The sequence below is a fragment of the Phodopus roborovskii genome, unplaced genomic scaffold (genome assembly GCF_943737965.1).
Source record: "Phodopus roborovskii unplaced genomic scaffold, PHOROB, whole genome shotgun sequence".
Classification (NCBI taxonomy): Eukaryota; Metazoa; Chordata; class Mammalia; order Rodentia; family Cricetidae; genus Phodopus; species Phodopus roborovskii.
The window spans coordinates 6,219,098-6,289,662 of record NW_026126448.1 but is presented as its reverse complement, the minus strand read 5'-3'; the positions used below and the strand labels follow the sequence as shown (position 1 = coordinate 6,289,662).

The following is a 70,565-nucleotide window of genomic DNA, read 5'->3' as shown; positions in this document are numbered from 1 at the left end:
ATAGTTCTGTCCTGATTGTTGCCCTGTACTTGTGAAGATGGTGTCCCAGAGCCCACCCTTTCACACACAGCAGCCTCCCCTCTCAGGGCTATATCTTCATGGCCCCAATGAGGAGTCACAAAGGACCCTGGGCTCAGAGGCCTCATGACATTCAGATGTTGCTGTCTTTGAATTCTTTCTTTATTAACTTTTGACTTCTTTTGTCTGTTGCTTGTGTGTGAATGAGGGTGTGCTGCTGTGCTATACATGTGAGCTTCTGGCTGATCTGTCTTGCCAGAGGAGTGCTGAGATTACAGACAAGAGCCACCACATCCAGGAATTGAACTCAGGCCATTGAGCTTGCATGACTTAGCCCCCACCCCTTGTTTTAGACAAGGTCTCACTATAGCCTGGAGAGCATCATGCACACCATCTAGCCTTGAATTTATGTAGTCCCTCCTGCCTCTGCCTGCCTTGTGCTGGGACTAAGGGTGTGAGACAGCACCCCTGTGTCTTCATTTTATAATGGCCCCACAGGTTATGTAGTTGCTTCCTCCTCCTGACTCCCTCAGCTCACTCGCCAGGCTTTTAGGAGGGAGTTACCCAATTTCTCCATTCCCCCTTCTACACTCCCACACCTTGCCATACAGGTGTGATGAGACCACTAAGGGCCTACTATACTCGAGTCACTTGGGGCTCAGGGTCCTCATCTGTAAAATAATGCCAACACCAAGGGTTTTGCCAAGGTTATTTCATTTCTGGTAGGATCGTCTATGGACCATTTAAGAAGCTTCAGGGGGAGATGCCTCAGCAGTTAAGAGGACCTGAGTTTGATTCCCAGCACCAGCATGATGGCTCACAACTGTCTGTAACTCCATTTCTAGGGGGTGTGAACCCACTTCTGGTTTCTGCAGGCACCAGGCACACATGTGGTGCTCATGCAGGCAAAACACCTACCCATCAAATAAAATAAAAAATAATTAAAAAGATGATGCTGGGTCTCTGTGAATTGGTTCCATCGCCTGAAAAATGGGGAGTTCTCTCCTGACCCCCTGGCTTGTGAGAACCCAGAGAGCTGATCGTGGAAATGAAGGATTAAGCTGCCCGCTGTCTCTAATGACTCTAAGCCTCATTCTGGGTTTCCTCCCCCTTCCAGGGAAGTTGTGTAGCTCTCTACCCTGCCTCCAGCTGCGGGGAGACTGCCACCTCAGCCTGGGATCCTTTCCAAGACAAGTCTGGAACAACAAAGGCCACAGGAGCCGTATTTCCTCCTGAGGCTGACCGCCCAGTGGCTCCTTTATCTTGGCAAGAAAGCTGAAGAGCTGTTCATGGAAAGAGCTCGTGTGGGGCGTGTGTGTGGGTGCGTGTGAGCCTGAGCGTGTGTGCACAAAGCTGCTCATTGTTGCTGTCCCTACCTGAATAGGCTGATAGACCTGTAAGTTTGGGTCCTTCGCAGGTCATCCTGATCACCTCAGGGATTCCTCACTGCATGTTATGGGCAGCCAGGAGCAAGAAGAGGCATTCTTTCTCACCTAAGATTTTCCAGAAGAGAATTGGAAACTGGAGCCACAGAGCTTCAGAAGGAATCCAGGTTAGCTGAGGTGGATGAATGACAATAGGAAGAGGTGAAAGGGGCATTTCATTCTTTTAGAAGGGGCAGGCACACAACCCTGGGCCTTTCCCCAGTGTACAGGGACCTCTGGAGGCAGGGCCTATCAGGACTGAATGGCTAGGTTCACTTAGCTTTGCCTTCAGCCCACCCTTGATGAGTAGAGAAAGACCATGCAGCTGAGAGTCTAGCCTGGTTCCAGGATTGCAGGCTATCGAGGAAAGCCTTCTGTGGGCTTCCCATGTATTGTGAGTCTGGACTGGGTTGGCTGGAAACTGCAGATGTGCTGGCAGGACTCGGGGAGTGGCCGGAACTGTCCATACAGTGACTTGGCTTGCCTCTTACCTTCCTTTCCCTCACATCAGCTATCTGAAGATGGACAGGTGGGGCTGGGGTTGCCTGTTAGAGGGTCAGATAGTCTGGGGAATGCTGTCAGATGCTCAGAAACAGCATCTTCAGGCCTCTCTTCAGCCCTAATCCAGGGCAAGAGTCACTAATACCCTGATCACAAATCTAGAGGGATGGGGATCACCTTCCACCTTCCTGGACAGTCTGCTTCAGGAAATTTCCTTACACTGAGCTGAAACCTACCTAGCTAGTAGTCTTCTTATTGGGTTTGACCTGGTACAGTCTAAGAACCACGTAGAACATGCCTAGGCACACTGTTTTGGGACATGCCACAGACTGGACCAGGCAGGGTCTCACATTCTCACTGCAGCCTTTCCAAAGTGTCTTTGACTCTGCTGATTTCTCCTCCTGGGGCAAATATAGTCGCTCTTCAGATCACCCACCCCAGGAAATAATGCCAAAGGGTGGGAGATGGTGTCCCCTCCTTCTCCCGCCCTTTTTGACTACTTGCGTGCAGTTCTTGTCCATTACCCAGCTGAAACTCCATGAGCAGGGCTTGGCCTGGCACAGGTCCTGGCTCAGAGCTGCTGTCCAGCCAATACCAAACTTGTTGAACTAAATTAGAATAATTATGTGACAGACAACCCTGCCAGGCCTCTGGTAAACCTGATTCCTGTCCTGGCTTTGCAATATGGCCTTGGGCATGTCTTGACTTTTTCTAGGACTCTGGTTTTTGGTTAGAGGTTGGATGGATAGAGCAATCACCTGCCTCAGACAGACTTAGTTTCCAAGTATCTTGCTGGGTCTTTTTTCCTTCTGCATGATAATCATCTCCAACTTCCTTCAATGTTCTATCTAGGATCTCGCCTGGCTAGGTACCCCCAGGTGTGTGTAGAAATGGGACTTAGTGGTACATACATGGCAAAGACCCAGTAGTGGCTTGATAAAGCAGGTCAAAGGAGTCTCAAATGATGGCACTGAGGACAAGAGAGTCTGTCTGTCCCTTTTCTGACCTGCCTCAGTAATAGCATTCTTAAGTAATAGGGTAGGCCTAAGGCAGAGGTCATATCATAGTCCCCATCTCTTTCTGAGGACATGGCCTTATCCTAGCTTAGGCTTTATCTTTCTCCTTTCAGTCCTAAACATCAATGTCTAGTATTTAGGGACCACACATCAGTCTGTGAGATGAACAGGAGTGGGCTCAGTGAACTAATAGTTATGGAGCATCATTCACTTGTTCACTGGCCAGATACATTCCATGCACTGGTAAGTCAGCAGTGATCAGGATCGAGTCCCTGATACTAATATGCTTTTGTGTTAAAGAGGATTCAAGCAGCAAATAGATGAGCAAAGAAATACATACATTTTGGGTGCTGATTGAAGGTTATAAGGGCTTGGGAGATAGAGGCATGAGGATTGAGTTTGAAATCAGCTTGGGCTGCACAGTGAGACCTTGTCTCAAAATGAAAACATAAGAGTATAAATATATTAAAACAGGACGTGAGGTCAGCCCTTAGCCCAAGAGACAGGCAGAATGATTAGACCAATAGTTAGAGATGAACAGATAGATTAACAGCCAGGTAAACAGTGGGGGAAAGAGGCTGGTCCCGGCCTCCCTGCAGCAAGATGGAGGCTTCAGGGGCAGGAAGAATGGAGAGGGGAGGCAGGATCTATTAAGCTGATGACTCCAGGCCCTAATCCTGTGCCAGGCCCACAAGGGCAGTGTGTGTGTAGGGGGAGGGGAGAACCCCTGCTGGGGTGTAATTTCACGCTGAAGGGCCTGATGGGGCATCCCATGGACTGATCCTTTCTGGATCAGAAAACCTACTTCCCTTTGTCACACACAGGGCGATTAGTGCCTTAACCCTTAGCAGGCTGGCTCATGGCCAGTTCTGCCCCACCTTGCTTCCTGGGGACTTAGCCCAGAGCCCTTCTTTGCTGCTAGCTTAGGCAACTCCTACATCTGGTCTTGTATTTGTGTGTAAGAAGGATGAAGCTTCTAGGGTAAGCAGGGGCTGAGTAAGTCCAGGGGGTAGATTCTAAAACAGTTTCTGTCCATGTCCCTGTTCTTTGGTACCAACTTCCTCGGCCTGCTGTTACCTTAGATCAGCAAGCTGGCCACCCCATCTGCAGGCCCTCCTTTTATTACACTTCAGTTTATTTAGTGTGTATGTGTGTGAGTGTGTGGGTGTACGTGCACACCACAGTGCACATGTGGGGGCCAAAGGACAGTTTATCTTTTGGTCGTGTGGACTTCAGGATCACACTCAGGTTATGAGGGTTAGTGGCAAATCCTTTTATCCACTAAGCCATCTCATTGGACCTGCGCGTGCCTCTTATGGCTCAGTCCAGTTCACACTCCTTTGGGAAGTCTGGAGTCCAGTTTCTTCCTCTGCCTCACTCAAAGGCTGGAACCCCAAGTCCACAGCCTTCCCACACTCTTCCCAGGCAATAGAGTCGAGTCCCATTGACCATGGAAGTCAAACCCTCTGAACACTCACAGGCTGGCCATGTGTCAGTAACATCCCAGAGATACCCCTGGCCATTTATTTTTTCCAACAGTGACATTCCAGGACTAAGTAGACCATCACAGTCAGCCCCTGCATTTATGCCCTCTCTTGCTGATGACCTTCTCTTTGTGTCTCTGTTCAAAGATCCACCAGGAGGTGGTCTCACCGTGTGTCCTTGCACCCTTCCCAGACTAACTTCAACACATCCAGGGGCTCTTCCCTTAGCTTGGGGGAGAATGGCAGGGGCCAGACTTGGCGTCCCTTAAGCTCCCTTGGTCTCTAAAACCCCAGCCCCATTAAAAGAAAGCCCCTAAATGTTATTTACACTTCGGAGTCTTAAAAACCATTAACAAAAGCCACTTAATTCAATTATCTTCCCGGCTGGCTCGGTTCTCAGCACTGAGCACTGGCCTCCCCTTGCCACCCCTCCCCACCCCCCCACTGTCATTGTGTCGGGCTAATGAGGTAAACTGAAGCGAGCCCTGTCCCCCCTGACAGGTTTATGAGAATTTAATAAAGCGTGGCCGGGACCAAATGAGTTGCCTCAGCCTTGGAGAGCTCATTGTCTTCAGCGTCAGCGTTTTTTGACTCAAGCTGGCCCCCCTCCTCCGCCCCAGCTCTTGCCTGCCTCAGCCCTCACCCTCACCCTTAGCACCTCTCGAGGTGAACCCAAAGCCCTGCGTGCCTGGCAGAGCCTGGTGTGGCCCTGCAGGGGCAGAGCACCCATGCCAGTCCCCGGGAAGGCCCTTTGTGGGCCTCCCATCCCTAACACGCATCAGACCCCAGAAACAGAGACCTTGGGGGACTTGCTCATGTGTTATAGCTCTTGACAACCCAAGGCTAATTGTTGCAAGCCTCGCTTTTTTCTTGCCTGTTTGGAGTGACCACCCAAAGGGAGCTTCCAGAATGAAGGGATTTCCTTTCCTGCAAGGTGGGGTTCTGGGATCTCCATTTTGGCCTGGATTTGTTCTTTACATGGAATGGGATATGTCCAAGGTTCTCAGGCAGTCGTAGGTGCAGATGGAAGAGGTTTCTATGCTGGCTTCCCAGCTAGACTCACCCTGGAGCACTTGGGCACCTTGAGAATCCTGGCTGTCCTTCTTCCTTTGTGTCCCAGATATTCTAGAAGCAGACTTTCTCTGTTCACCCTGCCAGAGACCCAAGGACCTGAAGATTCTGGGCAAACCAGAGACTCAGAATTCTTTTTGTCCTTGCAGAAGTGCTCTAGGCATTACTTCCTTTGGGGGAGGAGGCTTGACCTAATAAAAGTCTTAGCATATCTTCGTGTCAGTGGAGTGTCAGGACAGCAAGGCATAGTGATTAAGACTGAGTGTGACCATGAGAAAAGTCCAGTCTTTGTCAAGTGTCAGAGGTCTATGACCAGAGTCAGGGTGGGGATTTTGTCAGTAAGGGTTCAGTACATGGGCCAGGGTCAGGGCTGTCTGCTCCCAGGGCCAGAGCTCAGTCTATAACCAAAACAAAAGCTGATGTGTGCCAATGATCAAAACTCAGTTTGTGTCTGTGTCCCAGCTCAATATATAATAAAGGCCAGGGAAACCAGGGTACATAATAAAGCTCTATGGAACAGGATCAGAGAGAGAAACTGGTAATAAATAAGGACCAGGATCAGGACACTGACAAAACATGGATCAGGCCTTGGAGTGTGGCCAGGCTCAAGTTCACTCTATAATCAAGGACTAACTCCCAGTATGGACCAAGGTGAGGGTTCAAGGCCAACATTAAGATTCAGTCTGTGTTAGATTCGGGACTTATTTGTGACCTTGATGAATTCTAGTTCTGGGTCAAGGCTTCCTCAGCATCATCTAGTTGTAGAAATGGATGATTTACTGAGTACATCTAGTTGACTAACCCCCACCCACAGCTCCATAGATTTCCCAGTTCCTCAGGGTCTTTGGGCTTCAGAAGAGAAAAAGTCAAAATTGTTCAGGAAGCTGGAATTCCCTATCATGTACTCAGGGTGCCCTCTGGTGGCACTCTCTAATAGTGTTGATTTCCTCAGGCTTAGCCCTCTGCTGTCGGGAACCCTGCTCCTCGGAATAGCTGCGGAAGCCCATCTGGCCATCTTACATGCTCCTGCATCTCTGCACACAACCCCAACAGAGCAGGAGACGTGGGGATCTGCAAGTGGACAGTGGACGCCCTTTTCTACCTTCCTGTTCAGTTGGCATCTGAACAGGATGGCATCAGGTGTGTGATAGGAGTCACAGCTTTCATTCACTGCTTGACATTGTTTGCCTACCTGTGTCAGGTGTAGGAACGAACATGATGACAATCTCCTGGTTCTCATTCCTCTCCTTAATTCCTAACTCCTGGCCACAGTCCTCATGGAAACTCACCGGCATCCGTTGAAGTTTCACAGAGGTTCAGAACATCCGAAGGATCCCTCTCCATCAAATTTACAGGTTAGACTAAACTAGGCTTGAGGTCTGCCTCTACCTCTCACATACCACCACTCAAAGGTCAGAGGCTCCTAGGTCTCAAACCAGGGCCCTTTTCTCCAGAATCCAGGCCTGTGGACCTGCCGCTTCAGGACTGCTCTCCTGGGCGGACAGCTCCTAAGTTTCTCTCAGAATATGGTCCTCCAACTTATACCTCATGGCTCCAGCAAAATCTAGTACTTCCTTCTAGAGCCTTTTTGTTCCCTTCCCCAGGATGAAATCCAGCAGGTGACTGTCTCATTTACCTCAGAGACAGGTGCAGCTGCTCGAGGTGAGCGCTCAGCCCCACTCAACTTTGTAGTCACCTCTTAACCTTGTTTACTGTCTGCCCCCTCAACACTGTTTCCCACACAGCAGGCAGGGCAACCTTCACAGTCATAAATCAGCTCATGCTATGCCCCTGCTAGAACCCTCAGTGGCTCCCATCCCACTGAGAATAAAATCCGAGCTTTTCACCCAACCTTACACGAGGCTTGCCATGGCTTCACACCACTCCAGTTTCCCTCCCTCTAATCTCTATAGCCCTTTTCTCTGTTTTGACACACAGAGGCCAAGTTCTTACTTCCGGGCTTTTTCAAAGGCCATTTTCTGAACTTGAATTGTTCTTGCTTTAGACCTTAGCATGACTGACTCTTGTCATTCTAGTTGGAATTTAGCTTCTCTTGGAGAAGACCTCCCTAACGACCCAGGTGTCTAAGATACACATTTCTATTGTGATTTCCAACACAGGACTCTTTCCTGGTTGGTATCTTTTGGTCTTGTGTGTGTGAATGTGACATATGCATGGACATGGGTGCCCATGCACGTGTGCACAAGTGCAGTGGCCAGAAGAGAACATCAGATGTCCTACTCTGTCATTCTCTACCCATTCTCTTGAGACAGGGCATCTCGAGCTGAGTCTGAAGCTTGGTTGATGGCCAGCCAGCCTCAATAATATCCCACCTCCCCTAGCAAAGCACTGTGTTACAGGCTCATAAACATGGCCAGAGCAGCTTTTTCCATGGGTGCAGGAATCTGGCCTTAGGTCCTTGTGCTTCTGCAGCAATCACTGTTCCCTATGGAGCAATCTCTCCAGTCCTCCCAGCACTGGGCACATGGCAAAGTTCAGGAATTATCTGTTGGATTCATTGGTAAAAACTGGCTCTCAGTGGCATCCTCATTTCTCCTAGTGGGACTAGAGGAAGAAACCCCAGTTTCTGACTCCTTATGGGTTCTCTAGCCCAGATGAGCAGCAGCTTCCTCTGAGGGGCAGGGCTTCCTGGACCACCCCAAAGTTCCCCCATGAACAGTCCTGGGGAGCACTCTCCTTCCAGAAGGATCAGCTCTGTGTCCTCACTGCAGCCCTGGACCTCTGGGGGATGAGGGTCACATTAGAGGGCTTGGTCCTTTGAAGTGCCCCTGGCAGGCATTACCAGGCCCTCATGGACTCCTCATGGTCAGGGAGCTTGCTTTCAGAACCTCATCCTCACCTTGGCAGAAACAGTCTCCCAGTGGCCTGCCTGGGAGAGGCCTGCAGGGGTGTGAGGGCAGAGCTCATCTTTGGCTCTACTGTGTATAGACAATGGGACTGCCCCAGGGTCTCACTGGCCATACTGCCCTGAGTGTCCCTTAGCTCTCACTGGGGAAAGCGTATGAAGGGAGAAGACCCTGGAGTCTGGAGACCCGAGGGTGCTTTGCTGGCACTGGTTGGGAAATGGGCCTCAGGGCACTTGTATGACTGAGGAGACGGAGGGAGAAGATGGAGCTGAGATTATTTTCAGCTGGGGGTGGCAGGAAGGGACTCTAGGGACTCAATATGTCCACTCCATCTTTCCACACACCACTGATTTTCTTTTTCTTTCGTCCTTCCTTCTTTCTTTCTTTCCTTCCTTCCTTCCTTCCTTCCTTCCTTCCTTTCTTTTTGAAACAGGGGTTCTCTGTGTAGTCTTGGCTGTTCAGGATCTCTCTCTCTCTCTGTAGACCAGGCTGGTTTTGAACTCACAGAGATCCATCTGCCTCTGCCTCCCCAGTGCTTGGATTAAAGGTGTGCATCACCACTGCCTGGCACACCACTGATTTTTTGATCTGTTGATTCACTGGCCAGAATCCTTATCTGAAGTCCATCCCTCCTCCTCTCCAACAGCTAGCTACAGAACAGGAAGTCTTCTGGTGGGGGTGGGGTGGGAAGAGAAGAGCCATGAGGGTGTAATTTGGGGCATCTGTCAGCAGGGAGGTTTTTGACCTGGGCCTTGAATTGCAGGGTGTGTATGGGGGTGTCTCTTTATAAGGTGTTAGGAGAAGGGAGGTCCAGATCACACCTAAGGCAGCATCAGTGGATACCTCTTTCTTTGGCTACTTTCAAGGAAGTGGAAGCAGGAATGTTTGGGACTGCAGAGCACTGACCCACAAGAGTATGAGCCCGGGGGTGAGCAGACATATACTCACATAGGTACATGCACACATGCATGCCAACAGATACCCAACAGAGGAGATGAGATGCCGTAGGAAGAGGCCTTGTGTTTCAGGTGTTTCAGGTGCCGAGTGCTTTGAAGTTAGGGACTTCTGACCCGTGTGAACTAATGGGGATGACTTACTCAACACCCGCTGACAATTTTGCTTTCCTTTATTTGCCTGGAGTAGGGAGGTAGCAGGAGAGGAGGGTAGGGCAAGGCGGCAGATGAAGGGAGAAAGAGCCTCAGAGCTGTTGGGAAGTACCTGGTCCACGTCAGAAGAGCAGCAGAGGCCATCATGGAAAGAGAAAGAAGGCTTATGAAGCCCAGAGCAGATGGGCAAGGAGTTACCACTGACAAGGGATGATGGGCCGGCACTGGGTCCCTTAAATGAGAGGAGGGGCTGCCTCAGAGTCATAGAATCTTCCTCCAGTCTTCTGTTCCCTGGCCTTCCTGCAAGACCTTCCTCACATCTACACCTGAAGTCCTCATCCACATGGTCAGATCACTGGTGTCCCTGAAGGTCTGGGCTTGTATGGCCCTTGGAGCTCTTCTGCCTTCCCAGTCTGTGCTGGTGGCCACACCCTCAACTGCTACCCTTCATACTCTCCTACACACATGGGGTGTCAATAGTCATTTAAACACTGCTATTCATTCCTTACACGGTCCAAGCAAATGCACTCCTAGTTACTGCTACCCTCACCCAGCCGCATATCTGACACAGCTCCTTTCAAGGACATTCCCAGGCACACAGTCTCAGATGCACACTCCTCTCCCCTGGGATCCCCTTTTAGTTCTACAAGGAGGGCTGGTGCCAGGATGCTGAAGTGTTTAGCCATAGGCTGCCACCACCCCAAGACCCAGGTGCTCCTCAGAGGCCCCCAGTCAGCCCCCCTCCACCTGGACGCACAGGTGACTCAGAAATTGCTTTATTGAGGAGTGAGGCACAGCTGGAATGCTCAGTGTGGCACAGTCGTGGTGATGGGTGTTGATGGCAGTGGAAATACCCGGGGACCTTCAGGATTGGAAAGCATCCTCACCACTGAGGACCCCAGCCTCAGCTCTCCTGACCTTTATTTCCAAGAAAGGGTGGGTGTGCTCCATCTGGATTATCCCAGGGATCATCCTGGAGTCAGAGCCTTTGTTTCCCAATTAAACCCAAAGGGCAGAAGGGCTAGATGCCTGTCACAACGCACAGGGTCTGGTACAGGTAGCTCGATCTTCATCCCTCTTTCTACCTCGAGGGCCTGACTAGGTCCACTTAGTTGTATGAAGCTTCCTCCATAATACTCAAACACCATGGGAAGGACAGGTTTCCGGATGCAGGGTCCAGTTTCATCAATTCGGAGAGGAGGAGGGAGGATGAAGTAGGGCATAGAGACCCCCCATCTAAGAGGTCAAAGATCTGCTCCCTTCTTCGGGGTGTGAGAGCCAATGCCATCACTACACTCTCCTTTTTGGAAGTTCTAGAGATGGGACAGATGAGGCCACTTGTGTTCAGTCCTTGGCGTTACCCCTCCACCCTTCTCCTGGCCCACTAGGAGGCAGCTAGGTCCCTAGGGAGGTTGTGCTGAGTCCCTTCGGTGCGCGGTAAGTAGCCGGCCGTGGATGCTGGCGCAGGAGGGTTCAGGGCAAAGAGACCGGGCCCAGGGCTAGAGTGGCCAGAGGACGCAGCTGAAGCGGCAGGACTGAGCTGCACGGCGGTAGTGTCCTGCGCGGTGCGCTCGCTGCTCTCCATCTCCAGTGCCACGGCCCTTGCGTGCCCGCCGCCCTGGCCCTCCGTGGCTAAGGAGCGCGCTCGGGACACGGGTCCCCGGCGGCTGCACACGCAGCAAGCAGCGAAGAAGCCGAGCGCCAGCACGAGCAGCGCCGGCCCCACCACCAGTGGCGCATTGTACCTGGGCAGGGAGGCAGCGAAAGCTCCTACCAGGGTGACGTTCAGGCCAGCCAGCAGCATGCACAAGCCACAGGCGCAGCACAGTGCGGGCGACAGCAGGCCCCGTAGTCGGCCTTGGGCACGACCTGGGGCCGCTGGGGCCAAGGATGCGGTGCTTTTCTTCTTTGCTTGCGGCATCAGCCTGCGCAGGCTCTGCACAACTCAAGCTCTGTCTGGCCGCTTGCCCACAGAAGCACACATGTCAGGGCAAGCTCGTGGTGGTCCTGTGGACATATATAGCAAGAGGGCGAGTCAGAGGGGAGTGGGGTTATCAACTTCTAACCTGGGCTCAGTTCTATGGCTATCTGCACAGTCTGCTACTTGCCCAGGTCATCTTGGACAGCTCTGGGAAACAACCCACCCAATGTGAAGAATCTGCAGATTATTCCCCCCCCCCCAAGTCAGTCATTGCAAATCTTACCCTGTCTTTCTTCCAGGAAGCCTTTAGGCTCTAATTAAGAGGCTGCAAAGTGCTTGGCAGGTTGCTGGTTAAAAGAGCCTTTTTTCTTTCTGACTATTTCATAGTCCTAACCATAGTGCAGATTTTGGGTTTTAAAGAGTCCTCCTACTCCCCCATCCCCTCCTCAAGTGGTAGAGACCCGAGGATAATCTGGTTTAGTTTCTCCTTGCTCAGGTGAAGAAAATAAAGCATGGAGATGCCTACACTTTACTCGAGACCCAGACCGGGACATACTCGATTGTCTGCCCTACATTAAGGTCTCACAGGCATAACAATGACATTAACTTTCTTTCATGAACATTGGTTGGTATGACTGGCCCACGAGTGTGATGAAGCTCTTGATGTTCAGCTGTCCACTGAGGGGACAGTTTTTCCATGATCTGGACCCCTGAGCCCTTTCTAGACTGCATTCTAGTAAATTCCAGGGTTCTGCATTTCACCACCCAGGATTCTGCAGCTGGACTTAGCTTCAAAAGCCTCATCTATGGGACAATGGCTCAGAAAGTAAAAGTGCTTGCTGCCCAAGCCTGGCAGCTTGAGTCTGTTTCCCGGAACACAAGTAAAACTGCTCTGAAACAAGTAAAAGGCCAGACATGGTGGGCCAGCATCTGTAATCCCACACACTGATTGCAAGAGGGGAGGTGGAGCAGGAGAATGTGTTGGAAGCTCACTGCTTAGTTAGCTTGGAGTAACAGCACAGAAGCAGAAATAGCAGGAACTACATCTGAGCAAGAGGGAAGAGAGAGCCAACTGAAAAGGTGTCCTCCGACTTCCACACACGTGCTGTAGCATGCATGCACCCATAGCTACACACGTGCTGGGTGAGTCTGGTTCTGGAAACTATGGCTGGATTGGTAAAATTCTGGAAATCTCTGCAGAAGCAAGAGCAATATAGTCACTGTCTCAGAACGTGTGACTTCTCAAACAAAACAAAACAAGAGTGGGACATTGTCATTAACCCCAGCACTTAAAAGGCAGGGCAGGTGTATCTTTTGTGAGTTTCAGGGTAGCCAGTGAGACTGTCTCAACTCAACAAAAACAAAACCAAAACCCCAAACCAAATCCCAGCATGTATGGGAATTCTGACTTATAATATGAGGTCACAGGCACCATGGCTTGGGAAAGCCTGGTTTGTGAGCTGTGTTGAAATTGTGGAACAATGCCAGAAAAAGGTCTTAGGTAGGAGAAGACTGGTCAGTTCCACAGATGGGAATGCAGGGTGAGGAATAGGGAGGGTAAGCTGGAAAAGCAGCTTAACTGTGTTCATCTGTGTGGGGCTAATAGAAGCAACCTTATAGGGTATCATGAAGTTCTATTAGGACCAATAGACACCTCATAGGATACAATGATAGTTGAATGCTTTAAGCTAAGTAAAATGCCTGAAACATCCGCAATGAACATGGAACATGATGAAGATGGTAGAAATCTCAGCTCTGAGAAGCAGATTATGTCAGATTTGGAAACAACAGTTTCTTTGTTCAAACTCCTGACAAACAAAGATTGTTGAGGGCATCCATCTAAACTGCCTCTAGGAAGCTTCCAATATGTGGCCCAACCAGCTTCCAGTCAGTCATTAAAAGCATGCAGCTGTTGAATTTGTAAGTGTATTTGCAACCATATCATCCCTGAACTCCTACGGCCACCTGACACTTAATAACCACATTTTACAGCGGAGGAAACTGAGGCTCAGACCGGGAAGTGGATGGGAACAGAGGCCGAGAACAGAGAACGTGGTGCACACTGTACACAGTCTTGTTACGTTTCTGAGTTTTAACTTCAGGAGGTCCATGGGATTTCAATTGGTCCTCTCTCACATCCCTGCTTGCTGTTCCCCTACCTACAGTTACCATTATCTGATGTTCCATGGCAAAGGCAAGGTCTTTTTTCTTGCAGTGAAGGTTCACTTGGAGGCTGATGGATTCTGGCCCTAGCTTTGAAAGCTGACATTGGACAAGGGAGCCAGGGATGGTCCAAAGGCCGAAGGATCTTATTTATTTATTTAGCCTATATAAGATCTGAGGACCCCAGATACCCCCGGTTCTATTTTGTTGTGAGAACTCTGGTTAGCAATGCTGTGGGGGTATTCAAGCTGGATATTTCAGCTTTTACTGATTTGTTTCCTTCTGTTTTTCTTTTGGTACTGGTGGATGTCAAATTTAGGCTTAGGCTTCAATTCCTAGGTGAGCCCCTATGACTGAGCTGTTTATCAGTCCTCCAGTCCTCCAGTCACTTTCTGAGACCCAGGCTCTCTAAGTTATCTAGGCTGACCTTGAATTTTGGCTCCTCCTTAGTAGCTTGGATCACAGACCTGTCCTACTAGGTTCAGCTGAGCTTCTCCTCTTCTGAGCACACTTTAAAGCAGCATCTCCTGGGCAAGGAACCATGACAAGTCATCCCTAAACTGAACTACTGAATTCGGAAGCTAGACCCTCTCAACTTTATTCTGTTGCTACTGCTGCAAATCCTCCAGACCCTTTGTGTTTCATTCCAATTAAAGCCCTCAAGTCCAGCACTTGAGCACAGGAAAGACCACTCTCTGAATATTCAGTTGTTCAGACTCAAAGAACTTTGCTTTAGTGAGTCCTTGGCTCTCATGCATGGAAGTCAAGTGCTTGACCACTGAGCCACATCCTTAGACTTATTTTGGAAACAGGGTCTTGCTAAGCTGCCCAGGATGGCCTTGAACTTGAACTTGTGATCCTTCTGCCCTCCACTTCTGAGGAGGTGAAATTACTGGTATGTACCACTGCACTCCACAACCAAAGCCTCTATAGATAGGAGAAACTGAGGCTTGGAATGAAAGAGGTCATGGAGGGAGACTATGTTAAGCCAGAACACAGCTCCCCACCCCCCAGCACAGACAGGGCTCTGACCACTGATGTTTGCTGCCCCCGAGTCTGGTAAAGCTCTTCCCCCTCCCTGCTGTCCTGCCTCTTGTCAAGAAGGTCTTGTGATCTCTATTTGTGTGTCTAGTATAGAAGCAGTTTGGGAGGGAGCCTCAGAGGTGACCATAAATTGGGATTTCAGCTGATAGGCAACCTGGAATAGCTGGAGCCTCTTCCCAGCACCATAAAGGGAGGGATGGAATAGGAATGGTTATCTCTGAACTGAGGTCTCTTGATAACCTGATGCCCCTTAACTACTTGAGGGTTGTGAAGGTAGAAATAGGGGTCTGTTTAGAAGTCCCTATCAAAACATCACAAGGTACCATAAAAGGATCACTGATCAGTAATACGACTGTTCTTGTTCATTTCTCCAAACTCTTTGCTTTGGGCTGAATTAGGCTATTTCCAAAGAAGTCACCGTTGTACCTGGGTTCTCTCTCTCTCTCTCTCTCTCTCTCTCTCTCTCTCTCTCTCTCTCTCTCTCTCTCTCTCTCACACACACACACACACACACACACACACACACACACACACACACACTGCTTCCCACCCCTCTCTCCTGTGTCTGTAGATCAGAGGAAACCTCAAATTCTTCAGATGCTATACAGACACAGAGACACACCTTTTTTCAAAGACTGTCACTGTTGATTAAAATTACCCAGGTAACCATCAGCAAGCTTGGGATGATTATCAGTAGGTAGAGCTTATGGCTCCTTGGGGGGAAGTTTTTGCCTGATGCCCCTGTGTCAGCCTGTCTCAGACCATGGTTCTAAGATTTCTGTGTTGAATAAAAGCAACTGTCTGGCTGGCAGCAGCTGCCTGGCCTCCCAGCCCTGACTCCTGCTCCAAGAGCCTCTGAATAAGAGCCCAGAGCCTTTGGTAAATAAATATATTAGCCACTGTTCCTGGCCTTGTCCTCCGTGTGTTCCTGACTTTTTGCTCAGTCAAAGTGCTTTGTTGTTCCTTGACTAGGACTCTTCCTTTCCTTCTTAGTCCCTAAAGTTTGGACAAGGCCTGTCCTCTGGGACCCCAGTCTAATGCTCATTCTATTCTTAACTCTACTCCATCCTCAGAGAGCCTCCTACATCACTGTTACTCATTGCCTGCCAGGGCTTATTCATTACACTGCAAGTTCTCAGTTCTTGCCAAATGGATTCTGCCTCCCCAGGGCCCAGAGAGACACTATCATCCCTCTCCAGTTAATGGCCAGGATCTTTCCCACCCCCTGACATTTGCAAACACATACACACACACACACACACACACACACACACACACACACACACACACCAATGTAGAAGCAATATTTGAGGAGGAAGTTTGGAAAGCCTGGCTTTCTAGTCCATGTGTGACTTCTGGGCTCCTTCATCTGGTCTCCCAGTGTGTGACACCCACCACCCCCTCACTCACCACATGCACCCTCAGGAGCCAAACATACCCAGAACACTGCCGCATTGCACGAGGGACTGCAGGCATAGGCTGATACATTCCTGTCTGGTGGAGATGAGCGTCTGCTCAGCATGTGTATCTCTGTGCCATGGTGGTGTTAGAGGGTGCCTCAGAGCAGTAGCCTCAGGAGAGCTGAGGGGTAGGAAGCTCTGCTTCACATGCTCCTACAGTGACCTGTTTACAGTGGGTCTCCATGCCTCTAGGTAGCAAGAAGTCCCAGAGCTCCACGGTCACACTCCTAGCTGTGAGGTAGGAGTCCCATTTGGAAAGTCTCCACAGGCTTTTCAGGCTCTCATTCTAGCACAGTAGATGGCCCAAATGACAAAGGATTCTGCATCAGTCACAGCCCTGTGTCCATTAGACCAGCCTTGGTACCCATCCAGACAACAGTGGATCTGCTACCCTGGGTGTTTGTTTCCTTTCAGGTCTTCCTGATGCTCTCAGATACATTCCTAGTCCCTAGCCAGGGGACATGTATGGGCAGACAGTCCAGGCCTCTGCCTCTACAACAGTAATTGAGCTACCTGGAGCAACAGCTGGGATGTCAGCGGGGGCCTACACTGCCGGGGTGGGGCTGCCCTTCCTTCACATCCTTCTGAGGCCTTGTGACTAGCCCCACTTCCCCCTCCCTTGTCTTCCCGAGGTTCTTGTTCCATTAGTTCCTTGACTTCTCATCCGCATTGACCGGCTCCTTCACCTCACTTCAGCTACCCTACCCCTACCATGCTGCGCCCTCCAGGACTTTATCGTCCTTGGCATCACCCTGACTCAGCCCCCACTGGAGGAGCCTGACTCCTGCTTGCTACTTCCAACACTGTACAAACTCTTTGAAAGCACCCACAGTGTGCCCAACAATGTCCCAAGCTGTTATGTTCCAGTGTGGCTTGTCCCTCACAAACTCATGAAGAAATCAGGTTTCTTAGTGGTGAGGATGGGATATAAGGACCGTCCCTTTAAAAAGTGATTAGGAGTTGAGCATGGTGGGGCATGACTTTAATCCCAGTATCAGGAGGCAGGCTAGACTGGTATATACAGTGAGACTCTATCTCAAAAAAAGTGATTAAGGACTATCCACCAGGACCCTTCTTTTGAACTTCCCAGTCTCCAGAACAGTGTAAGTTACTGTAAGATGCTCCATCTTAGATATTCTGTTACAGCAATGGAAAATGGACAGTGATATAAGCCCTTTATACATATTAATTCATTTAATCCCATGACAACCCTAAGTAAAAATGTTACCATCCTTTTTGACAAATAAGAAAGTACAGATTCGGGTTAAATTAATTATTCAAGGACACAGAGGACCTGGCAGAGCCAGGTCTATGATCTAGGCTCTGTCCGCTAAGTCTGTGCCTTAAGCCAGTGCGGTCCCAGACTTCCCCTTGCTGTAACTGTTCTTTGACGGCCATCCCCAGAGCCCTACCTCTTTGCCATGCTCCTCGTGTCTCTGATTCTTTCTGTGACCATCCGTGATCCACACTGACTTGACTTCATTTCCTCATGTGATTTTAACTCATCTCGTTGTCTTGCTAGTGCCAAACAGCAAAGCTCAGCCCTGTCTCAGTCCAGCTTCCCACCTTCTGGAGTCTTCACCCAAACTCTTAAGCCTGGGAGAGGAGAAGAAACCCCACTGGGCCTCACCAGCCCACTGTGGCCCTGCAACTGCATCTTCACGACTCCCCTTCCTGGCCTGAGCTCACCACCCCCCTCAGTGGACATATGTCCTCCTGGGAACTTTAAACCAATCCAGTCATGGTCTTGAGCTAGCAGTCTGTCCACTTTTTGAATACAAGGGCATCCACTCCAGTCTGATTTCTGCCCCATCATGTTCCTGACTCTCTGTCACAATGCCATCAGTGACCCCTTGTCACTGAGCTTAACGAACATGGTTCAGCTCTTGGTCTCTGCTTTTGAAGCCTTCTTAACCCTATGTCCTGGGAACACTGCCCCTGTGTATAGGCTCCTTCAATAGCCTTTCCTCCAAAGGCTACAGCCTCAGGAGGAACACCCAGGCTTGGCCCTGGGCCCTCCTTCACCCTCAGGCTCCCTCCACACACTTGCAAACTGGGAGCCCTTTAGAACATCCTGCCAGGATCTTTCCAGTCCATCCTTCCTTCTCTTGTGGTATTACTTGATCTTGCTCATTCCCTGTTCCCCCTCCAGGTAACCCTCTTGATTCTGCTGTGGTGGGGGCTGGGCTCACCAGGTTTGGAGAGCAGGTCTCCATGTCGGCTTTGTCCTCAGCTAGCTCCCCCAGCTCTACCTTCCTGTGCAGATGGGGTGCTACTCAGTTCAGGCTCCCCTAGTCACGGGGGGGGGGGCTCCTGTGACCAGGACTGGAGTACCTGCCTCTTCTCAGTGAACATCAGTGAAACAAATGGGAAGTCTGTCTTGTGGGCTTCACTTGTCTCCGACATTTGGAGTTGCTATCTGTCAGCTTCTCTCCGGTTTCTTCTGACTTTGGGCATTGGAGAAAATGTAGGGGGTCGAGGGAGGTCCTAGGGTAGACTGTCTGTTAGCAGCAGCAGGGACCAGGGTAGGGCAGGAGAGCCATGGCAGCCAGCCAGTCCGGGGTGTGTCTCCTGTTCTCTAATCCCCTTTTCTCTTTTTCACTTTTGTTTTCTCAAGACCAACGATCCCTTGTGTGGTACCCTCCTTTCACTCAGAGTTCAGAGCGGGATAAGCACCTTCCCCTTCCCCTCAGCAGTCCCTCCAGAGTCCTCGTCCACTCACTAGCACCCCCCAAATTTCTGCACTGCACTTGCCTGAGAGGGCTCGTGGACACTCCCCTGCTGTGATCACGCTGCTCCCTGAGCGAAGAAAGTTCCAGGATTCAAGGGGTTGGTCAGGCTCAGAGCACAGATTGATGCCCCGCCTTGCAGAGCTGGATCAGCTGATGATGCACACAGGGGCTCTGGGAGGGTGGGCACACCAGGCTGAGATTCGTTGTCCCTTCTCTGCTGGGTTGCAGCACCGGGCGGTGGGCTGGAGGCAGCAACGCAGGCTGGGACAGCAGAGCCTGGCTGTGGATCACAGCAGCCTCTTGCTGGCCGGAGCCCCTTCCCAGCGTGGGCGGCCAACCTCGCCCGGCTCCCACTGGTTGCCTCCAGCCTACAAGCTCAGCGCATCCTTCTCGCCTTCGCTCCTTTGGGTTCCTGGTTTGCGAGCACCCCAGCAACTAATTCCCTGCCGCCCACACTGTCTAGGCAGCAGTTTTTCTCACCCTGTGTGGAAACAGTGTCATTCCTTTCAGGATGCCCCTGCCCGCAGACTTTAGCATTTGTGCAGCCCTGGAGGGCCTGGTGCTGGGGAGGGGTTAGAGAGTTTCCTCAGGGGTGGGGTTTCTTTTCAGCACTCCTTCCCTAATTAGAGTCCTACACTCTAGAAAGGGGTGTGGCTGCATGTCTCTATAGGCATGGGATGAAGGTCCAGGAGGATGTCGCAGGCAGAGGCAGCTTGAGGCTGAACTTCATTGCAGAGAGGCCTGGATAGACCTGGATAGACCTGGAAGAGTATGGCTGGAGGACACCTCTGCCCACTGTCCCTTCATTTATCTATGAATTCATTCACAAATCCACCTGATCAGGCATCTTTCCTTCTGAGCATGGACCAGTGAGGACCTATCAAAGCCATCCTCCATTTGCAGATGAGTCAGGCCCAAGGCTTCCAGCTTCTTGCTCTGGCCCCTGGAGATCTGAACCAAGACGGGAGTCTCAATTCCACTCCCCTACATGCAGCCGTTTTCCTCCAGATAGGTCCAGTAAGGATGTGCCTAGATCAGGCATCACCCAGCACCCGGTCTAACACTGAGCTGGCTTAGTCATGGCTCAGGGCTCAGGGCTCATGGCTCAGGGCTCAGGTGTTGGGGCTTCTGGAAAAAACACCAGTTTCCTTTTGGAGTAGACTTCTGGAAAAGCTGGTCTCTGTCCACTCCCAAACATATGCTGACCCATTGGAAGGTTCTGTTGCTGCTGAGAAGTATCGCCTAAGAATTACCTAGCACACTATTGCTACTGCTTGGCCCCGCCTCTTCTCTTCTCCAAGGAGGGCTAGGAGAGACGGTGTCCTTCGGGGGGGGGGCACTGGGGAGAGAGGGTGCTAATGGAGAGGTTGTATCTGAACATCCACCTATGATGGCGAATGGAGGTTTCAGAGAGGGGAATTGAAGGGCCAGCCCCCAGAGCTCCCACTCACCTCAGGGCTCTGCCAGCTTCTCTAACAGATGCAGCGCTTGCTTTTTCATTCCATCATTTTTTGAGTTTATGCCACAATGGTCACAAGGACTTCTCTGTGCCTGGCTCTTCAGGCACTAGACTTACCATCCTATTTCAGGGAGATTCTGCCTGGGAGGGTAAAATGGGGGCGGAGCCACCTTCTCCTCAGCTCAGGACTTACACCTCCTGTTCCCATTTTCCACCTTTGGGCATCTCTTTGGAGCACAGAGGTAAGTAAGTCTGAAGGTAGACTTTGTGTGAGGGACAAAGGGGTTTCTCATCCATCAAGGAAGCTTGAGTGGTGGTGATGCCGAGGAAAAGAGGAGAGAAGTGGCAAGGATCAGGCAAAAGGGTGGAGAGAAAGCTCACCTCTCCTCAGTTGAGGAACCAGTCTACAGCTGACCAGCGTTTGTGAAATTCACCCCTTGTGGATGCTGGCCCACTGCTGGCAGGGAGCTGAGCTCTATGGCTATGCAAAGGTGAGGAGACCTGGTTGCAAAGCTTGATTTGGCAACCTTTTCTGGGGCACCCAATGAGTCCTTTATCCTGAGATGTGTCCGCTTTCTCATCTGTCTAAGACGGGCTCTCCCACATGGCCTGCTTTCCAACATCCACTGTGTGTCTTCTGTGTTCCTAACCCCTTGCTCTCATGCTGGACATGGAGACACAGACCAACGCTATTCAAGTGATCAGCTGTCCTTGGAACGATTGGGGCAGTGTCAGAGAAGGCTTCTACGAGGAGTCATTTGCATGGTTCCTGCAAGAGTAAGAATGTTCCCAGCTTTCTTCTCCTCAAAGAAGAACAAGGAGCAGGGGTCTGTGGAGACTGAACAATACTGCTGTCCTTGGAGGTGCAGATGTGGAGGGTGGCACTGTCTTCTGCCTGTGTTTGTGCACCTGGGCCTCCCTATCTCAAACCTCATGGTGGATGTGCCATAGTGTAGCTCTCCAGGAAAGCCTAGTGGGTATGTATTTTTCTTCACTGAGTTTTAAGCCGCTACCATTTGCTGACCACCTATTGTGTGCCATACCTTGTGCTAGGGACTAGGGGGGAAAAGCATTATTCATAATATTTAGGTAGGCTTGAGAATTGAATTGTTTTTTCGAGGTCTAGGGATATAGCTGAGTGGTCGAGTCTTTTCCCGGCATGTACAAGAACCTGGGTTCAGTACTCAGAGTAGAAAACAAATAGAATTGCTAACTTTAGCTAGGCATGATTGAGCACATAAGACCAGCCTAGGCTATCGGACCCTGTCTTAAAACAAACAAAGAGACAATTGTTTTTGAGAAAAAGAATTCAAGGTTCCAACAGCGAGGGGGGCACAGGCTGCTAGAGTAGGACAAGGGGGACGTAACTATGGGACTCTGAGCTGGCCTTTTAGAGGGAGCCTTCTCCTTGCAAAGAGAAGTGGGGAGAACTGGAGCTTCTGCGGGCTTGTCTGGAGCCAGGTGCTGAAGAGTCCTGGGTGGAGAAGTACAACAGCAGTGGTCAGCACTGAGCTTAGCGGGAAAGCAACCTCGATCATGGTCGCTTGTTCTCTCACATAGACATGACGGTCTCGACTAGGAGGCCCATCTGTGGCTCCTGTGGTCAGATTCTATGACCAGGATAAAACAACCATCTGTGGCTGCAGTCGGGACCCTGGACCAAATCCCAACAAGAGATCAATAAGGGGACAAAGTTGAGATGTTTTCCAGGGGATGAGCCCAGGGGAGAGACTGAAGCCAATGGGGTCCTGTGGGTCTTGCATCAATGCCAGGAGTCAGGGGATCTGCTATGAAGAACCTCATTGGCAGAGAAGGTATGTCCAGTTTCCCCAGGGATCATCTCTGGATCTTCTAGCTTGACGGGCGGCCCTGAGATGGGAGTACCAGGAGAGGGAGGGAGGGCCAGGAAGCTGTGCCTTAGTTTTCCTCAGTTCCTCGGCCTCCAGGCTTCAGCTTCTCCAGGGTTCTGGTCACAGTAGACAGGCTGCTACGAGCTCCTGGATGAGACAGCAGGATGGAGATGCCTGAGTACAGACGCCTATTGAGTTGTCAGGTCTGAGAGCCCCAAAAGAGTGGGGTCAGAATGCTCCGGGACCTAGGGCAGAGCTGGAGCAGATGGGGAGGTGGGGAGCCCTAGGGACCGAGTACAGGGTAAGGAGGGCAGGACTCAGGAGCTGATGCTTGGCTTCAGTGCTGGCCTCACTGCCTCCTAGCTGTGGCCTTGGATGTGCCGTGAAACCTCTCTGCCTCAGTTGCCCCATAAAAAAGCAAACAAACAATGACGTTTACTGTAGCACCTCCCTGCATGTGGTTGTGAGAACCAAGCTGTGTGTAAAATGGCTGGGACAGCATCTGGAATGGGTCCTTCCGCCCAGTAAGCACTGGGGGCAGGACACATCAACATATGAGGCTGGGTTGCCTTGGAGACATTCCTCCCTGGGGTTTCCCAGTGTAGAGGACAGGGTCAGGAGAGGAGAAAATGCCCGGTTTCAGGTGTCATTGCCAAGAGTCAGACTCCAGCCCTGGGTGCAGAGTGGAGTAGCCAGCGCATGGGGCCCAAGGGGTAGGAGAAGGAAAGCTGGGGGCCCTGCATCTCAGTGTCCATGCAAGGCCCAGTAGGGAAGCCCCAAAGACAAATTGCACACAAGGAAGCTGACCCATCATCACTGATTCCCTGGTCTGGGGACTCCTCCCTGACTATGACTGTCAAGGCTCCTCCCAGGAGCTATAAGGCTGCCCAGCCAGACAGCAGAGACAAAAGATAGACTCCAGAACTTCAGACACTTACCTTCCTTATTGCTGCTGTTGTTAGACCTTCCCTCCCCATGGTCTGGTCCTGAGTTAGGATGAATTCTTAGGTTTCCTGCAGGACGAGAACATCCCCAATTCCCATTTACTGGGCCATTCCCAAATCCAGCCCGGTTTGAGACAGGGAGTTCTTCTTGCTGCCTAATCTCCATCCAGGACTGTCTCCAATCTACTGCATTCCTCCACATCTCCCGTATTATCTGGCTGGTTTGGGGAGGGGCAGGAGAAATGAGTCCTTGAAGGAGGTGGCAGTGGTATGTATGTATGTATGTATGTATGTATGTATGTATGTATGTATCTAGCTAGCTATCTAGACAGGTTTTCTCTGTATAGCCCTGCCTGTCCTGGAACTCAATGTAGACAAGACTGGCCTTGAACTCACAGAGATCAGCCTGTCTCTGCCTTCCTAGTGCTGGGATTAAAGGTGTGTGGCACCACTGCTCAACCCTGGGGTGGTAGGTTTTTAAGGAGGGAACTATGGATATGTGGAGTTACACAGGTCTGAGGATGTTGGAAGTCTGGGTGTAAGTTGTGGAAGTGATGGGAACTATAAAGAGGTCGTGGGACCCAAGGAGAGGTAGGGGGTCTTTATGGGGCTTGGGGGTGAGAATGCCATCTGTAGATATTGGAGACTTTGGGGAGTGACAGATTCCTGAGGTTTAGCTGTGTCTGCTCAGGCAGCTGGCTGGAGTCTGCTACTCTGTAGCCATGGTGACACTGGCACAACACACACACACTCACATACACACACACACACACACACACACACACACACACACTCCAGTATGCAGCCAGGAACAGTCTCACACATGGGCATGGTCAGTGACAGTCACTCATAGGTTTGCACACAAAAGGTATTGCACTGTACTTGTCAGAGAGTCTGTGGGGGGAGGAACCACTCACCTAGAGCAGGTAGGATGTGGTCCAGGTTGAACCGAGCCTTCAGGAAGGGGTAGGCGAAGATGAGGAGCCCTGAGGAGGGACACAGAGAGTGCTGGGGGTGGGTAGTTTATGAGGTGATGTGGGAGGATCAGGACTGTGGGTGTGTAAATGGGAGGTGTGTGTGTGTGTGTGTGTGTGTGTGTGTGTGTGTGTGTGTGTGTCCAGCACTCACATTCAGCCCTGGCTGGGGATTCAGCCTCTATCTGGGGAAGGAGCCACAGGTTTGCAGGCTCCTGGCTCCACTGTTTAGGTGAAGAGCAGGTTGGTTACTTTCCTCCTGGGTTAGCTGACACCAATCTCACTGCCCCCCTCTCCCCCAGCTCTCTTCTCTCTCTAAGACCTCTAAGGTGACCTTCTAGGCTCCATTGCTGCTCTTCCCACTCAGACACGATGTTTAGGAAGCCACAGGCTGGGGTCCTGCCCGCAGACCAAGTGTGTCTGGCACTCAGTGTTTGAAGCTATGCCTGGAGGGCCCAGCCTGGAGCTCCAGGTTCCTCCGGGGCAGTAAGGTGGGGTGAGAGATGGCATTCGACATTAATGGGCCTGACACAATGGAGGAGAGGAGGGTCTTTTGTCTGAGCTATGAATCCTCCCATAAACATGCTCCTTCCTAGTCACACCCAAAGGAGCAGGGTCTCCTTCCTGCACGCTGAGGCTGTAGTACTTACAACTTCCTCTCTCCCCAACCAGTTTTCACTGACCAGGCCTGCCTCCCACCCCTATCTCTCATTTACCTCCCCAGGCCCCTGCTTCCCAGGGAAATCTCCCCCCACCTCAGCCCAGTGCCTGCTCACCAAGCCCAGCGGCACCGAGAAAGATGCCACCCACAGCAGCAGCAGCTTTGGACATGGAGACACCGATGATGATGCTGCCTGCCACCAGGCCGAGGGCCACACAGGCCAGCTGCAGGCAGCGGAAGTCTCTGGTGCTGATGGGGATGTCCATGTAGCTCTACCACGGCTCTGCTTCCAGGCCTCCTGGGAATCTTGGTCTTCTTGGATGGATGCTTCCTTGTTGGAGTGCCACATCCAGGGTGGAAACTTCTGGACCGTAAGTCTCTGGGCTGCTAACTCTGGGGTTTATCTGCAACCTTATCCCACAGTTCTTCTAGGGCCTCCCAGCCTGAGCTTGACTCCAGCACCCCAGCTTACTCTACCTCCTGTGAAGGCCACTCTTGGGGCTCCTGCCTGGCCACATTTCTACTTTGGCCAGGCTTCTAGGGAGGTGGGTCTGCTCCATGGGGTTCACCTCTGTTAGCTACCACCTGGGGAACCTAAGGGAGCTGGGCCTAAGTTCTGCTCAAGACTTTTGTTTCAGTTCTGTGACCCTGCTCAGTTGCCTTGGAGCTTGGGCCTATTAAAGTTTAAAGAAATGCAAGGCAGGGTTGGGGCGGGGAGCCTAGGAATATTGGTTTCTCAGAGGTGCAGGCAGCAAGGTGATGAGTTATTCACGAGCCTGTAATGTGAGCTTCTGTTTGGGTCCCCAGGTTCAATGGTTCCCCTGTTGGTTCCTGTGCAGGAAGACTGGGCTTGTGGCTTTTTTGGTGCTCAGGGGGTAGGGATGTGAGGAGACTCGCCAACTGCATGCTCAAGGCTGACTGCTGGCCTCCACCCCTTGGCCTAGTGGTGAACCTGGAGCCCTGTTTGAAGGCATGGAAGGAGGGGTAATCCTCTAAGTCCACTCTCTTCCCTATCCCTCGCATGCTTCTTTTACTGTCCTGTCAGCTGCTGGCCCTGGAGAGGGCTCAGTCTGAGCCTTGATCTTAAACAGCCCCGTTTATCTTAGGTAGCCATTGGTACCACCAGTTTTAGCTGGCAGTAGGAGGAAAGGCTAAGCCCTGGTGATTCCCGGCTGGGAAAGCAGAGGCAGTAAGTAGTGAGTTAGGGTAGGGTTGGATGGAGGAACTGGGTGAAGTATCATGAAACTGAGATATGGTTGGGACCTTATAGTGTGAGTAGTTTTACTCAGCCTGGCTGACCTAGTCAGTCTGTTTGGAGGATTCACCCAACTGAGCCTGAACAGTAGGAACCCAGTCAAGTCAAGCTTTGTCCTGATTCCTGTCCCTGTCCGAGAGCCTAACTCTAACCCTTGTCATTAACTGCATTCCTGGACCCATATGGATCAAGGTATTCCCAGTCTTAGAGCTTGGGCCTGTTCCCTGCTCTAGCCTGGAGACACTTCCCAAGACCACATACCTTGCACAGAATCCCTTTTCATTGCCCATCTCTTATCACCATGCCTGCAGACTGCACCAGCCTCAAAGTCCCTGGCCTCTACTGTGTCTCCATCCTCAAGCCCTCTCTTTCCCTTTGACCTGAGCATATCTGGCTCTTTCTGCCTAATGAACCATGCTCACCTTGTCCCTTAAGACCCACATGGACAGTCCTTCCTGAGCACACCAGGGCTGCCCTGCCATTCCACCTAAAGGGCTCCTTACCCTTCTTTGTTCTGCCTCTTCTGGAGACTCTGAACTTTGCAGAATGCCGTGGTCACAGAGACCTTGGATACATGACAGAGCTCTGGGCTTGGCCCTGCACTGCCACCTTGAGTCATAAGGGAGGAGGACACCAACCAAGCTCCATTTCTACCAAGTCTTCTCTTGCTGTAGAGTGGGGGAGGAGCTGAGGTCCCAGGGTCACCTGAAGAGAGCCTCAGCTGTAGGACCACAAGCATAGATCGGCCTTCAGACTCTGCAAAGATGGTGCCCCTGATGTCAAGCTTTCCCACTGCCATCTCCATGTTCCCAGGATAAGGCCTGAGTTTTCCTCTAATCTGTCATCAATTTATATACCATGTCCTTGTCATTTGTAAAGCATCTCTGAGAAAGAGTTGTTAAAATAAATGATGATGAATACATGCTCCCTCAGGAGTCTCAACACCATTCACAATGCCTTGCCTCCCACTCACCCTTAAGAGTTGGCATCACTAGAGGTTAGTAGGGTCAGTACAGACGCCTCTCAAAGTCCAAGGCTTGAGGGTGGCTCTCCCACACTGTCATCTTACATCAGGCACTTGTACCAGTTTCTAGACCTCAGACCAGAGGCAGGGGTGGCCAGCCCTGTGAATTTCAGATTCAAGGATGCCCTGCTCTTTAAAACCCAGAGACAGAATTCAAATTTAGACATTTTGTTTGGCAATGTAGATGTGCTGGGGAGATGGTTCCACCAGTAAAGTGCTTGTTGTGCAAGCATGGAGACTTGAGTTTGATCCCCAGGAAAGCATTAAAAGCTGGGCTGGTGATCTGCACTTAATTCCATTGCTATGGAAGGCAGAGAGTTAGGTCCTTGAAGTTTACTGGCCAGCCAATCTAGCTAAGTCAGTAAGTTTCAGGACCCACAAGAAACTTTGTTTCAAAAACCGAACACAAAAATCCAGGATGGATGGCCCCCTAGTAGTAACACCTGAGGTTGATCTCTGGCCTCTCCATGCATGCACACATATGGGTACATGCATAAGTGCACACACACACACACACACACACACACACACACACACACACACACACACACACACACGGAGAGGCTCTCCTATTCTTTCTTCAATGTGTTCACTAGACAGTGCCTTAGGAAAATACATGATGATCTGAGTGATTTGCTTGAAGTTATAGAAGAGTTTCAAGGAAGCGGTTTGTGGAAGACAGTGAGTTGCAGCAGCCCAAGTTCTATGAGTTCCTAGTCCTTCCAAGTACCAGAGTCCTTCTCACGGGAGCATGGGTTATCCTGAAGCCATAGGACTCAGAGCACAACTAAGCCATGGCACACACTAGGTCCTACCATAGCTTCTCTCTAGTCTCCCAGAAAGGCAAGGGCTGAGAGTGTGTATGTCTAAGTGGTGTCTGCTGTGGGGAGTGTCTGCTATGGAAGTGTCTAACTAGGGATGGTGTCTGTGGATGCCCTTTGTCAGAATTGCCGAGCGTGGGTTGAGTATGAGGAAGGAGAGTGGTTGAACAAGCCCCAGCTTGGTTTGGTTCTGTTTATTTTCCACGAAGGGTGAGAACCCTGGAACAGAGTGTGATTAATTTACTGGTCCCCTGGGGGACGGCAGTTTTCTTGGATGGTTCAGAAACTGAAGTCAGGGAAGCAGCTTCCAAGGCAACTGCTACCATGGAAACAAGAATGTCAGCTTTGTAGGGACCTTGATGCTAGGGTCCCTCCAGACCTGAAGCTGCTGGAGTAGTTGGCATGAGACCAATGTAATCTGTCTGTGCAGTTGGGTCTGGTGAGGGGAAGTAGACCAGGAGGGAGAAGACCCCCCCCCAGAGTTCAAGCAGGTGGACATGTGAAGCCCCAAGACTTGATTATCCCATGGCCAGGTTGAACTAGTACTGGGGCTAGACCAATGTCCTCTAGCTAGATCTGAGAAACGAGGCCTCATGTCTGAGACACTCTCTTCCAAAGATGGAAGGCCTGCCAGAGGAAGTGCAGAGACATGAATGTCGACAGCCTCTGTCAGCTCCTTGAAGCTGCCTCCCTGAAGACTACAGCCCAGTGTGATCCCTAGAGCTGCAAAGCTGGCTTTTACCATCCCAAGCATCAACATCTGGACAAAGCTCCACCATCCAGAGCTCCCTCAAAGCATTCACCACACTTGTCTCTATCCAGCAGAGCCAGGACATCCAAGACACCCCAGTGAGTGGAAGTACAAAACAGACTAGACTTCCAGGACTTCCAGCTTCCAATAGCAGGCTTTTCCCTGTCCCCACAACTGCCCCCATGCTGTGACAGGGACCCCAGCACAGAGTGGCAGACAGAGCAGCCTCTCAAAATAAGGATCTCAGGGGCCAGAGGTCTGACTCATCTCAAATTCAGATCATTCTGTGTACTGCATGGGGGCTCTCAGAGGTCTCCGTGGGCAAGAAGAGGGCAGCTTCTGTCCAATCTTGGTGTTGTAGCTTTATTAATCCCACTCATGAGACAGGATAAGTAGAACCAAGACAACCAAAGAGGATGGACCATCCTTCTGGATGCATCTGGAACACATGACCCTTCGTCTTCATTACTTTGTAACGTTTACAGCTTGGTGAGCTAAACACCACTGTCCCCATTTAGAGCTAGAAAACAAACTCATAAGTAATTTGTCCAGGAAACAAAGCCATGAGTGGCTGAGCTGGGACTTGGACCAAAGCAGCAAGGCTCTTGGTTCTAAGCCTCTGGAAGGAATTCAAGTCTCACCATTCATTCCTAGCTCTACAGCTCTGGGCCATGGACTTACTTTGTCTGCCCGTTTTTCATGTCCAGTGGGATAAAACAATACTATGTACCCATAGGACAGTTGTACAAATGAAATGCCTGTAAACTTCTTGGAAGGGGCCTACTACTTAATAAATGTAGCAAATTTAACAATTGCTAGCAAAGCTGAAGCTGACAAGCTAGGCGATGATAGCACACACCTTTAATCCCAGCACTCAGGAGGCAGAGGCAGAGAGATCTTTGTGAGTTCGAGGCCAGCCTGGTCTCAGAGCAGGTTCTAGTATAGATTCCAAAACTACACAAAAAACCAACCAACCAACCAAAAACAAAAAACTCCTGAAGCTGGCATACTATCATTTAAACAGCTGACCCAGGGAGAGGACCTCACTATGTGGGCCAGTGTGAGGAGGTTGGTGGGAGGGCACAGCTTGAGCAAAGGCCAGAGGGATGAAAGCCTGGGGTCTTGGGCTGCAGCAACACTGGGGATGGTGATGGAATGTACATGATCTAGGAAGGGCCTGAAGACATCTTTCTATGGGGCCAATCTGCAGAACTGACTAGGCCAGAGTTTAAGTCCACAGCTAGAATTCATTTCTGAGTTCTGGGTGTCCAAGGGTTTGGAGCCTTTGGGCCATTCTGCAAACCTGCTTTTCTAGCTGGCCTCACTACAGGTGGATGAAGGGATGCAAAGGGAAGACTGTCAACCATGCCACCACAATGTGCATTCATACTATGGGATAGCTGGTAGCCCATGACCTGAGCCCATCGACTCCTTCTTGACACCTCCTTGGTCTCTAGTCTGGCTGTGGGTGGGAGGCACCATTTCTCTTTGTCATCAACTCTGATAGGACAAGTACAGTCTGGGCATTCAGCAGGTCCTCAATAAAGGCATAGTAATGCTTTAGACAGAGAAGTATGGTCTTTTGTGGGTGGGTACAAGGTCATCTATCACAGCTCCTTTTGAAGGCTGCTTGTGTGATAACTTTGACCCAACTGCAACTGTTAAAAAGCAAAGTCACTTATTGTAGAAGTGATGTTTAATGAATTTCTTTTCCTCATCTACAAACAGAAAAGCAAAACTCTCCATGTCACGTTGGGGATCAAATGTGCCATTATATTTGGGAATCCTTCCTGTAATCTCACTAGGCTCAGCCCCCATCCTGGAGGTCTGCCTCCTCTTCAAGTCTGCAGTTGAAGAAAGGATCACCAAGGCTGCCACAGACAGAATTTTAAATTATTTATTAAAACAAACACAAAGTAAGAGAGAATTTTGGTGATTGTGGTTGACTAATATGTATATCACGTATGCAAATCTGTTTTCTTTACATGACCCCACAGCACATCTGACAATGGCTGCACTTCCATGTAAGGGGCAGAGGGCACAGCATCCCTCAGAGCAGGGCAGCAGGGCTGCCTGTGACCTAGCTTCATCTCAGGCAAACAGGCTAACTGCCCTGGGTTTGCACCTGTTTCCACAGAAGACCTGGGAGAAGGCAGCAGCAGACGAGGACACCATCTCTAAAGAGTTCGTCATGGTAACAGCTTAAAATCAGTTGGGACTGTGGAGAGGAGGGGATTAAAACTCAAGCATGTGGAGACCCTGCTTGGGGAAGTTCATGGACTTGCAGTGGGAGTTTGAAGTTCTATGCTTGCTGGAAGAACATGGTTAAAAAAGCAAACATATTTTTAAAAAGAGAAATAATACTGAGTCTAGCAGCAATCCCAAACACAGAAGAGGATGATAAATGAGGAATACATTTCGGTCATGGCAAAGAAAGATTATGTGCTTCTCTGTGCTACAGACTGGAAGACTTGTCTGGCTCCCTGCCCTTCCTGAATTGAGGGGATGGCTTTGCTCGGCCAGGGAGAGGACAGGCAGCGAGGACGTCTGTAGGACAGAGGAAGGTGGATCAGTAGAAGGTGACAGTGCCGGCAGAGAAGAGGCTTGTGTGTTGGCAGCCTCTGTCAGCTCCTGGAAGCCCGGTCCCTGAAGGCTGCAGCCCCAGCAGCCCCCACCACCAGCTGGATCCGGGATCTGCACACTGGGAGCACTTGGAGCCCAGCGAAGAGATGTTCATGCTGCAGGCGATTATGCAAAGTGACAAATGATTGCTTTCCTTTTCAAAGACAACCCCTTTGGAAAAAGCTTTTTCCTCTAAGGACCCAAGGGAAATGGGGGATGGGTGGGAACCCATGGAGCCTTTGTGGATGGAAAAGGCCCGCCTGGAGCTGCAGGGCAGGTCCCCCTGCTTGCTTCATACTTTGACCTCACACATTTCCAGGGGGCATTGCTCGGACACGCCTACAAGATGTGACTGCAGTCGTTCATAGCCCCATGGGTGTTGAGCATAGGTTTGCATCTCTGCTTCGCCCCGCCTGGGCCAGGGCTCGCCTTCGTGCCAGGCGAGACTTGGAAGGAGGGGACAGCTTCATGGAGCAGAGGCCCTCAGCAAGGGCCTCAGGTTCCTCAGCCAGTTCGTTCTCTTCATGCTGAGACAGCTGGCGGTTAAGGGCAATTGCCTCAGCTGCAAAGAGCGTCAGGTCCATGGTGCTGCTGTTTCTGTAGGGGCCAGGGAAGGCACGGGGGAGAGGGCAGCAGGATTGAGATCAAGCAGGCAGGCTAGCAGATGCACCCGCTCACAGCTGGGTCCTACAATCCAGCAGATTTTCCTGGGTCAGCTGCTCTCTCCAAAGCAGCTTTGCCTGGGTTTGGAACCTTGCTTGACTAAGAAGAGAATGGCCTTTGGGCCTCATGGGCTGGACAGTCAGGGCAAATGGCCTCTTCTCAGAGCACCCACCTCCAGGCTCTTCCCAAGCCAAGATGCTGCACTTGTCTCTGTTTTCCTGTGGGCAGGGGCTCTGGAATGGGGCCTGTGCTATTTATCTCTGTGCTCCTAGAACCCAGCCCAGGGCCAGCATCTGCCAGACACTTGGGGTCTGTTGAATAGTCATCTAAGAGGAACCCAGGGTTTGGTACTTGGAGGTACCTGCAACAGCTTCAGTCAGGTGGAAAGCCAGTTGTGTGGAGGGGTGAACTAAGGGAGACTATTGTGGGTAGTTCCTCCTCAGAGCTGCAGTGGTTTAGTGGCCCATGGATGCTGAACATGGGTTTGCACAAGGATGAGTCCCTAAGGGGGTTCCTGGTTCAGCTTAGCTCCAGCTCTTTGGGCAGAGCTTGGTAGGAATCTATCCATAGCTGCTATGGGTCCCAGCACAAGTTAACTTGAGCCCACTGACTTTTACCTTTTCCATCTCTAAAATGGGGACAGGAAAACTTAAGTTTGCTATAAAGACTGTGGATCTAGCACAGTCGTCCACCGCAGGGCGGGCATTTCAGTTGCTGACACATGCACGTGATTGTAACACCCCGTGTTATCTCTGATGTTTATACACTATGAAACTGTATTTCCCTCTTTTCTGTTTTAAGTGCTGGAGACTGAAGTCAGGGCCTTGTTGATGCTAAGCTCATGTGCTACCCCTGGACTACGCCCTCAGTGTTAAAGAACTGCATTTCTCTCATTACATTTCTCAGGATGAACCCTGATCTTTGAGCAGCAAATTAGCGTGTATGGAGTACTGTTAGTACCACACTGGGCATGTGGTAAGCATTTAAGACATAGAGTCCATTATCATTTCTGTGTGCCTAACAGTGTGACAACTTGTCCCTCTGTCTTACAGTGGCCCTGACTCCCTCTCCTTCTTCCAATGCTAGGGGCAGGACCCTCCTGAGGGAATGATCTACGATAAGGACCATCTTTGTGGGGTAATGATGATTCATAGTCATATTCAAGTGGGTAGGAGACAGAGGTTTGCTGCAGAGAGAGGCTGAGATGAAGCTAAAAGAGAGAGAGAGATCCATGTGGAGATTGTTGAGAGAACTGAGGAGAAGTGGTCAGAGAACTTTCTGGAGAGGGCCACAGAGCCTGAAGATGGGCCCATTTCCCATACATGGCTGAGGACGTGAGGGAAAGCCAAGGCTAAGGTGAGGGGGCAGCAGGTAAGATTGGGTAAGATGGAAGCATTTACCTCTGGAGGACTTGCGGCGTGGGGAGTCCCCTTTCTGGAGCTTGCTAAAATGGGAAGGACAGATTGTGGGTAATGCTGCCCCCAGCTTCTAAGAGCTGCCCCCACCCAGGCCAGCAGAGGGGGCAGGTTACTACAACACTTGGCCCAGCACAGGGATCTGGCTTTGCTTGCTGAAGGGTTAGACCTTCTGGAAAGAGAGAGCAAGAAGGGTACACTCTGCTGCCTCTGCAGACAGCCACCCCTCCCTGTTAAAGTCTAAATTGCCCTCTAAGACCCAGTTCAAAGGTCTCTTTCCCTGGCACTCACCCACCCCATTCCAGCAGAGGCCTTGGTGCTTTGTGTCCCTAGCCATTTCTACAGCATCCATCACACTGTTCTACAAGGTCTACCTCTCTCCTCTGGAGGGAGAGACAGGCCTGGGCCTTACCCGTCTCTACTGCTTGGCTCTGACATGCAGTGGGTGAGAAGTAGCTACTGAGCTACCCTGACATCTGGCCTGGGAATGCTTGCTTCCTTCCAGTGGCAAGGTGACAGAGGGCTGGTTAGGGTCTGGTAGACCAAGGACACAAATACTTCTTGGAGGGGAAAAGCTCAGGTATTGTGACTGACCATGAAGGATTTAAAGTTTTATAGTGAGGACTTGGTTCCTGAACTCATGGAAAACAACACCATTTGCCTTTAGGCCCCTGCACCCTAACCCCCAGCTACAAGGAGAGTCACATGATCCTAGTGCAGCCACATAAGCTGCAAGGCCTTGCTCGCCTCAGGGTGCTCTTAGCTAATTCAGGTTTATACTATAAACCCTAAACTGCTTCCTGGGATGGGCATCTCTGCTAACAGAGGTCTTTAGGGGTTTGGTCTGTGCCCAAGGTTAGAGGCAAATCCTTGGCACACCAAGGAGCCGAGTCAGGGGTCAGCTCCTTCTACCAAACAATGGCTGAAGCTGCTGTCTCACCTATCCCCAGCCTGGGGCAGCCACCCTGTCTGGGGTGAGAGCTTCCTTGTGACACCTCCAATAGGCCAGCAGAGACCGCATGCCACCCATCCTATTGTCACTCACCCCTTGTACCCACGGGTGCTGCAGAACTTGGGCAGCGCTGAGTCTTTGCTTTGCATCTCGAACCAGAAGCTTAGAGATGAGGTCTTTGGCCTCGTTGGAGATATGAGACCAGTCCTTGTCGGGAAACTCGTATTTGCCTTCCTGGATGCTCTCAAATAGCTTGTTCTAGGCATAGAGAGTTCCTTCTGAGGTCACACTGGCCAGGGGTGGGCAGAATATGCTGCTGCTAATCTGGTCACCCTGCTCCGTCTCTGCTAGAAGTGCTGCTCATGGTTTGAGACCACCACGGATAGAGCCTCCTTCCTAAATCTCCCCTTTCCCTAGTAACAACCATGACCTTGGAAGGCTGAAATGGCTATGCCAGGAGAGGTGATGTGCAAGTAACATCCACGGACTATCATCCCTGGCCCTTGGCAATCTCCTCCCACCATCAGGATGCTACCCCTCTCCTCCCTGCAGTGTGCATGCAGTAGTTTCATGCCCCCACAACTTTGTCTGTGCTTGTCCTAACTACGGTTCTTGTCTCTTCCCCAAGCCAGACACACTAGAGTCTGTTTAGGTCTGCTCTTCTCAACAACTCTCCCCCAGAAATCATTTGCCTGAATGTCCATCTCTATTTTACCTCTGGCTTCCCTACCAGTAGAGGGTGCAAAACCCACTCCCAGATGGGACAGTCCCCTATCCTAAACCTGTTTGTTACCCCACCATCACACCATCACACTGACCCCCAGCTATTCCCAGCGAGGCCCAAGCAGCACTTACCTGGCACACCCTGCATACTTCTCCTCGGTCCCAGCCACAGTCAGCCCCACAGTGACCTACAAAGGGGGGGTAGCCACTCAGCATGATGTAGAGGACCACACCCAGGCTCCACAGGTCACAGCGCTTGTCATAGAAAGTGGCCTCGTCCCTAAAGACCTCCACCACTTCAGGTGCCATGTATTCCGCAGAGCCGCACTGTAGGGTTAGGGCATGGGAAGGGGAGATGGCAAAGCCAGAGGGTGAGTTCATGGATGAGCAGATGGCAAAATGCAGAATGTAATTCAGGCAAGAGGATGGAGGGATGGAGTCACAGACAAAAGTCCCTGGGAAAGCTGTAGATCTCACCAGTACCCCAAGGACACAAGGAGAAACTTCAGCTGAGGTATCCCTATGGCTCACATGGCTGACTCCAAGTTACTGTCTTGTGTTCTTGGGTCTTCCTCCAGTGGCCACAGGTAAGGAGCCCCACCCCATCTCTCTATAAAGCATGGCATGGGTGGGGGATCTGTGCAGATTTTCCTCTATCCTGCAGGGAGTTCTTCACTAGCATAGAGGGAGGAAACCTCAGGGTTTAAAGTTCGGAGGCCATTTGGATCTTGAAGCGTTCTGACGGAATGTCCAGTCTCCCTGCCCTTTAAAAAGGTAAGGTTCAGATGGACAGTGGCATAGCTGTGGCCGTTGGGCCAGGATCCTCCCAGGCCTTGCACAGAAGACTGCCGAGACGAACTAAACACAAGCATCTTGCCTCTCCCGCATTATTTCAGGCTCACCTACTCCTACCCACCTTTCCCCCTACCGCTCCTATCTAATTTGATTAGAAGATGGTGAGTGCTCTCAAGAACAGATAATGTTTTCTGTTACTGGCAATTACAGTTAATGAATTCCAAAACAAGGAAGCCCTATATGTTGGGTGCCAACGTGGAAACATTCCTAATAATGTTGCTTAGAATAAGACACAACATAAGCATATTTAAAGGCAAGTCTTAAAAAAAAAAAGGCTATTAGGAAAATTCACTGATGAAGCATGCAAATCTCAGAAGAATCATCGTAATTACAGCATATTAAGGATGTGGGAGAGATGTCTTCCGGAGAAGCAGCTCCCAACGCTACCATTTGAAATGTGCAGCATGAAGGGGGAGAACAACAGGACAAGTGATCCTCTGTGTGTGTGGCCTGGGACCTCACAGTTTTCCCACAGAGTGTATTATGTACTTTCCTGGGTAGGATGATTGCTCCTAGCCTCTAGGAGGAGGGTGATGCACTGACTTCAGCAGGGATAAGGGACTCATAGGCTCTCTATAGCTTCTATGCAATAGGGCGGGCTGTGCACTGTCTATTTTCATCTGGGACAAGAGATAGGATGTAGTCTGTATTTGTGAAGACAATGGGTTCTTTTTTTTTTTTTTTTGGCAGAGGAGACATACCCCAAATGAAAGCTCCAATGGCAGTTTCATTAGCAACTGGGTGGAGATTGGCTTGAGAGCCAGAGGGTCACTTAAGCCTGAGAGGTGCTATCTGGAATTCCCTCTGTTCAGGGTATCATAGATTTGGATGCTCCACACATACAGTAGCAGGGCACAGGGTGCTAGGCATACATACCGGAGTGGTCAGCTCTGGTGTGGTTATGGGTGTGCAGGAGTTATTCAGTTTTACCCCACTGCCCAAGTCAAAGTCACAGATTTTCACTGGAGACACCTGCAAAGGAAGACAGGATCCAGGGGCTGTCACAAGAAGCTGGAGGTCATGGGGACAGCAGCATGACAGAGGCTTGGCTGTCAATGGCAGCTGCTCTATCTGCCAGGCTGTACTTACTGTCCTTGGGTTAGCTAGGCACCTGAGAACTGACTCCAAGCTCTCCTCTTCCATACACTCTCTTATTTCCTGAGGGACAAGGAACTGAAATAGATGGTGTTAAGATTGCTGTGACCTTATTATGATTTTCTCCTCCCCTCTCTTTTTTCATCTAGCCTCCCTCCTTTCTCTCTTTTCCTACCCATCCTCCATAAACATGGTCTCTCTATATAGTCTGGCTGTCTTAGAACTCACTACATAGACCAGGCTGACCTCAAACTCACAGAGATCCACCTGTGTGTTTTTACTGAGTGCTGGGATTAAAGGCATGAATCACACCTTCCTGTTTTAGCAATTCTTAAATTACAACCTAGTGGCATCCATTCTATATACCATTACCACCATCAGTTTCCAAAATTCTTCCATACCTCCAAGTGGGGACTAAACTCTAGCAATTACTGCCCATTTATGACTCCCAGCTCAGGCAACTCTATCCTACTTCTGTCTTGATTAGTTGGCTTATTTCAGATATTTCACCTAATTGGAATATTTGTATATGTATCCCTTTCAATTAGCATAAATGTTTTCACTGTTGTTGTTTTGAGCAGTGCTGGAAGGGAACCCCAGGCTTTGTGCATGCTAAGGTAGTGTTCTCTCACTGCCTTATCTCCTGTCCTGGAATAAACGTTTTCAAGATTGATGTATGTTATAGCAGGTATCAGAACTTCATTCTCTTTCAGGGCTGAGTAATAACCCTTTGCATGTACAGATCATAGTTTGTTTATCTGTTCTATTGATGGACACAGGGTTGTTTCCACGGTGGCTACTATGAGTGAAGTTGTTATACAGATTGGCACATGAACACCCGTTCCAGTTTCTCTTTTCAATTTTGAGCACATACCCAGGAGAGCTGCTGAGTCATGCAGTGTTTCTACCCTTAGACTTTGGAAGGCCTGCCAAACCATTTCCCATATTTCAAACACCAGCCATGTATGAAGATTCCAACTGTTATCCTCATCCTCATCCTCACTAATCATTTTCTATTAAAATATAGCCATCCTAGTAGGTGTATAGTGGTGCCTGTCACTTTGGTCTGCAGTTCACTAACAACTAAGGGTGCAGAACATCTTTTCATGTGCTTGCTAGCCCTCTGCAGATCTTGGTATGAAGTCAACTTCCTCTAGCCCGTTGACCATTCGAGAATTGAACTGCGGGTCTGTTGTCGAGTTTTAGGAGGCCTTTATATATTTTGAATGTTAAACTTTTATCAGATTTCCAAATATTTTCTCCTATTATTCAAGTTTTCTTTTCTGTTTCTTGATAATGTCTTCTGACATTTAACCTTTCCCAAAATTTAGTTTTTTCAACCATAAAAAGGGGCAATAAGCATGTGTAGTGATATACTATTTATGAGTTATTAAAGCTTAACAGAGGATTCAGAAAAGCAAAGTCAGCCACAAGCCTTGAAGCCAGGCACACACCATTAATCCCATCGGCCAGAAGCTAGGAGGTGGTGGTACACACCTAAGTACAATCCTAGGACTCAGGATTAAGAGATAGATGGATCTCTGAGAGTCCAAGGCCACCCAGATCTACACAAGATTGAATCAGTCTAAAAGAGAATTATAGCTCACACCTTTCATCCCAGGACTCATGAGAGGTCTATACGTCAGTATCAGGATTCAGTAGAGCCACTCTGTCTCCAGCCACACTGAAGGGAGGCAGCAATTTGAGACTTGGTGAGGAGCTTGTGCGTGCATCAGCCCTTTCAGACTAAGCTTGAGGTGACAGCTTGTGTCTGGCTGCTTTGCTTCCCTGATCTTCAGCTTGAACCCCAATATCTATTTCTGGGTCATTTATTCGTGTTACAGGTATGAACCATGGAGAACAAATGAAACAAAGGAATGGAAAACATCTTGTAAGTCACAGGCAGTAATAAGAAGTTCTGAGCACCCTTGGGGCTTTGGGGCCAGGATACCTTAGTGTTTGTCCAGGTTTTTCCATTTGCCATGGAATGACTTTGTGTAAGTTTTTAAAAAAAACCTCTCTGAGAGTTTCCTCACTGATAAAATGAAGATAATAGTAATGTCTACCTTAAGATGTTTTATGAGTACTAAATGAGCATAGATGCCTGGTACAATGTGAATATTTGAAATGTTCACTATAATTATTATTAATGATCAAAATACATCATGAAGGTGCATGCCAGAACCACTGACAGGAAGTCACATTCACAAACTTTTTATTTTTTTTTTTTATTTTTTTGAGACAGAATCTATGTAGCCCTGGTTGTCCTGGAATTCAGTATGTAGACCAGGCTAGCCTTGAACTCACAGGGATCTCCTGTCTCTACCTCCTACATGCTGGGATTAAACGTGTGCATGACCACAACCAGCAGAAGTCACAAAATTTTACTTGAGCTAATACATTGGCATCCCCAGAAAAACTGTGTGTAGTGGACCAACTCACACATTCACGTCCAACTGTCCCTTAGCCATGAGCTAAGGCTTCTGCATTCAGATAAACTGTTCTTGTGTAAGTACATGCATGCACACACACAAAGCTGTGAATGTGGATTACTGGCACTAACAACCTCTACCAACACAGAATTTGTTAAATTCATATACTCTTATGAAAATGCAAATACTAATAGATGGCTGGGTTAAGGTAATGTTTACATAGGATGCACTGTTCAACATAAGCATTGATGTTTTACTATTAATGAGCACCTTTGGAGACAGAAATAGAAACAAACTCTTATCAAGAAGAGTTCCTAATTATTACTTCTAAGAGTGGAGACCATCTGGCATAATACCACACCATAATTGGCATTTATGGGCAGAGACATAGCCATATAAAAGAACATTTTTTCAGTTGTCTCTGACTCATACGACTAGTCAGAAGCACTGGGATAAGAAATATTAATGTTGTGTGAGGCTCACATTATTTTACAGGTTTACAGGCTGAAGCCAATTATACAGATGATAAGATCAAAAAGGCACAAGGACTAACTACTTGGAATTTTTTTGGGGGTGAGGAAGGTGTTGTTTCAGATGGGGTCTTAACTCTGGTAGCTGAGGCTGGCTTTGAACTCATGGTGACTCTCCTGTTTCAGCCTCCTGAGTCCTGGGCCTCAGGTGTAACATTGGGAACATTATATAATGTGGGAACATTATATATTAGGTACAATATTCTCATGTGTTCGTAATAATAAACTGAATTTGGTACTTGGCCAGGGGAATTTCTAACTCCCTGCATTGAGGCAGAGAGTCATTCCTGATCAACATGAACTGTAACATCCCAAACCAGGCCCTAAGTACCTTTTCTGGAGATTCACACAGTATATTTTCTGGCTTCAGATCACGGTGAGCAATGCCTGGAGTGACAAATAACAAAGAAGGGGTTAACACATGCACATAATTATCAAACATTCCACACACAATTAATTTTTTTCCAAATGCTGTTGTTCGCAGATTAATTCCCAATTATGGTACATTAAAAAACCAACGAGCTGCAGGAGGCAGCAGTAACCAGAGACACAAACATAAAGTGCCGTTGAGTCTGCAAGTTCTTTTGAAGTGGAGGCTTTAGAAGTCTGGCAGGGATGAGGAGTGCTAAATGAATCCCAGCCAGCCTACTTTCAACACTACAGAGACAACCTTGGGTTCTTACTGTGCCACCTGACACGGAGCAGAGCAGACACCCCTGCAGATGGCAAGGCTTGGGACAATGGTGCAGAAATAATTAGTGCCTTGTTTGAGAGCGTCTTGGGGGCCTGGATGGCTCTACCTCATTTCTCCTTGTGCAACTGATTTTAGAAAAATATTCCTCCAGTGTGGCTCCTGGAATACCCAGGAGACCAAGTGTTAGCCTACACTTCTCCCAAGGCTTCTGGAAGTTCCTTCTTCCCTGCTTGCCATGGTGTGTCTGTGGCTGCCCTGTCTGCTGTAAAGCTTTGACAGCATGCTGCTCTTCAGAGACAGACACCCCTGCAGAGAGTGGCTGACCCACGATGGGGTTAAATTTTGCTGAAATGGCCAAGAAGGCACCTGGCGGAAAACCATTTTCTAACCATAGAAGGGGACAGAGACAACAAATGAGGCCATGGTGTTTCTGGCAGAGAACACAGAATTTTCCCCTCCTTCCCTCCATAGCACACACAGCACTGAGACACAAGGCTTGGAAGACTGAACAAGAGTCAGACAGCTGCTGCTTCTGAGGACTGGGAAGCAGCTGAAGACACAGGGTGGGGGGGGGGGAGGGAACCTGCCATACTCAAACCCCCTGGAAGGCAGCCTTCCAATTCCCTATAAAAGGCCAAGCCCAGGCTTCTGAAGTCACTTCATAGAGAACAGCTCCAGCAAGCTAAGTAACTTCATCAGTCACCTAATTGAATGAGAACCCAGAGCAACTCAGCCCAGCCTGCACAAATTGAGTCAGGCAACTGCTCACTGCACTAAAAGTGAAGGATATTTTCCATTATGGCAAGTGTTCCCACAGAAGATCACCAGCTGCACACGGAGCCTAACTCTCCAAATAGGCGTCCGTGGTCCATCTGTGCCTCAGCCCCAGAACTCAGGGAGCCAGGCTGTAATAATGGGCCTGCCTGAGTGAACATACCAGCCATCCAGCTGCTCTGGTTCATTTCCCAGAGGTTAAGCTGCAGTATGTCCAGTATTTAAAAGTAGGGAACTTGTTTCAGGGCTGACCCATTCTTGCCCAATTCATCTTTCCAGCATGAAGTTATTTAGAAAACAGCCAAGTTCAGCTGAAAATCGTTTTTCATCCCCTCCAACTTCTAGTCACATGGGCAGCAGGCCAGCTAGATGGTTAAAAGCACTTTGGAACTCCTAAGACACCACTGGCATCTGTTCCCTTTAGTGCATTCTTGTAAATAAATAAATAAATAAAAAATAAAACTGCCCTTACCCCTCCTCCAAGGTATGCTCCTGTGAAAAGCATGACCCAGTTTTGCAATCTACAGAGGCAGCTTGGGGAGCAGTTGTAAATCTTTGTCATGCAGGTGTTACCTGCATGCATCCCGGCTTTCAGAAACAGAACCCCTTCCATTCATCATGCTGCACAAAGTACAGACATCCACTTCTAGGGATTTTCAGCCCAGGTGCAAAGTCAGGGCCCCAGCATGGACACTGGCAGTTTGCAGAACACTTCCAGCCACTGAGGAGCCAGGAGGAGTCAATGAACCTGAACCTCTGCTCACCTGCCACACCTGGATATGATATATGCCTGACATAGACTGGGAGGCATGTATGGCATGCTAAAGCTGGGGCTGAGCACTCACAGCCACATTTGTGCAGGGAGTAGTGTTAACTCACAAACTATTTGTTCCAACTCCATTCCCCCCGACCAAACCAGGCAGAATGTTTTATTTCAAGGAAAGCAATTTTAGGATAAAAACTCTTTATGTCTAGTGGGAGAGGGTAGAAAAAGTAACACTTAACAAAGGACTACTCTGCATGAGAGGACACACACACACACACACACACACACACACACACACACACACACGGCACTGCTATAAACCTTTATTACACATTAATTTGTGTATGTAGCTGTGTGCATCTTCTGTATGTACTGTGTATATATGCATATACATGACAAGAACTGTGCATAATACATGGGTGTAGTTCCTGACATGTGTGCACACATATGTCCACAAGATACACAGAAGATACATAAAACTACATAAATGAATTAATCTAATACATAATACATGTACTGTGTTAACTACCATGGAGGACACTGTTATCTTTCCTAGTCTTTACCATAACACCACAGGGTTACAAGGGGGTTAACTCAGTTTTCTATGGCATTAAAAAAATGTATGTAATAGTCTAACAGACTTATGGACATGCAAAAAGACTTAGTTCATTGAAGAAGTTCTTAAATTATCAGATACACAAGATTACCTATACCTTACCAGGCCAATGTGAAAGAGAAATACAGGTGATATGCTTTAAAAGATGAAAAGGAATGATGCTACAATTCTTACATTCATTTATGAGTTTTATATTACTTGTAAAGAAAGAGTATAAATCATTCTCACAGGGGACCCAAGTGTGGATCCCAGAACCCACAGCGGGCAGCTCATAACTTCCTGGAATCTAGCTCCACGGGGATCTGCTGCCTTTGGCCTCCTTGGGTACCAGTGCTCACTTGCATATTCTACCACACACACGTGCACACTCACAGCACACACATACCACCACCACATGCACGCATGCACATGCACACACCACACACACACATGCACGCACACACGCACACCTCCACATGCATGCACATGCACATGCGTGCGTGTACACACACACACACACAAATTTTTAAAAATCAAATGATTTTAAAGTAGAAAAGAATCATCACCCATATAGAGCAACAGCACACAAATCCACACATGCTTTGGGCAGTGTGAACTCCAGGCTTCTCCTCCCTTCTTTTTTTCCTGGACCTCTATCTTACCACTCCACTATCCCCCACCTTCCACAGTGGAGCCTAGGCGTCATGTCACTTCCCCTTCCTAAGTGAACAGGTTTGAATCTTGAAGTACCAGCAGTGCTACCTGTTAGACAGTCCCTTCCAGGACTGTGACCTCTACCTTGCTACCTAGAAGTTGGCCAGCCCAACCTGCCCACCCAAGGCAAAGGCCTGGATCACCTTTAGTATGCAGGAAGTCAAGGGCTGTGGCAACGTCCTGCACCACTCTGCTGGCTTCCAGCTCATTGAAGTTCTTCCGCTTCTGAATGTGTGCTAGGATGGAGCCTGGGGGCAGAGGGACAAGAAAGAATAGCTTTGTAGGCTCTGGCAAACATAATGTCTAAAAGCACAAGTTTGGGGTAGGGACACAGGGATTTCTTGTTGCTTCATGTCCAGCACCAACTGCAGTGCTGAGCACAGTAGGACCAGCACATTTCTGCTGAACCTGATCGTCACCCTCTATGCCTGTCTGTGAGGAGTTCAGAAGCAGAAGTATATACAAGGTAAAAAGATACTAATGTTACTGGGGTTGATCTGGCTTCTGAAACCAAAAGGAACTAAAAGTGAACACACACAGGGCTGTAGGGGCTTAGAGACATTTCCTCCTCTTCATTTGAATTTGGATTCAGATGAGAACACAGCCCTTCCAATAGGAATTTCCACCCTCCTGGTGTAAGTAAAACCCTGGGGGTAAGGGATGAGAAGGCAGGATTGTTTTTCCTCCCTAAAATTCTCCTTTACATGTCATTATTAATTTTTTTTGGCATTGCTTAACATTTATTGAGCGTTGTACAATCCTCTTTAAACACATTATCTCAACACAAATGCACAAAATGGATAGAACGGTGATTCCTATTTTATTAGTGGGCAACTTCATGTCAGAAATGGTCAAGCAATTTACCTAAGATTACACACTAGCAAGTGGTGGAGCCATGACTTTCACCTAGTAAATTCAGCCTTAGAGCGTGTGCACACTTCCTTTCAGTAGGACTGTGCTGGGGGATAGTCTTGAGGCCACCCACAGTCCTTTTAACCCCATAGTCTGGCTTCACCAGACCTACACCTTAATCGATATGGCTAAAGAGGATTCCAGTTGCACCCAGTATTCATCCTTCCTTCCTTCCTTCCTTCCTTCCTTCCTTCCTTCCTTCCTTCCTTCCTTCCTCCCTCCCTTCCTTCCTTCCTCCCTTCCTTCCTTCCTTCCTTCCATCCTCCTTTCCTCCCTGCCTCCTTTCCTTCCCTTCCCTTCCTTTCCTTTCCTTTTTCCTTCATGTGCAGCACAGGCTGGCTTTAAACTTGTGATCCTGCTGCCTCTACCTTCTTCAGCAAATTGTACTGGTGAGCACCACCACAACAGGCACACCCGTATTCTTAATATGTAAATCATACTCATTACTGGACGCCAGCATTTCTGGGCTGAAGGTGTCATTCCTGGGTCCTAAAAATGGCCAATGTTTATTTATTATGTTTTTTTTTTTTGCCCTACTGAATAAATTTTGTTTCTAAATTTATTTAAAAAGCAAGGCAGAGAATACTATTCTACATACTAATACCAATAGCCAGCACTTATTGAACCCTTTGTGTCTATCAGCATGGTGCTAAGTATTTCACAAGTACTATCTCATTTAGTCTTCAATGTGGCTCTATGAGGTAGGCACTACCAATAGCTCTATTGTACAGATGAGAATACCATTTGGAAAAAGCTAACTGATGTTTCCAAGGTCATGGTGGCTGATAGTGTGACTTAAGTTTAGCTTTGTTAGTTTCTAAAAGCCCCTCCATGTAGTCTTTGACTTAGCTCTGCACATTCCTGTAATTTCACCTTGTGAATGTGTCCTAGGGCTGGGTGAGGAAAGGGGAGGGAATGTATCGTTTTTGCTTTCATTATGTCAGAAGATCAACCTAAATGTGCATTCCAGTGACGACAGTGCAGCAGCAGAAAGGTACCTTCCATCTACCTGAAGAGTGGCATATTCTTGTCCTCCTTTGTATCCTGTCTGTGTTCTGAACAATGGGGCTCTCTTCGTCTGTTTAGCCTTTCTAGACTTCACAATGTAAGCCAAAGCTTCTACTTCATAATTAATTTAGTTAAATAGTGAATGTGTCAAAACAGGGGATTGATAAATTGATCACTAACAGTATCTATATACAACTCCTATTATAATGAAAAGGCATTTATAGACTGCCCACACAGGTGACATTCTAAGCTCTGCAAAATGCTAATTATCATCCTTCCCTCCGGCCTCCCTTCTCCCAAACCAAGGGCAGTTTTTAAGTCCTTCATCCTTTTTATTAGCTTGACTCGTTTTAGAAGTCTCTGGGATTCATGATGGATGATCACCACCCTGGGTCTTAATCCAAAGTCCAAACACATACTCAACGAGATATACCTCCTTGCAATTTCTCAAAGACCAAGTAAAACCGTGTGTCATCTTCAAAGAATTCAATCAGCTCCAAAATGTTCCTTAAATAGAGAAAAGGGGGAGGGGGAGCATTATATGCTAAAGTCCACTAATAAATATCCAATACAGAGGCTGTAGTGGGCAGAATTCAACTTGAAATCAGAACGCTTATTAATGACTCATGTTTGAGAAGCAGCCAATGGTGTTAGCAAGATTCGGGTCACCTTATCTTTCCATAATGTTTAGTCTCTGGTGCTTTTGCCAAGCCTGTGCTGTCAAACCCCAACCCTAAAACCCACTAGGTAGAGTTATAAAAAGTCCTGGTCACATTAAACTGAATAAAATCTGCAGCCGACTGGAAGCAATTGCGGCTAATAACACTGAATAGTAGGTGTGTGTCCTGGAGGCAAGCAGCAAATAATTACTTGCCCTCCCTCTTGCCCATAAATCATGGGGCAGTATTTACATTGCCTGGAGAAAATGGAAACATCTGTCAAATAGACTTGGGGCCTAACGTGGGCACCGCTAGACCCTAACTGCTAAGCGCTGCTTAATGAAACCGCCGAGTTCCTGGCCACCATAGCACTTGTGGTCTTCCCCGGTGAGCACTCCCTGTCTACCCGAGTACTGCAGCGCTCTGCCAACAAGGTCGTCTTGTAGCTCAGCAGGGAAGCCACCAGCCTGGATACTGGAGGTGTTGGGGGCTTTTTTCTTTGGAAGAACGAAATAAACCTAGTCGAGTCTCTAATGCTGAACTAAGAAGCTGCAGGGCTGAAAATAAAAATCTGTCCCTCGTAAAAAAATGCTGACCACTTGGGGAGATAGCAGGCTTTTACTAGTGTGAAGGCGTCCAAATAAGATGGCCAAAATGGCCTAATTTGAAAGAAGATTGTGAAGGCAGTGCCTGGAGTTAAATCAACAGCGGGCCCCCATCCTCCAAGCTTAATGACAAAGCCATCAATACCAGGCCACTGGCTCCCTGCTGACCCTGCCAAGGAAGGGGGGGTGTGAAAATCTTGGAGGTGACCCTGATTTAAAGCCACAGTGGGAGGACCACTCATTTGGAGCTGTGTAACACAGGGCTAAAGGTTACGGTGGCCCAGTTATCAAGCAAAGAGTGCTGGTCCGGCCTTCAGCACTGTAATGGCATCCTACAGCAGTGAACAGTCGTCAGCATTGTGTCTGTGTTAAAGTAGCCTTAAAGATTGCTACCAGGCACAGCTCTGCTGGCCTGCCTTCCATAGGCACTGGAAAAAAAAAAATTAAGCCTCATTTCTTCCTCAAATAGACAATGATTGGAGGTGCTCATTGTCTACCTATGGACTACTGTCATTTCAGTATTTCAGTCAAGGAAAGTTAATTTATTGGAGTTACCATGATGCCTTCTCCCCTCTGGAAAGATGGAGGGAGTTACATGCAACTATGGGCAAGCAGTGGCAGTGACATGCTGGGGTTGGGGACAGTAAAAAGTAACCCCTTCCATGGCCAAGCGCTCCCCAGAAAACCAGCCACCTACACAACACACTCACTTGTTTCCTTGACACTGATAGAGTGTCTCCACTTCACGGAATACCCGACTCCGACTGTGCCCTGCTTGCTTCTCAATGATCTGTCGGAAGAATGAAACCTGTAATGGACACTACCTGACCTCAAGACAGATAGATTCCCCAGCCAGAGCCCCTGGGAGGAGGCAAGGTTAGACACAATCCAAATCTACTCTCCAGCAGGAGTCTGGAGTGGGCTTCAGCCACATGAGGCAACAGGACAATAGCTAGGGCTTCCATGTAGTTGTCTCTGGCTATGTGCAAAGCTGCTGCTCTAGGACTGGAGAGATGGCTCAGTGGTTAACCACAGCACTGGCTGTTCTTCCAGAGGATCCAGGTTCAATTCCCAGTACCCACATGGCAGCTCATAACTGTCTGTAATTCCAGTTCCAGAGCATCTGACACCCTCACACAGACAAATGAGCACATAAAATAAAAATAAGTAAAATATGAAGCTGGGGGCTCCTGGCTGCACATGAAGGGCTGGAGCAACCAGTGAGACAGCGGTTTCTACTGGCTCTTAATTCCAAAGGGCAGGTATGCTGAGATGCAGGAAGGGCAAGGATGAGGGCGGACAGGGTGGACAGGAAGCAAAGACTTCCCACTCAGAAACCACTGCGCAACTCCTATAGATCGAAGACAAATACTTCCTCTTCAGATAACTTTACTTTCTGGCAGGTTCTGTGTAAGTAATTTAGACATTCTGTGTTGGTCAACCATGACAACAATGCAAAAAAGATGAGGAAGGTGTACGTCTTCTCTCTACTCCCAGTCCTCTCTCTAGCCCACACTTGCACCCAGCCTAGACAGCATCCTTCAGCAGCAAGAGGCTTCACTTCTCCTCCCACACTGCGGGCAGCCCCTGCTACATGGCTCCACTTGGAGCTGCTCGGCAAGTGCTGACTGCAGAAACACAGGAGCCCACTCAGCAGTGGTTTGTGTGGGATCAAGCTGACTCTGAAAAGGCCTCTGCAGCCATCCAGAGCCCTGGAGCACTGTAAACAGAGCCTGTAGGGAGAGCTAGTCATAGCTCAGAAGGAACATCTTGCCCCTTCCTTCTAGCTGCTTGGCATGTTTTAAAAGATTTTACTATGATGTAGCATAAGCACATGTATTCAACTGTAATGTGGAGATTAGTCACACCTGTTAGGAACTCACTCCAGACTCATCTTTTGAACTATCAGCAAGGTGCAGTGCTGTGGAACAAAAACTATGTTCCTCTGACTATTCAGCTGCATTCATTAAGCAGGGATGGTCAAAGTTATCGACAACTCTCCGGCAGACAGGCTTTCCAGCAACAGGTGACTTCTCTCTGAGGAGATAACCAATGGGTTCTGACCACTAGCCCAGGAGAGGAACACGGATAACTACTTTGAGTTAGTGGCAGTGTGCATCAGATTGCTGGGATATTCCATCCCAGCTCTGCAGTCACTGGGTGGATGCTTAGAGGTAAAGCAGTAGTAAGCCGTGTCTTGGGGAGTCATGTTGGGAGATCTAGCTTGTCTTAGGTTGCATAAAGCTTCTAGAGGAACATGGATCAGAGTGCTATGTTTTCCTCCTGCGACTCACCCTGGAAGAAACAGACCTGTTGTCCACCCATTCACCCACCTATCCATTCACTCACCTATCCCCATCCATCCACTCATCCATCAGCTTTTTCTCCCCTATAGCTCTGGCTGACCTGGAGTTCACTATGTACACCAGAATGGTCTGAAACTCAGATTTGCCTGTCTTGGCCTCCCAAGTGCTGAGATTAAAAGTGTGTGCCACTGCACTGGGTTCCATTCAATTTAACATTTACGAACGTGTATGTATGCTTTAATCACTTTTAGGCGTATTAAAAATTCTTTTTAATTTATAGCAACTTGTTTACAAAGAGGAACAGAAGTAGCTATTTTGATATATTTGGAATGATACTCCAGCCAGAAGGTTTAGTAGAGATCCTCTTCATAATCATAATCCACAGCTGGTCTTGAGAGTTGGTTGGAAGAGATGCTTCTTTGGATCCAGTTCAGCAGGGTTGCCCCGAAGGAGGCAGTGCTTAGACCTGATGGCTCAGCTGGCTGATCTGAAATAAGCTTAACTGACATGCCTCCCTAGCTTCAGTAAGCCTCTCCATAGAGCTCAGTGGTCCTCAAACAGTCGGTCTCAGAATCACTGGGGCACTTTTGCAAAGATGTAGCTCCAGGCTCTCTCCTACACTGAGAAACCTGGCTCTTTGTGCTGTTAGCTCACTGGCTGATCCCTGCCCGCTGCAGTTTAAATCTGCCCTCCATCAGGGTTTTCAGACTGTCCTGAGGATCACACTCACCTGGATGGAGATATGCACAGTGCTGGGCCAAGCCTAATTTCTAATGCATTTCTCACACTCTCCAGGGACACTGGTGCTGCTGGCCCAGGGACCCTACTTTGAGAACCGCAGCTCTGTCTCTCTCCTTTCAGTAGCCAAATGGTTTGAAAGTGAGACATACAGCCAATTAAAGGCAGCACAGAGGCTAAGTCCACATCTCCTGCCTCAAAGCCAAGTGCCCTGTCACTTCAGGTCTTAGTCCTCACCGTCATGACATTGGTCATCACTTGTACTTTGTGGTTTATCAAGTATGTCTACCAGTTCATTTTCACCTTCATAATCAGGTCACCAGATTCTGAGGACAGGAACTGTCACTTTCATTTAGACATAGAAACCAGGGCTTAAGGAGGTTCAGTGAGTTGCTCAAAGTCAAGTACGTTTGTTAAAAATGATTCATGCAGAGCTTCTACTTCCAAAGCTTACGTTGCTTATTGCAGTAATCAGAAACAGCCTATGTGGATGTAAATATACTGCACCTATTAATTTACTCAATCCCCATAATCCTATGTAAGTTCTATTATTTACACCCATTTTGCAGAAAAGGAAACTGAAGGACAGAAGGTTGACTAACTTGTCCAAGTTTACAAAATAGTTAGTAGAAAAGCCCAGATGTGAGTCCAGGGAATGTAGGTATGTTCCCTCCATTCTGTCCTGAGCAACCATGTTGCATAATACACAATTTATTTGGTTTGGGTCAAGCTAGGAATGACAATTTGCAAAGTAGAGGTGGGGACCCAGTGGCACACTCACTTTGACAGCATATTCTTTGCCAGTCTGCAGGCTCACAGCACCCTGGACTTTGGCATAGGCTCCCTCTCCCAGCAACTCAGAGGTCAGCTTGTACACATCTAGAGGGGAAACAGGAAAGAAGAATACCAGGTCAGTCACCCCACTGCAAGCCATGACAGGAAGAGCTTCTCCAGCCTGCTCACCCAGGCAGAAGAGGCCATGGTGCCTCTGCAGGCTCAGTGGCAAGGACCTCCTAGCTTTTCCAGACAGCTTGCAACTCTCAACAAGACTCAGCAGACAACTGTTCCTCATTTTAGAGACAAGGTCAGAGGAGGGTTTTCAATTCAGAACCTACTTTCTGGGCATCTACTGTGTCAGGTAACATAAAAGGGACAGAGTGAGAACAGAATCCAGTCCTTCCCCTCTCAGGGTTGAGTCCAGTAGGGAAGACAGACATACACAGCCGCCCAGAGTAACCCAGGCCCTGGTGAGTAACAGAGGGACAGCACAGCAAGGATGAGGAGTAGGGAGAGTAAGCCTGGAAGTGAGTGGGGAAACTCACAGGGCAATCCAGGGATCTCTGAAGAAGGCTATTATTTGAATGAACAGCATTCACTCACTTACTCATTTGCCAAACACCTACTATGTGCCAAGCTTTGTGCTAGTCATGGGGGATGTGAAGGGAATAACAACAACTGTTTTATACAAGCAAAAGTGGAGGTCACCGGAGGAGCCTCAGAGGTCTCTGAAAGTCACCCACAGGAAATGGAGAGACAGAGCAGGGTGCAAACAATGCCTTGAGGGTTCAGGTCAGAGTGGTCATAGTAGAGTAGCAACAGACTGGAACAGACAGGCTGAAGAGTGTTCAGAGTACCTGCCCAAGCTCACAAACAACAATGTTCTCTGAGCTTCTTCCAGAGGAAGCTGCGGCTCTACCACAACCCTTGCTGAACCCACCTCATCCTCCCTTGCTCCCTTCCTCGGCCCTTCTCTTGAGGCAACCCAGTCTTTAAACCCATAGCCTGAGAGGAAGACTTAATCAACCTCAGGAGATTTTATCACGCTTAGTCATGAGATGTCTGTGCTCACATCAACTAACCCTGAGCGACAGGAAACCCTTCTGTGTTCAATAAACAAACAAAAGACCTGCTGATCTGTGAGTCTTCTAAAACCCCAGGGACTTTTCTATCCCCTCTGCCCAACACACACACACACAAACACACAGCAGATGTGATGGCACAAACTTTTAATCCCAGCACTTGGGAGGTAAAGGCAGATAGATCTCCATGAGTTCAAGGTCAGCCTGGTCTACATAGTGACTTCCAGGACAGTGAGAGCTATATAGGCAGACCCTGGCTCAGAAAAACAAAAACAAACAAACAAAAACAAAAAACAAAAAACCCCCATAAATCTCTATATTAAGTACTTTCTTGGTTCCATTACAGTCTGGTCTTGCAGCTGTCTATATGAATGGATGGTATACTGTTGACTACTACTTGTAGTTGATTTAAATGGCAGGGTTCTCTCTCAGAGCATCCTTCCGTAATGGCCTGTTACACACCCCAGGATGTTAGGTGATTAAAGTATTCCCAATTTAGACAGGGTTTGTTATCAGAACGTTCTACAAACTATCAATTTGCTGGTATGTATGCAAGGCTAGGAAGAGAACTCATGAGGGGAAGCTACTTCAAGTCACACAGTGAAAAACCACATAAAGGGATATGCTATTCCTAAAAGTGACTGCTGATCTTCTGACCACTTAGGAGAAACACCCAGCGATTCACATCTTCTCATCTAATGCTCAGAGATAGTCCTGGCAGCCCCCAGCCTAGTGCCTTGAGCCTGGTCATCGAAAATGTCTGATGATGCAACATCATGTCCCCTGGATGCAATGAATTCTCAGAAGGAGCCAAGCACATGCAGCACAAGTCACTGCAGCCTCTGCAGGCCAGTTCCCCACTTAGAGAAGACTGCAGTGTCACTGCAGCTGTGGCCTCAGCGCTTCCCCTTCATCTTTTCTGGTTCTTCTGCCTCCCAGCCTTCCAGGAACCACAAGGAGGTGGCTCACATCTGCTCCCACAGGCTGGTTTTCCTGCCGTGGAGGTGATGCTCACACCACTCAGAGGAGGCCACGCCTAAGGGTTTGAGCCCATCCTTTCTCCCTCTTGATCATTTCTCACTCATCTGGCTTATTAATCACAGGGACGGCCTAGCTCTAAGGTGAGGTGTCCTGGAATTTGGTCCTGTGGATAGCAGAGATGCTCCTCCCCTCCTGCAGCATTTAGGCCCAGACCAACCTTCAAACTTTCCTGGCAGAGAGTCAGTGGCCCGGGTCTTACGTTTCTTCTTCCTCCTCTTGTCACTATCCATGATGGGAAGGGGCTCACTGCTGCCCATCTCTGGGAGACAAGAGGGAACATAAGGAAAATTGCATTGTACCGATCAAGCAGTGAGTTTACCCAGAAGGAGAAAACAGAGAGACCCAGGAGCTTTATACTGATGGTTTTAAATATCTGTGAGGGATATTGATTTGTTTTGACCCAGAAGGCAAAACTAAAGGCAAAACCATTATAGGAGATCATTAACTGTGGGAAGGGACTCAGACAGGCAGCTAGATTAGGAGAGGCAACCAGAAGCCTGCATTTGCCAAGCTCATTAGCACATGGATTTAGATCTGCCACCAGCTAAACCAGAGTCCCCCAAACAACAAACAATCTACAAGCAGGGCCCACCTGTGATCATGAGAAAGGGAGCGTCCCTGGGGCTAGGAGCTAGATAAGGAAGGGGCCAGGAATAGAACGGGATGGTAAAATCAGAAGCCGAGCAATATTTGCATGGCTATTCACTGGGGGCTGTGAAAGGCCTCTATAGAGCCTGCCTTATCCTCAAAGACGACAAGAGGGTAGGGGGCTGGGCTGAGAATATCCTCCAATTCCTTCACTCCAGGAGCACAGATCCAGTGCCACATCATCCTCTACTTTCCTGGTCCTTCCTGAAAGAGTGCAGGGAGGCCTGCAGCTGACAAGTCTAAGACAGGCTGTTGGATGAGGTCACTTATTGTGAAAACATCATTATCTCTCCCTGGCAGGCACCTGGCTCCCATGCTGGCGGACACAGACAGGGGACATACTGGGCAGGAAGGGTCAGGACAGAACGAAGCAGCAGGAGCAGGAAACAGAAAAGGAGAGCCAATCACAGTTTTGTTTCTAGGCCAGTCTAGTAGGGGCCTTCCCCTGCTAAAGATAAATTACTTATAGAACATGTCATGCCCCTGATCCAGAGTAGAGCCTTAATACTCTTTGCCTGCAGTTAGAAATAATAAGATTTCTCTGAAGTCTCTGGGTCTAAATCCCCACCAGGGTGATTAAGCCTCTACATCCTTCTAAAATAGAGGCACCCGAGAGCTGATGGGCAGAGGATGTGAGAGACTTTTACACCAAACTTCAATAAACATAGGCTCTGAGGGTTGTTTTCCTGAGAAGTTCAAAATGGAATCTGGCTCTTTGCTCACTGAGGGGAAGGCCCACTCCCTCCTCCAAGGATCCCATGGAAGATTGCTTAGTGCCACTACCCAAATACATGCTGCTCATAGAGGCCAGCACTTGGTGGCTGTTAGCAGGAAGCATTCAGAATGACACTTTCAACACTACAATCCAGAAAGCACAGTTAAGCAGCCGAGCATCTGACTGCTCTTCTAGATGCAACCCCCCTTCCATTTTAGGGAACTGGTAACAGCAGGTTTTCAATTACACTCCAGAATAGAGAACGAACAAACAAACAAACAAACAAACAAACAAACAAACCACGGATAAAAAGAATTCAGAGTGTCTAAAAATGCTACTCCTGCCAACAGCTTCAAGCACACGTTCCACCTGGGGCCAACAATGCCCTATGACTCTCAGAGGATTAAATACTGCTGCTGAAGTAGCCACACTCATAAGGTAAATTACAAGGAAAATACCATCCAGATGCATTTACAGGACATTGTGAGACATTCCTTGGAAATGAAGCACAGGTCATTCATCGTTGAAGGACTGGAGGAGGGGGATGGGACGGGGCTGGACGGTACTGGACTGGACGACTGTCCCTTTGGTGTACAATCTAGTGTCAACGCTTGTCCCAACTATTTTCTCACCAGTGCTGCAAACCCAGAGTGGAGTGAACAGACTGTGCTTTCAGCTCCTGTACCCTCCCCTGGCCACATTCCGATTAGTGGCCTGTGGACAAACCAAACAGCCAACGGGCGGGCAGTGTGGAGAATAGCAGGAGAGCTGGCGGCATTGTGACTCACAGGGGACTCTCAGACATACTTACAGCTCTAGATAGAAAACCCTGTTAGCAGCAATTTATATGTGCTCTTTACCACAGCAGGACCGTGGGGCCTCCGGTGGAAGCAGCGTACCCCTGGGCAGAGCCACACACTCAATATTAGATTTTATGGCTTCACACACAAAGACAGAGTACCTGGTCTATTCTGCATGGATCTCAATGGAAGAAGGTACGCCAGAATGGACAAACGGCTAAGGTTTTCCTTGCAAACAGAACTTGTTGAGGGACAGTTGTTTTTTGAAACTAGGAAGGAAACGTAGGAAAGCAGTGAAATGGAAGAAACGTGCAGAACTTCCTGCATTTTCATAGCAAGAATTATGGGGTGGGAGAGGTTACTGCGAATGAGGTGGGTCACACTCTAGTTTTATCACAGATACCTTAATTCAGTATGTCCCAGCTATTGGACAAATGCACCCTCAGGGAAGCCCCACAATCACTGCACCTTGACCTCCCCGATTCCCCTGGTGTACGAATTCTTCCTGGCCATCCAAGCCAGCTCAAAAGTCCTTATCCCACACAGCTCTCCAATAACTCCAGATGAGTTATGGTGTGTGCAATCAATCACTCTGGAAGTCAGGCATGAGACAAATGGGATTGTACTGTATAAAACTAGTGGCTGGTATTCCAGCCTCTGTTCCCAAGTCTCCAAGAGAAGCTCCACTAAAACTGATTTTCTTGATCATCCCCGGTGTTCCTACGGTCTCCTATGCACCTCTGTCTCTTCTATAAGTCACAGTACAGCATCAGATGAACGCCATCCATCACAAACATCACTGAAATGGAAATAGTGTATGGCACATATGAGGCATGGCACACAGACCCCTTAGGTGCCCACTGCACATTCTGAAAGAAATGAGGGTATGCATGTGCCTTGCAGATGATGCAGGGAAAGGGTGGTCTGGGCTATGAGCCCTATAGACTCTACCACACTCCCTCTCCAAAAAGGTCTCAGACACAAAAGCTCTTTAACTTGTTTTCTAGAAGCCTGGTCCTCTTTTAGATGAGGTGATGTGAGGGGTTGGTTATAAATAGTTAATGACTACAACCAAGCCCTTTTTAAAGGTAAAAAAAGAGAATATGGTATAGATATAAATACTTTGTTTTAAAATGAATTTTCATTTATTGATACAATTTAAGGTCAATTTTGTGATATGTATATTTCTCCTCTTGTTTAGGCATTGTGTTTATATAGCTCATTTAGGGATGTAATGTATAATTTAGTACAGATTTTAGATAACTATTCATAATAGTCAAAACTTATTGTTAAGTTAGTTAGAATTTTTAGATATACAGACATGCATTTAAGATAAATAGACATTCTTCAAATCTTTCATAGACCTACAGAATATGGCATTTAAAATGGTTTAGGGTTTTTCTTGACAATGAGACATAACTACTCCTGACAACACCACCTACACCAAAAAGAAAAAAGAAAAATGAACATTAAAGAAATGCATTATGAAGTTTACTTCTAATATGAAAAGACAAGCCATTAGACAAGATACTGCTCTTGTCTGGACTGTTTAACTTTATACTGTATAAACTGGACATGCAGGACCCACAGAAAAGTGACTACTGATTCAAGATGGACATTACTACAGAGTTCCTGCTTCATGGAAGAGTCGGCCAGACAGTTTACAGGACACAGAGAAAAGTGACTAACAAACTGCCAATACAAAAAGACAGTTTAAGGTTTCCTACTTTACTGAAGAGTCTACTAGATACACTATGGCCTATGGGCTAAAGATGAAAAATTACAAAAGAACTTCAGATGACTGACAAGGCAAGATGTCTCTGTCATTTCTAGAGTTTATATACTATCCTTCTGTGGTCTTTAAAGGAGTTGAAGACAGATAGTTATGGTTATAGTTTTCCTTAGTTAGGTTTAAAGATAAGTTACATATAGGTCTTTAGACTCACAAAGATAAAATAGATGATGGGATATTTTCTTAAATCTTGCTAAATGTTAATGGACTAAATATTGTTAACTGTGATTCTTATTTGATAACTGTTATGTTATATATTTTGCTATGTTAAGGTTAAAACCCTTCTCTTTGTTTTAGACAGAAAAGAGGAGATGATGGGAGGTGTCATTCTGTATATGTTTCTCATATTGGTTAATGAATAAAGCACTGTTGGCCAATAGGAAAGGAAGATAGGAGGGACTAGGAGACAAGGAGGAAAGAGGAAGTAGTAAGGAGGAGTCAGCATGGAGAGACAGGGGAGACCAGATGCCTGCTCCACTCCCCAGTAGGTGAAACCACATGGAAATACATAAAAATGGATTAATAATTAAGACAAAACTAGCCGATAAAAAACTAATAACGGGCCAACAAAATTATATCAAATACAGAGTCTCAGTGTGTTAATTGGGACTGATGCGGCTACGGGACCAGACCAGCGGCGGGAGGAAAAACCCTACACCTTACAAGCCCCACTGTCCCTCAGGTTACCAGACCTGAGTCTATACACAGATTGCCAGCTGTCATAGCTCATGTATGATGCCAGAGGGTCATCTGGTTCACTCAGCTCTGCAAATAGCTTATTCCCTCCCTGCTCCAACTCCGGAGCTCTTTGAGGATCCCAATCTGCCTGAGTTCTTCCTTCATTCTGAAGGAAGGATGGTGGAGAGCAGGTTACAGGGCATAATCAGACAAACTCAGCTTCGTCCTCAGGGTCAGCTGAGGAGAATGGACAATGGGAGGAAACCGGGGTGTGTGTGTGTGGGGGGGCTGGGAGTAGTTTAGTAAGAGTGTTTGTCTACCACACACAGGACCCCGGGGCCCCATCCTCAGCAGCAACCGTAACAAACCACAGACAGAAAAGGAAATGGAGGAACTGAAGGAAGTTTGACACACAAAGGAAGGGGTGGAGTAAGGCGTGTAAGACAAGGGAAGAAGGAACATGGGAGACTGGGTCATCTGTGCCTCTGTGGCAACAGAAGCTATGGTGCACACTACCCTAGCATTTACAGTGCACACTCTCACGTGGTCCTCACCTGCCAGGCAATGTCTGAAGCCCTTTACAGTTTCTATACTCCACAGACCCACTGATGCACTCTGCACAACTCTGAGGTAAGCTAATTCTGGCCCACATTTTACAAATGGAGGAACTGATACAAATGGGTAACAGTGATATTCATGCCTTGATCATCTAGTGAGTAAACAGCAGTGCTAGAATTTAAGCCTAGACTCTGGGCTCAGGAATTCTAACCCATAATGACGCTGTTCTCAGACACTAATGCTGGAAGGCAAAGATGGTAGCTGGTGACAACCAGGCACCAATCCTATTGTTTATAAATCTTGGTACAATGGTTCTTTATTGATGTACTGTGCTGACTAATTTTATGCCAACTTGATACAAAGTAGAGTCATCTGAAAGAAGGCAACTTCAATTGAGAAAAATGCCTCCATGGCTGTAGGGCATTTTTGTAATTAGTATTTAATGGGGGGAGGGCCCAGTCCATTATAGGTGGAGCTATCCTCAGGCTGGTGTTCCTGGGTTCTACAAGAAAGCAGGCTGAGCAAGCCATGGGGAGCAAGTCAGTAAATAGCACCCCTCCATGGCCTCTGCATCAGTTCCTGCCTCCATGTTCCTGCCCTGACTTCCTTCAATGAAGGACTGTTACCTGGGAGTATAAGTTGAAATAAACCCTTTCCTCCACAACTAGATTTTGCTTATGGTATTTCATCACAGCAACAGAAACTCTAACAAGACAAGGACCATGAGACTCTGATCTCTCAGCAGGCCTCCAGTCCCTAAGCTCCCTGTTCACACTTTCTCGCATGTTGGGCAGCTCTCTTTTAGCTTACCTAAGCACAAAGGCCTAATAGTCACATCCTCACTACTATATTAATTAATTTTAACCTGCCAGAAGCCTCTTCTTGCCCTGAGATACCTTAGTATTTTGTGTTTTGTCATCTTATAGAAGATAAATTACAAACCAATGTCTAAGCACATTATTTAAGACAGTCTAGAATGAAGTGCAATGTGACATCTCCCATCTGACCTGGGAATTGGTAGGTGTGGTTTCTGATGACATCACTGGGTGTAAGGGAAAAGGAGAAGGCATATTTGAGCAGAAGCTCATCAAATTTAACAGACAATAATGTCAGGAGCCATGTGTGAAATAAGCCCCATCTAATCTCACAGTCTGTGAGATTCCACAGAGTGGAGGGATGATTTTTTTATTTTAGGACCTTGTGGTGGTTTAAAAGAAAATGGCCCCCAAAGGGAATGGCACTATTAGGAGGTGTGGCCTTGCTGGAGGAAATGTGTCACTGTGGGAATGGGTTTTGAGGTCTCCTATGCTCAAACTACGTCCAGTATCACAGTTCACTTCCTGCTACCTGCAGATCAAGAACTGTAGAATTCTCAGCTCCTTCTCCATTATCATGTCTGCCTGCATGCTGCCATGTCCTGCCAAGATAATAATGGCCTGAACCTCTGAAACTGTAAGGCATCCCAATTAAGTGTTTTCCTTTATAAGAGTTGCCATGGTCTTGGTATCTCTTCACAGTATAGAAACCCTAACTAAGACAGCCTCCATATGTAGAAAGCCTGGGCCATGTGGTTCAACACAGCTGCAGTGAAAACAGCATCAGGGAGATATTTCACAGGCAGTGATACTCAGATGCCCAGAGCAAACACTCAGACTCATCTTTTCCCTCTGCTCTGATCCTAGAATCATAAGGAGCCTTCACAGCCACATTGCAATTCCGAGTGAAAGGAGTGACATCACAACAATATGGAAGCAGAAACAGGAAGTGTGTGCTTACAGAATGCAAAACACAGCATAGCAAGGGGCAGGGCTTGGGTAGGAAGCACAATATAAAGGCTGGGAAAAACAAGCTAAGTTAGCCATCTAAGCCCATTAATACAGTTCACAGGGTCCTCTAACACTGGTCCCTGCCTTCTTCCTCTCCTTAATAACCATCAATCATTCTTCCACAGAAAAATGACAACAGCTGCTTTTTGCTCATCTTACAATTCAAACAGTGCTTACAAGTGCCATCCCTTGGTATGTCATCATTGTGCTTTGCTACACAAAGAAGTGCCCTGTAAGTGTATCGTCTGTATATCATACAGAATTAGAAGATGATTCTCAGGTGAGACCCAGTAAAATTAGCATCTCCTGCTGCTTCATCAAGGACATTCTTAAGTGAACGGCTGTTAAGTAGATGGCAGGGAGGAACAACATGGCTGTGAGCACAGCTCCATGCCACTGTCTTGACTTGTACTAAGGCATCAACATCTTCCTCACTGTCACTGAGCAACAACAAATAACACGTGGCTAGGCGATGAGGAGGGAGGCAGGCCTTCAAGCTGGCTGTGATATACAGTGCAAACAGCAGCTGCTGAGAGACAGGTACACTGAAGCTACTGCAACAGGCCAGTGAGAGGTAAGGAAGGCCTACACTGGAGGGGAGGGCAGCGGGCATGTTATAGAGCAAGGGAGGAAGCCACAGAGGTAGAAATGGTCCTTCTAAACAACTGGACACAGCAGACACCGTGCTTGGCAGTTATGACCATTCTTGAAAGAGAGGACAATGTCTGATTCTTCTCTGACCCCCATGGCTTAACATGAACCTGACACAGAATGGGTTTCAATGCAGGTGAATGAATAAGCACTTTTCAACAGCAGCAGTGTCATCAGGGAAGGGGAGAACTCTGGCGGTGAGGGGCAGTTCTGGGAGTGGGGAGCAGGGTATGATGGCAGTGCCACCAGAAAGCTTCAGGTGAAGACAGGTCACACACAGCAGTTGAGTATTACGAGAAAGCACAGGCCAGGCTAAAACAATTACTCAATCCTCATGTGTCCCAAATCAGTCACTGAGGCTTGACTGATAACCTGTCAGACATGATGGGGCTTCCAGCTAGAACAAAACACAGAACATGTCACAGATTCAGTGTGTGTGCCATGTGTGAGATATAAAAAACAAACGGAATTTTCAACATTTCCTTGGGAAGAACAAGACTCCATGGGGACAAGAATTTCCCTTCTTACACTTCTGCTGTTTATCTTGTTATGATGTGGTAGATTTACTTTTATAGTCAAGAGGAAATAAACATGTTTTACTTACTGTTCTATTTTCCTTTTGCCCCTCTGCCAATTTGCTCCAGAAGAAATGTGATCCTGTCTACTATGTAACTGTCACAGGAAGTTACTGGGACCTGAGATGGGTAAGCCAAGCTGCCCAAGCAAATACTGAAAACCATCAACTGCTTACATGACCTTGAACACACTCCTTTCTAGAAGTAGGAGAGAAGTTCAATTCAAAGTAACGTAAAATAAAATAAAATAAAATAAAAAGGTAAGTGAGGGATGGTATGATGGCTCAGTGGATAAAGGGATATGTCTCCAAGCCTGATGATGTCTGATCTCTGGGACCCACGTGGCAGATGAGAACTGACACTTGAACGGTGTCCTGTGACCTCCACAAACAGCACAACACACCCATCCTCAATGGACGCAGAATAAATAATAAAAGATGTGGTTTAAAAAAGAGGGGGAGTAGGTAAATTGTTCACCCAATCTTACCCACAAAGCTCTTCCACTCAGCAACGAGGCTCATGAAGGTTGGTGTCTTCCAGACACAGTGAGCTACCTGCTGGCCTCTGCCCCCAGCCAATGTCCTTCAGTTTGCCACCTGCCTCTGGTTCATCCCATCCAGCATGGAAAACTTCAAGAAGCAGAGTAGAGAGGGTGTGAGACTGATGGCCTCTTCAAGAGGACCAGAGGAGACCCTGATCAACACAAGTGCCCTGCTCTGTGAGTTACACTACGAAGCAGATGTGTACACAGGAGTCACAGATGTCCCTGGGCTTTAAAACCAATGGGCAACTGAAAATACTTATGCTAAGCACTAGAAGACTTATCAGGTGTCTGAATAAAGAAATTTCAGATTTGCACTCATTGTGGATCCAGACACTAAAAGCTGTAATTTGCCAGTGTGGCAGAGATGGACCCTTCTCATGGCTCACATAGAGGGTTCAAGCTGACACTCCCCAGCTGCTTGCTTGTGAAAGACGCTTAAGTGCTGGCTCCCTAGGAGCTCTAGCTCCTAGTAGTCAGGCCCAAATCTCACAGGCAAGAGGCAACAGTGCCAGCAAGATAAAGCAGACCCTGAGAGCAGCGGGTGCTGAGAATGGAGAGTTTTGTGCCAAAACCAATCATTGCTGATTCCTGATGTGGATTTTCTGTAGATTCAGTGCTATTTTTACCTCCCCTGGCTTATCATGTGTCAAAGTTGCTCAGCTTTTTCTCAGTGAAACATACTTGCATTTCTCCTTTTCCCTGGAGGAAAAACACTGAAAACGTGCTGAAGTCTGAATTCTGGGCTTCTGTGCCAAAATTTCTAAGGTTTCTAACTGGAAACTGGATGCATTTCAACATTATCTCAAATCACATTTCCCAAGTTGGACTTGTCCCCAGCCCTCACCACAGCTTCCTTCCTTCTGATTTCTCTTCTTCTCTGTTGACTGCATCATCCTTCCAGTCATTTAGCTATAGAACCACTAAATCATTTCTCCCCCATCTACATAAGTTCCAAATGCTCATGTTCCAGGCCTTCCCTCAGCCTTGCCTATCGCTTCTTGTAAAGGAATTCCTATTTATCTTTCAAGGCCCATAGCAAATTACCGAGAGGATCCTATCAACTTTAGAAGCAATTCTGGACTTCCTTTTCTATTCTGTTCAGCATCTCACCTAGCTCACAGCATTCCATTACGACACAAAATACACACCATGATTCTCCCGCCAGGCTACAAGCTCCTCAAAGGCAAGATGTAGATATTTCCAGTTAGATATTCCTAGCATTTAACACAGCATCTGGCACAAAAGGGCTCCAGTTCTTCTGAACGAATTACTTCATCCACAAAGTATCCTGTTCATTGCTTGTTAGACTTCAGCACGTTGGACAGCCCTATCTATTGTGCTTTTGTTCCCAAAGGAATCTCCCAGGCTCCTTTCTAGTTTAGCTGCTATGCTTTCCTGTTCCCACCACTGCCCTTCGGGTCAGCCTTGAACATCTTTTTGCTTTAACTTGTTGCCTTTAGTGTTACTAGAGGCTAGCAATTATTTTTCTGTAAAGGGCCAGATATTTCACACTTTGTGTACCACATGGTTGTTGCTTCAGCCGTTCAGTTTAGCCTTTGTAAAGTAGAGTGAAGCCACAGTTTGTAGGTGAATGAACGATTATGACATATGTCAAGTTTAATTATGGAAACCAGTGTTTGAATTTCACATTTGTTTCATGTCTCACAAAATGTTCATCCCCTCTTGATTCTCCATCTCCAACCAATTCAAGCTGCAAGAAAACACTCTTAGCTTGCAGTCTCTACAAAAATAGTTGGCAAACCAGTTTGTTAACAACTAGTCTACTATAAAGACAAAAAAAAAAAAAAAAAAAAAAAAAAAAAAAAAAAGCAAGATTCAGAATGCCATTACAGACTTTGTATTACCCAGACATTTGGAGTCACTCTGGGGCTGAGGAAGTAGAAAGCATATAGACTTTCAAACATTAGAGTCGAGATTCAGCTTCTGGCCCTGACATCTACTGGCAAGGCAGTACTGGACATACTCCTTAACCCTTTTCCCCTGTCATCATCTACAAAACAGGGGCAATAACGTATGCTGTGAGGATTAAAGTAGATTGTATATATCAAACTTGTGACAGCAATGCCTGGCATTTAAGAGGCACTCCGTAACTCCCATTATACCTGTGAGATAGCTTCCCCGTGTCAACCATAGCTCTGAAAAGTAACCTACACATTCTGGAAACTACATCTGGACAGCAAGAGAGCACATGGTATTAGCAATGGTCAAAAGCAGAGAGGAGGTTTTAGATATACTCACGGGAATCTAAGGGCCAAGTTAGCCTGATTGTTCTGTCACCACTCCTATTTCTTTGGGCCACTTTAGCTGTTCACCAAGAACGCAAGGGACCAATCACTTGACTTTCAAGACAGAGAGCATTGGAGGACACAGAAAAGGCTAAGGTTTATGGCATTTCCACTCTTAATCTCCAAAGTCAAACCTGAGCTTGGTATGTCTTTGCTAGATGTCTAATAGGTGCCACTGACTCTGCTGGGGTGACTCGGGCCTCCCTTACACTGCCCAGATCAGCTTTCCTACACTATGCTTCCATTCTTGTCCTGAAGTCTTTACCTGCAGTCCAGCCACAGGGCCAAAGGGCTGCTTCTACTTGACTGCTTTAAATTATTTCCAGCTTCCCCCAAGTGTGCATAACTCACCCAGAATACCTGTGATGAGTTAGCATGGTCTCCCCTTAGGCCAACCTAGCCAGGGACAGAGTGGACTAACCTGAGTCAGCTCTGGGTCTCTCTATCTAGCACAGGGTTGTTGCTTAATGAATCAAGGAGACTTCTGAAGCATTCTCCCTTAAACTGTTTTAGCTGGGCTATTATTTGCAGACTTGGCATAGTCTGGGTCACCGCCAGGAAGAGGGAAAACCTCAGAGAAAGAAAAGAAGCATAACCAATGTGATCCAAGTGACGGAAAATAGGTTTTGGGGATGAGGTAAAAGCAGCCAGGCGGTGTTGCCCCAGCAGAGCAAAGATGAGGCCTAACTGGATTCTGGCTTTAAGTACAGAAAAGGTTCTCATGAGAAAATCTTGATCTCATCCCCCCTTTATAATCAGTAGGAACTTTTCCATATTCATGGAAAACAGAACAATAAGAACTCGCTTAAGTTAGGGCTGGAGGGGTTTAAGATGGAGGAGCTAAGTTAGATCCCACTTTCTGGAGACACCATACTGTTTTTCCTTTTGGCAAGTGAACTGAAGAGGCCCTGCTTGGCACTTTTGCTGAAGGCTGGGCAAAAGGAAACGAACACCTGCTCTCTTGTTTACTGTGGGGAGAGGTGTGGAAAACACAGGCCAGGTGAGATTTTCTATCAAGCCACTGGCTTTTTTATTGACTGTTCCCCACCAAGTACTTTAAGTGGTGCCATGCTTTGGAACCCTGTGATAGAATCACCTAGCATTTCTAAATGTCTTGATGTGGCAATGAAAAGAGAAAAGAGCAATGTCAGAGTAAGACAGTGGGGAGAATGGCCCTAATAAATACACGTCCTATGAAATTAGTGCCAAATGGGGTATTAATGCAACTACTAATATTGTTACTGATATAACTATTGTTCACGAAGCATCTAATACCTGCTGGTCACTGAGCTGCTTAATGTCATTTTAGTTCTTATAGCAGCCCCATGAGGTAGGGAATATCTGTACCCCATTTTCCAGGTGAAGAAATCTGAAACTAGGCACAGTTAAATAACTTGTCCAAGTCATATGGCTAGCCAGTGATGGAGGCAGAATTCAAACCCAGACAGTCTGATTTAAAGTTTGTATATGACCTACAGCTTCTGCACAGGGAGGAGAGGCTGGAGTTTAAACACTTCTTTCTGAGTCCAGGTTCATCCTCTCTACTGCACCTTTAGACAGTCTAAGGCAGAGAGAGCATTAGCAAAAGAGAAGACCTGTCAAGTGAGCCCAAACCCTTTGTCCTGGGGAAGAAGGCTGAGAAACACGATGGGGGATGAGTAATACCTGGACTGAAGGCCAGACTCCTGGCTACAACTCTTTCCATTACAGATTCTTGTTTATCTTTTTAGTGGGGGAGGGGGGTAGGAGCATTGTGATTCTGTCAATTTTACCTCAGGATCTGTACCTAAAATCCAAGGGTGCCCACAGCCTCTATAGACTCAGTCTAAGATCATAAGAGCTAAGGACAGAGATGCACTGATTGACAGCATTGTGACAGCAGCCATAGGTTCACACAGCCTACACAAGCAGACTGAGATCAGGTATCTCAGGCACTTTACAGCTGAAGCTTCCTCATTCATGTCCCTATTCTGGATGCTTCTTTGTCCCAGATAGCCTCTGTCCCATAGCCACAATCAACAGAGGCCTCGTCATGGCATCTAGAGCCCTACAGCATAATGGGAACAGGAGCCTTTGAATTCAGCACTCCTAGGTGGGTCTGAACCATGCTGTCAGCTTACTAGCTTTATCTGACTTTAGTGAAGCTACTTTAATCTTTCTGAGGTCTGGTTTCCTAGTCTTTAAATTGGGGATAAATATTCTTCTATTACAGAGGTTGTGAGGATTAAGTAAATTATAGTGTGCAAAGTATGTGGCTCACGGCAGGCCACAAAGCAGACACTTGATGAATGGTGGCCTCCTCTCCCCACATCAGCAGAGCCCCTTCTCTTCCTCAGTGCGCCTATGCCCTCATGTGTGTGGTCCCCTTCCATACATTTCTGCCTCCAGATACAGCTCCAGCTGCCCTTCCTCCCAGGAGGGAACGCCCTCCATGTCCATCTTCTCCACCTGCAGGAATCTGGTCATGTAGGGATTGATTTCTCCTCCTCCCAAACTCCCACTTGGTTTACATTCCTTACTTCATTTACCCAAGTCAGTCTTATTTCAGTTATTTATGTACTGATCCATCTCCCTAATTATACACGAGGGAGAAAGCTTCGAGGAGACAATTACTTATAGAAGAGCACAAAAACCATGTTGTCATCTTGATGTGTGTATTTCTCAATACTAGAGGCTCATTCATGGCAAAAGCTTCATACGTGTTGCTGAATTGAATCTTTCTATGTCACACACATTGGGAATCTTTACTGAAAGATCCAGGACTGAGTTTCCCCTAGAACTGTGGCATTTTATTGCTTGATAACAAACAGACATTTTTTTGTGTGTGTGTTCCTGGGCATCAAAGGTGGAGTCTTGTGAACGCCAGGCCAGGGATCTACCATAGAGCTAAGCACCAATGGGGAGTTTTGTTAAGTATATTTATATTTTCAAACTTAGTACTCATGGTGGACTTCCTTCATCTCTTTGTTCATCCTTCCGGCACATCATGGACTTCTCTTGGGATATCTCTTCAGTGTTCAGGGAGACACTGCTGGGAAGATGGCTTGTACTCCCAGAAGAGGGCTCCAGGAGCAAAGCTCTCCAGAAAACTGCTCTTTCCATTGGGTAGTTGACTGCCATGACAACCATACTAAAAACACAACTACAGGATCAGAAAACAATGGAAATGATGCCTACCTGCCATTGTTTCTGAGTCTATAAAATAGTTTAAGGTACTTAAAACTACAGTCCAGTCCACAGTAAGTACTTGATAAGTGTTAGCTTTATCAACGCTGTACAGTTAGTTGGAAGGCCTCAGAGGCAGGGTAATCACTTGAGCTTAGTAATTAGAAGCCAGTGTAGGCATCACCGAGAGATTCCATCTCAAAGAGTTAAAATTAATTAAGTTTTTTTCTTTTATTTAGTAGAGCCAGAAAGATGCTCAGTTAAGGGCAAGTGCTGCTCTTGCAAAGGACTGAGTTCAGTTCCCAACAATCATGTTGTGGCTCAAAACGATCTGTAATGCCAGCTCCAGAGAATTCAACACTCTCTTCCAGTTTCCCAGGCACCTGCACTCATGTGTACATGTACATAATTTAAAAATACAAATAAGGACAGAGGTGGTTTTAACCTCAGCCTGTGGGAGGCAGAGGTAGGCGGATCTCTCTGAGTATAATGCCAGCTTGTGTACATACTGAATTCCATGCCAGTCAGAGACACATGATGAGATGTTGCCCAAATTAATTAATTCACTGGAGTAGAACTGGGAACAACAAATGTCTGGACATTTCACTTCTAGAATTCTCTATCTTTGACTGAGTCCTTGTGTAATCTTGGTCCAGTTTTTCCCTATCCATAAGATGAAGGTAGTAGAACCAGATGGTTCCTATACTCCTTCTGCCTTCAAGAATCTATACACACACATGCACACACACACACACACACACACACACACACACACACACACGATCAACAAAAAACTTTCTGTTCCATATTTTGGGGCTGTTGGCAACGAAAAATGTGAATTTGTAGCTGCTGGTCCCACATGGAAGGGACTACTGTTTACCAAGGCCAAGGGCAGAACAATTGATTAGTCAGCCACCTGTGAGCTTTCCTTACATGAACTATATCACAGGCTATACAGGTCCCTGGACACATCACAACTTCTTTTGTAACTAAACTCAACAATAGCAAGACCAGGGCTTGAAATCAATAATAGCAACGAGGAATATTGGTTCATGAAGAATTCTTGCACCCTTGTGCCTTTGATGCCTGTAAGTAGAGCATCATCCATCTAAACCAGGGCCCTCCTTAGCCACGAAGGAAAACACAGTCTCCTTCTAAACCTGACAGCTTGTAAAACAATGACCAAAGCAAGTATATAAAAAAAAGCCACTGACTCATTTAACCACAAGCAATAGAGACCTACTATGTGCCAGTTCTGTGCCATGAGGAGGTGATATGACACAGGCATGGCTCCTTGCCACCAACTGTAGTCAGGGTACATATGAGTAATGCACCCCAAGAGTTCTGCTAAGAACTCTATTGGGACTTCAGTCTCTGCTATAGGAGACTGGAAAGGGAGTGTCTAATTCAGCGGGAGGATGAGAGGCTTCACCAAGGAGGTCATAAGATGTGGTGTGAGCACCTGTAAAGAAGCTACACAAGGTGCCATAGGACTGAATTACTACAGGCCACATAATAGGAGAACATGGTCTTCCTAGCTAGGCAGGTGCTGCAATTTGCCCCCTTGTTCTCAGAACTTCTCTCCCCATGGTCTGGCTGGCTATTGCCTGGGCCTCTGACTACAAAATCTGCTAAAGCACTAGAGCAATGATAATCCCTACACAAGCCAAAGCCCAGCTACTAACTCTTGATTATAAAAAGAGACACTTTGAGGTGGGAGCAGATTCGGGGAAGGGGCTCCAAAGTTCCCAGCTAGCTCACGACTATACACAATCTTGACCCTGTGTGTCTATTCTTCATATCACACCAGCTCTTTAAAAGGCTGTTAAAGATCTGGACAGAGGGCTGAAGCTCTTTGGCTTGACATCTGGGGATCAAGGGAGATACTATATGTCAACTACTCAGCTGGTGCTTGGCACATTGCCTGTGGTCAACAGGGTTTAGCTCCCTCCTCATACCACAAGGTCAATTCTGTGTGTAAATCCCACAGAGGTTCCAAGGCTCAGGTTACATCAGCTTTTCCCTAGGGCCTCCCGAAATATGCCAGACCAAAATACTCTCTATTCCTAGAAATCATAAGTTATGTATCAGTACCCATTGCATGTAGGCAATTTACATATAATCATACTTAACTCCCGCAGTGATATTATATATCCATTTTAATAAAGACTCAGAGAGAAAATGACTTGTCCTAGGATATGCAGTTAGGAGATGGGAAAGCATGGATGAACCAAAAGTCAAGCATCCCACGCTCATTCCTAGCTTCTTATCGCCCACAGTCCTACAGCTATAGAAGAGAGCCTGCATCCTACCCACAGTCCTACATCTCTCTGCTGGACAAATGTGGCAGGAGCTTTTAAACATTGCATTGCAAAATAACTGGAAATAGTCAGTTTGCCACAACGAAGTATACACATTTTATAACGTCCTTATGCCAGTGGACTGTATGCGCCTTGAGCAGATCCTTGTCTGGTCTGAGGCTCAAACCCTATACAAGCTGAGCTCGGACTGTCGGTACCCACCGGGTCCCGACCTGTCACAATCCAAGTCCATCTTCAGGCACAGGCTGAGAGTCCCGAAAGGGATTTTACACACAGCAGTCTCCGCAGGGAAGCAGCTCAGAGGGCAGTCCTAAAAGAATGTCCCCTTCGGCTGTCCCTCCGCAGAGGAATCGGGTCGTGACCTCGAACTGCTCAGAAGGCCCTGACTGCCCCTCCCGGGCGCACCGCCGCACTCCAGACCCCGGTCCCGTTCCGCCCGGAGGGACTCCACGCTGTCTCACTTTTACCTTAGCTGGCCACCGCAGGAGCGGCCGCGCGCACCCCCACCTGCAGGTCTCTGCCGAGAACGCGGAAGAGGCAGAGCTAGACTCAGGGGGGAGGGCCCGGGCAGAAAGGGGCGGGTGGGGGCGGAGTCACGCCTGCGCCCTGAGGGCCACACGTGGCCAGAGACCGAGCCGAATACACTGCGCAGGCGCGGCCTATGGAAGCGGCCGTAGGTATTTAACGAGTCTTCTTTCCTAGCAAAGAGAGTAAGATCCCGAAGGTGTAAATAGTTACTTCTGCGAGCCGGGACGAGGCTTTCCTAAACCCGAAGGCAGCTCCGCTAAAATTTCTTCCATTTAAAGTTTAATTTTGACACAGGGCCTTGCTATAATACCCCGGGCTGGCCCCGAACTCGTTTTTGTTTTTTGTTTTTTTTCTCCCTACTCAGTAAGGGTTCTGTGATTACAGAGGCGCACACCACCAGGCACAGCTATAAAATTTCTGTAAAGGTCTGTGTATACAGAACTTCACGAGAGTATGAGTAAAGCATTACTTCCAGTAATTAAACACGTGTTGTTTTCGAAACGGTCTCACTATGTAGACTTGGCTGTCTTAAAATTCACTGGTGTAGACCTTGCTGGCCTCGAACTCACAGACTCACCCGCCTCTGCCTCCTGAGTGCTGGGATTAAAGGCATGTGTCACTATACCAGCAAAAACAAACTTCCTTATCCTACTGTGTATGTGTATACTAATTAGATTAATGCCTCAACCAGCTGTGTGTGTGCATTCTAATTAGATTAATACCTCAGCCAGCTGTGTGTGTGTATACTAATTCTTTAATACCTCAACCAGCTGTGTGCACGCTAATTAGATTAATACCTCAACCAGCTGTGTGTGTGTGTGTGTGTGTGTGTGTGTGTGTACATGCACACTAATTAGATTAATCCCTCAGCCAGCCTCCCTGCCTCACTTCCACAGGCTGCAGGTGGGGAAGAGTGCTGTTTGGCTTCAGTTCAGGCTCTGATGTAGTTTTTCT

General features: G+C 47.9%; 3 protein-coding genes across 10 annotated transcripts; all 3 read right to left on the bottom strand.

Annotated features, from left to right (window-relative positions):
- Positions 1 to 10,786: 10,786 nt before the first annotated feature.
- Positions 10,787 to 11,408, bottom strand: Tmem275 (transmembrane protein 275). The gene has a single exon (XM_051188303.1). The coding sequence runs from the start codon at positions 11,406 to 11,408 to the stop codon at positions 10,872 to 10,874; it is 537 nt and encodes a 178-aa protein (XP_051044260.1). The 3' UTR covers positions 10,787 to 10,871.
- Positions 11,409 to 22,131: 10,723 nt separating this feature from the next.
- Kncn (kinocilin) lies at positions 22,132 to 24,997 on the bottom strand. The gene is made up of 4 exons (XM_051188302.1): positions 24,811 to 24,997; positions 23,978 to 24,046; positions 23,055 to 23,162; positions 22,132 to 22,263 (listed from the first exon to the last, which is right to left on the bottom strand). Exons 1-4 carry the CDS (start codon positions 24,959 to 24,961, stop codon positions 22,184 to 22,186), a joined length of 408 nt encoding a protein of 135 aa, XP_051044259.1. The 5' UTR covers positions 24,962 to 24,997; the 3' UTR covers positions 22,132 to 22,183.
- A 5,432-nt stretch (positions 24,998 to 30,429) lies between these two features.
- On the bottom strand, positions 30,430 to 69,680 carry Mknk1 (MAPK interacting serine/threonine kinase 1). Of its 8 annotated transcripts, none has more exons than XM_051188493.1 (13): positions 69,551 to 69,680; positions 61,235 to 61,376; positions 52,662 to 52,763; positions 50,386 to 50,483; positions 47,271 to 47,350; positions 45,730 to 45,803; positions 43,520 to 43,624; positions 40,165 to 40,220; positions 36,653 to 36,748; positions 35,054 to 35,248; positions 34,292 to 34,456; positions 33,232 to 33,275; positions 30,430 to 31,765 (listed from the first exon to the last, which is right to left on the bottom strand). In XM_051188493.1, the coding sequence occupies exons 2-13, from the start codon at positions 61,266 to 61,268 to the stop codon at positions 31,531 to 31,533; spliced, it is 1,284 nt and encodes a 427-aa protein (XP_051044450.1). In that variant the 5' UTR covers positions 61,269 to 61,376; positions 69,551 to 69,680; the 3' UTR covers positions 30,430 to 31,530. The 8 variants fall into 8 exon arrangements, with proteins under 8 accessions (XP_051044450.1, XP_051044451.1, XP_051044453.1 ...); XM_051188494.1 differs by lacking the exons at positions 61,235 to 61,376; positions 69,551 to 69,680 and adding exons at positions 54,829 to 54,936; positions 55,664 to 55,708; XM_051188496.1 differs by lacking the exon at positions 61,235 to 61,376 and having other exon boundaries at positions 69,551 to 69,648.
- Positions 69,681 to 70,565: the final 885 nt, after the last annotated feature.

Bases quoted from the DNA above. Each gene is read 5' to 3' on its own strand.
- Tmem275 (XM_051188303.1), bottom strand. From the start codon at position 11,408: ATGCCGCAAGCAAAGAAGAAAAGCACCGCATCCTTGGCCCCAGCGGCC.
- Kncn (XM_051188302.1), bottom strand. From the start codon at position 24,961: ATGGACATCCCCATCAGCACCAGAGACTTCCGCTGCCTGCAGCTGGCC. The intron at 23,163-23,977 runs GTGAGTGGTTCC...GGAATGGCCCAG, and splicing joins CCACATCCTACCTGCTCTAG to TAAATGGGAATTGGGGATGT. The intron at 22,264-23,054 runs GTAAGTGTCTGA...TGTCTCATCCAG, and splicing joins CAACAGCAGCAATAAGGAAG to GAGCTCGTAGCAGCCTGTCT.
- Mknk1 (XM_051188492.1), bottom strand. From the start codon at position 55,000: ATGAAAATGCAGGAAGTTCTGCACGTTTCTTCCATTTCACTGCTTTCC. The intron at 52,764-54,828 runs GTACTCTGTCTT...CTTGTCTCCCAG, and splicing joins ATCCATGCAGAATAGACCAG to AGATGGGCAGCAGTGAGCCC. The intron at 31,766-33,231 runs GTAAATGCTTCC...TGGCCCCTACAG, and splicing joins ACGCCGCAAGTCCTCCAGAG to AAACAGCAGCACCATGGACC.